The 72,089-nt window shown below is 38.9% G+C and overlaps 3 protein-coding genes across 3 annotated transcripts; 2 read left to right on the forward strand and 1 right to left on the reverse strand.

Annotated features, from left to right (window-relative positions):
- The first annotated feature begins 19,752 nt into the window (after positions 1–19,752).
- LOC139190970 (uncharacterized) lies at positions 19,753–20,196 on the forward strand. The gene has a single exon (XM_070811465.1). It carries the CDS (start codon positions 19,753–19,755, stop codon positions 20,194–20,196), a length of 444 nt encoding a protein of 147 aa, XP_070667566.1.
- Positions 20,197–24,223: 4,027 nt separating this feature from the next.
- LOC114820661 (cytochrome c oxidase subunit 6b-2) lies at positions 24,224–26,742 on the reverse strand. Its single transcript, XM_029091790.2, has 4 exons — positions 26,594–26,742; positions 25,579–25,667; positions 25,411–25,492; positions 24,224–24,511 (listed from the first exon to the last, which is right to left on the reverse strand). Exons 1-4 carry the CDS (start codon positions 26,600–26,602, stop codon positions 24,458–24,460), a joined length of 234 nt encoding a protein of 77 aa, XP_028947623.1. The 5' UTR covers positions 26,603–26,742; the 3' UTR covers positions 24,224–24,457.
- A 36,738-nt stretch (positions 26,743–63,480) lies between these two features.
- LOC103431549 (uncharacterized) lies at positions 63,481–64,407 on the forward strand. The gene has a single exon (XM_008369714.4). It carries the CDS (start codon positions 63,836–63,838, stop codon positions 64,196–64,198), a length of 363 nt encoding a protein of 120 aa, XP_008367936.1. The 5' UTR covers positions 63,481–63,835; the 3' UTR covers positions 64,199–64,407.
- Positions 64,408–72,089: the final 7,682 nt, after the last annotated feature.

The raw sequence follows: 72,089 nt of genomic DNA on the forward strand, positions 1-72,089 counted from the left end.
TTAAAAACTACCATGGTTACAACAAAACAAACAAGGCCACATAAGCATAAGGTGGGACGGCAAGAAAAAAACAAAAGAAAAAAAAAGACCTCGTAAGTGTTGAAGGATGACGATGACAAAGTCACAACGACAAAAAGAAATCAGCCACAAAAGCTTGAAGAGCATGACAAAGAGGGCAGCTACAAGACGGTCTTTCAACGCACGCTACAGTAGCAAAGAAAACCAACATGCTACACAATCGCACTACGCAAACCCACAACGATTATGCAAGTAGTTTCTGGCACTGCACGGCAAAGAGGGCAGCTACAAGACGGTCCTTCAACGTATGCTAAAATAGCAAAGAAAACCAAAATGCTACGCAACCGCACTAAGCAAACCCACATCGATTACACAAGCAGTTTTTTGCACTGCACGGCAACATCACCACCAAGGGAAAACTATGACCAAAAGGCACTAAATAGCACAAACCCACTGCAGTCTTTTGCACAACACCACACGGTAAAAGTGACGCACTACAACAAACTTCAAGCAGCAACCAAAACTCATGGCAACAAGCACAATAGATGTGCACGACAAGGATGTGAATTGTGAAAAAAAAAACACACACACCCAATTGTCCTATAAATAAGGATCAATTGCTTCCTAATGATATAAGGGAAATACATACCAAATAGCAAAAGAAAAATCAAAACAAGGAAGCACATTCCAACCAAAAGAAGGAAACAAATTACAAGCAAAAATGGCAAGGTAAGTTTTGGCCAACAAGGAGAAAAGCTTGTTGTTTTTGCACCAAAAAATCATCAAAGAAAAGAAAAGGAAACAAAAAGATAGGGAAAGGGCTTCAAAATTTCCAAAACATCAAAGGAAATAGCCCCCTTGCCGAAATTCAAAGAAGGAAACCCATCCAAGGCATGGACAAAGTCTTCAAGTTTCCCAAAACAAAGGGGAAGTCCCCTCCTTGCCATGGAAATAAAAAGGGGAAGAAAAAAAATACCCCTCCTTGATGTAAAAATTATCTTAACACACAAATTTAACCCTCTTTTGACAATTGTAGTACAAGTATAAGTAGGGATCGTTCTGGACCGGGGATTAGGCGGGCTTGCTAATAACCTCTAAACTGACTCAAAAACATAAAACTAAACTTAAAAACACTTAACAAGACTCACAAGACTCAAAGCAAACTTACAATACTCAAAACAGCTTAAAACAACTAAATAAACTTAAATTAGACACTAGGAATGACTTTGGACGAAAATTGACTTTTACTTGAATCAAAACATTTAAAAACACAAACTAAAACAGATTTGAAACACTTTGAAACAAGAAACTAAAAGGGGGTTTTTGATTTGGATGAAGTTGTAACAAACAAACAAGTATGAAAAACTAGACAGATTGTAATACGAATGTGAGAAATAAAATGATGGATGGGATAGCTAGAGGTTTTTTCTCCACACATGACATGTATGCAAATAACTTGATTTCCAGTTACTACTTCATTAAATTATGAATGACAATGCTCCAAATTAACCGTGACATCACTAGTTAACTCTCATATTTGCCTTGTTTTATTGGATTGGATGACATCATTCGACAACCCAAAACATTCTTCTAAAGTTCCCTACATGACATCATAATAGAGATACAATCAAAGATCATTACGTTTAGTGAAAATCATAAGCGTTGACAAAGCACTTGCAACTATGACTTCATGTAACTCATGCTAGGAATTGAACTTAACGCGATCGTTTATAAGCGACCTTCACTACATGTGAATATAAGTTTGTAACGATTATGTGAAACTTCCTTATATTTTAGCAACGGATTTATGCATGCCAACTAAGTGTCGACCCTTAATTAACAAATACAAATAGTTAAGCCAATTGCATTCACGATTCAAGAGTTCATAACTGAAATTTATCAAATTATATTGCACACATAATCATGGCTTTGAAATCACCCCTAGCCAAGAGGGGTTTAGCCACTCATATTTATAACAAAATGAAAGGAAATGAATTTAAACATTAGAAACAAAAGAAAGAGAACACCTAAACGCTCCAACGATCCAAGTTGGACATCAAGCACGTCCAAGCACTTTCCTTCCCTTCCTTTGCTACGGCACAAGGTGTTAGTGAGTGTTTGAAGGTTTGTTTGTATGGAGGAATGGATGTGAAGATGAATGGATGTGTTTGGATGAAGGTTGTGTTGAAATGGGAGTGAATGATCTAACAAAGTATCACTAAATTTATGTTACACACACTTCCTTTTATAGAGGAAGTGCATGGCAATGGAGGGGAACATGGAGTGGTGTAGCAATTGAGTGCAATGATGCATGAAATCTCAAATGATAGAGGGAACAAGGAATGGTGTAGCAATTGAGTGCAATGATTCAATGTAATGATGCATGAATCTGAAATGATGGAGGGAACAAGGAATGGTGTAGCAATTGAGTGCAATGAGTGGTGTTTGAAATGATTCAAAGGTGAAAGTGAAATGATGATGCAAAGCATGGGGGTAAAATGGAGTGGTGTTACAGCTAGGGAACATGAATGATTGTGCACATGGTAGAGAAAGGAAAGGGAGGTGGAATGATGCAACAAATGAGTCAATGGAGGGAACATGGATGATGATGCACTGCATAGGAATCCAAATGGAGTGCAATGGTGGTGCATGGCAATGATGGAAGGGTGAATGTTGGAATGACACCCCTTTGTGGCTGAGCTCTTTGTCCTTTTTACATTAATTCTTCTTTCTCTTTAACACATTCCTAGCCTCTTTAGTCTTCAATTTCGTCCATCCATCTTGCTCCATGCATGTGCTATTCATTCCAAGCCCAAAACTGCTCCAAAATGCACCAAAATGCATTTTATTGCTTCATAAGGCATATGGACCTACAAACACACGAAAATAGCTTAAAATACATAATTAACTAAGAAATAACAACATAAATGCATGAGAACAAGCTAACTCAGTCGCATAAATATGCTCCTATCAAATTCCCCCACACTTAGCTTTTGCTAGTCCTCGAGCAAAACAAAACAAACGAAACAAACAAAACACAACCTAGACCTTCCAACATTTGCCTTAGGGATTTTTAATGAAACATGACATGTTAAAAATCATCATTCCCACAGATTTTGGTCATTTTTACACTTGAGCCCATACTTAATCACAGTCACCACTTACTAGTTCACAATTAACCAATTAAAACGATGTTTTGAATGTAGTAACATGCCTTAGAGAATTTGCTCAATTTCTTACAAGATACTCTCTAATTTCACACACATTTTCTGACTTCACACCCTACACTAGTATATGTGAGAAGATTAATGTAAACATGAAAGACTAGGACTCACATATGTTATAACAAAGAAAGCAATTTTCTGGAGTTATTAAGCATGTTTAGATATGATCTCATGAATGGAATGCTACTACTTAGATGCGAGAACCAGTGGCACCATATGCTCATACCAATTTCGAACTCCACAAATTGAAACACATAACACTCAAGATTGAAGTCAAGGGTTGTAACAGGGCTTGGGGGTAATAGCTAATAAAGAAAGGATAGGAATCACAAACGTTCTTAAAGCAATAGCAAGCAAAGCAATGAAATAGACACTTGGAATTCACTTTAGAATGCAGAATCAACTTTTAAATACAAAGGGAAGATTCATGCAACACTTAGGGCCGGATTCAATGTTTTGGACCCTTTTTTAACAAACTTTTTCTTTTCACTCTTTTTTTTTTTCTACCCGTGCCTTATTAAGGACTTTGGCACACACACACACACAAGAATCACTTCCCCCACACTTGCTTTCTGCAATACATTGATCAAAAAGGAGTTCATTATAAGTCATGCTTTACTATGCTTCAAGAACAAGGGTATGGATGGTCCCAAAACTAGGCTAGGTAAGGATAGTGTGGATTAACAAATAACATAGGCTTAACAAGGCTCAACGGGGTTAAACTTAAATACTTAATGAAATAGGGGCATGGTAATTTGGCTTTGGTGGTCACTACACAACTTCATCTTGAATATGTGTTATGCAAATCAATAGCATGCTTTGAATGAAATAGACATGAGTTCTAGCATTTGGAACTAAATGATGAAACGCCTTCTAAGTAGCAACCAAGCAAAGAGTAATGAGATCATGCAATGACTTTAGAAAACAATGGTGCACAGATTATTAACTCTCCAAATAAACATTTAGGCTCAAGTCTCTCAAGGATGTAGCATTAGTTTGAGTTCCTTCTTTCAAGCATGTTACAAAGACTGATTTTATCCTTTGTGATTACATGTGAATTCATAAATTATAACGACAACCAAGCCTCTACGGCCCTGAAGAAAACTTTAATTTTCACTCAAGATCAAGCCACTACGGCCCTTGAAGACAATTTTCATTTCATTCAAGACAAAACCTCAACGACACTTGAAGAAATGTTTCGTTCAAGAAATACACCTCAACAGCCCTCGACGAAATTCATCATGTCAATTCAAGAAATATGCCTTTACAGCCCTTGAAGAAGCAAACTAATTCAAGATCAAGTCTCGACGACCCTCGAGTTAGAACATTCAGATTGCAGGACTTCAAAACGCGCCTTGAAGTGGGGGCATTTGTAGACATGTAAATTTCATTGCATACAAATGACGCATCACAAAGCTCCACATGGCATATGACTCATCACAAATGAACAAGTCATCAATGACATGTGGCACAAATCAAGCAAAAGAAGTGTAAAATGTTCCCAAAATTCAGCAAAAAGGAGAAAATCCCCCTTAAAATTGGCAAGGGGCCCAAGATCTCTCAAAACTGGAAAGAAAGCCAAAGCATCTTCACAAAATAAGCAAAAATTGAAGATTGCTCACAAATAGGCAACAAGGCCTATAAATTTCAGCCAATATGAGGAAGGTGGCTGAAATTAAGACACAAAATATGCCTAAATTCTCTCATGGATAAATCAAGACACAAATCAAGGCCAAATCCATCCAAAGGCATGGCTTTGGAAGTCTATAAATACAAGGATCCAAGACACACAAAGGAGTCAAAAAATTCTACACTAAGAAGAACCTCTGCATAAATCTTTGACAACTAATACGCTGCCAAAGCTTTCTTCGAAGAACGTAGAACCAAAGATGATGCTTTCTTTCGACCAAAGCCGAAGCACTCCCTTGAAGAATCAACAAGTACTTATGATGATTCCTTCAAGACTTTGTTGCAAGCTCAAAACTTGGAACGACTTTTGTTTCAAGATCAAGTCACCATGACTCTTGAATCAACGAAATCCTACATCAACACTACCTTTGTCATAGCTTTGAGGTAAAGATTATCCACGCATTGTTTCAAGCTCAAAACTTAAAGCAATCGTTCAGTCGTTCATCCGAGATCAAGTCGCGACCCTTGGATCAACAACATGCACATCTACATCAAATTTGAAGACTAAATCAGAGGAAAATTGTAAACAGAGATTGTAACCCTACAAATTCAAATCAAGACAAATCTACTTTGTACACTTGTTCTCATTTCATTCGATACAAAATTTTTGTGTTTACAACTACATGTCTACAACAACTTATCACTCCTGCATTTGAAAAGAAGATCGCGCCCTTTTTAGGGACTCATCGCAGGAATTGCAACCCTCGAGGGACCACCCATGCTCTATAGTGCGAAAAGATAAACCAATTCCCTAACACCCACATGGGTCTGCTCTCCAAGGCATGATGATAAACTCCACACTTTGAATATCCAGATATGGATGAGCCAAGCTGCCATAGTATAACTAGATGCATAATGGCTTGCATCGGGATTCCTAGAAGTAGCTACAATGGTCTTTTTCAAGACTTAGCTAATTGAAGGATTTTGGGTCTTTTGGCCTAATCTGCGGGGAACAGGGCCCTAAAGAAGAGAGGGGGCACATCACACAGTACGCCCTATGGACAGCTGCATTCGAACCCTAAAGCTGCTACCGAGTGCATTAAGGCAGCCTACGGCTTGCCCTTCGAGCAGTAAGCCGAACTAAACTTATACAACTGCACGTTTTTGTGGAAGGTTAAACGTGTTAGCGTTAATATACAAAGCTTCATCCATTGCCGACATGCTACGTTGTCGATGGGCTTCATTTTTGCCAAATCGCAGAACGACCTACACCAAGTCCTAAAGTGTTGTGATACTTGCTACGTGACCTATGGAATTGGAGAAAGCCAAGGTTAACAGCCTAGTGGTTACGCGGACTTGTAGGCTTCTGTAAGTAAGGCGTCCGGCTGCCAACCCTATAGCTAACAACTTTGCAAAGTTCTACACCAACTCCTATGGCTGCATAGGCTACACGGGCCTGTCTGCTTGTAGAAAAGTAGCACGCCTACCACTGGTCTATAAAGTCTAAAGGTTAGGGCATGAACAAAAGAAGCGAAGATGGAGAAAAACGAAGGAAGCAAGTTTATTAAATTTTCTAACAAAATTCGTTCGCGAAGGAACCGGGCTTTTGACGGGCCAGCCCTTTTTTATGCGCCGCTTTACCCCGAAAGGAAAATTCGCTTTGCTCCTCTGGGCACTAGGCGCTCCCGTGGTTCGCGAGAAGGAAAAAGGATGAATCCTTTGTTACATCTGGCACGAGATGATAAAGAGAGAGCTTAATGATTAGCAAATACCAAAGGAGTTCAAGCAAATCAAAAGCAACAAGGAAAAGAAAGAAAATCCTAAAGGCTACTTAGAAGACTACTCCTCAACAGCTTGGATGCTCCATGACAACTCGATCGCCACACCTTCAGCAGCAATGGCACCCTCAGTAATAGCACCATCTGGCGCTTCACCACCGACTGCTCCAGCCTAGGCATTAGCTTCTCCAACTACTTCACCAATGGAAGCCTTGAAAGTAAAGGCGAGCAAGTATTCCGAAGAAATAGAAAAGGTCTCGAAGTCTTTACCAGAAAACTCACAAAGTCAGATGGCTGCCTAAATAGATGGTCTACATAACCCAGCTTGTAGAAATTGACTTGACTCTGAGTAAGCAAAACCTCGAACCCATCATTCTCATCCTTCAACTGCTCATTCTCCTCGAGCAAACCAGCACGGACTCACTACATCTCCTTCACTTCCTTTTGTTGACTGTTGTTGATCTTCAAAGCACCCTGGAGTTCCAACACTTGAGGTTCAACCTATCAACGACCCTTTTGAAGTAGATCACTTGGTTATAAGCAGTGATCAGTTTTTTATCTTTTGCGTAAACAACAGAGCAGAGCTCAGAGACGGCACGCTCAAGGTCTTGAATTTGAGGTATGTAACACCTAATCTCATTCTCTGCACTTTCATACTTAACTTGGATCACATCAAGCTTAGTCTTTAAAACTACAATCTCTTAGCAGGCTGTCTCAAGCTATAGAGAAGTGAGGGCTGAGCTATTAGACCCCTTCAAAGCGGCAAGCTCATAATCCAACCTCTTGACTTTCTCTGCCGAAGAGTAAGCTTCGGCTGCCATAGTCTTTGCCACCTCCTTGGCAGCCTTGGTGTCCTCTTAATTAAGGAACATAGACTCAGCTGCTAGAATTCTCGTTTTCTGCATCATAACCAGCAGAACAATCCTCATATACTCGATCGTATACTTCATAAAGGAATTTGGGCCAACAACCCCTTTAACGCCATCAACAAAATTGGCACACACATATATGTCCTCGAACGAATCTGGTATCAAAAACGCACAAATCTCAACAGAAACAGACTTGGTGGATTCTTCACAACTGCCCGCATTAGTAGCCTCATTCTTCTTAACAAACAAATCAGTCTCAACAGCACAGGAAGTAGGTTTTGGCACCACTTCAGCAGGCGAATGCACCATGTCACTCTTTATAGTAGCGAGCCTCTCCCCAAAAGTGAACCAGACTTAGCCCCAAACGGACGTTTTGGTACAAATTTCAGCAGTGAAGGCACGAATGAAGTTCTACGCTGAGCGATCCTATGAACAATCGAACTAGCCACCTTTGGAACGGAAGGTGTCACTGGCACAGATCTAGCACAAGCCTGGGGGCAACCAGTGAACCCTCGCGGGCAACGAAATGAGTCTTTGGCTTTTTCTCAGCTGGCATCTCTTGAGCAGACGGGGAATGTCTTTTTTTCCCACCTTCATTTGCAGTAGGCTCCACAACAGTGATTGAGTGAGCCAATGCCTCAGCCTTGATTCACTTTATCTCCTCTCTCGGGGGCAATCTACCTCTCCCCCGGTAAAGAGGACTAAGCAACCAACGCCACTCACGGTACTCGAAAGGGATACCCAGAGGGACATGCACTTTCTTCATGTCCAGAGAAGTCTTAGGAGTTGAGCCAAATTCCGAATTGACAAGAATAGAGGGAGACAATAAATAAATCAGAAAGCAACCTAGCGAAAATACAAAGCAGCCGAGAGACTGAGCAACCTACTTACCGGAGATGAAAATTGTCGGAACACGCAACTTAGGGGAAGAAGAATCAGATTCCCATTCTCCACTTATCTCCAAAGTCTCCTTGGCCTAGTCATGATCTCCCTTGCTCAAATGGTCAAAGAGCCTATGGCAAGATCGTACCTGCCCGATGATAGGAGCATATTTATGCAACTTAGTTAGCTTGTTTCTTGGCATTTACTTAGTTTAATTCTAGTTATTTTAGTACTTTAAGCTATTTTCGTGTGTTTGTAGGTTCAAATAACAAAGTTAGCAACAAAGTGCTATTTGGAGCATTTTGGAGCATTTTTGGGCCAAGATTGGATAGTGCAAGCATGGAAACATGAGGATGGACGTTTTTGAAGATTTGAAGGCTAAAAATCAGCATGTGTGTGTGCAAGTGTGTTGACCTATAACTCCAAACATCCATCCACTACACCCATTACATCCACTCATTACCAAACACTCATCCACTACACCCATTACATCCACTCATTACCAAACACTCACCCACTACACCCATTACATCCATGATAGGAGCATATTTATGCACCTTAGTTAGCTAGTTCTTATACATTTTTGTTATGTTTTCTTAGTTTAAGTAGTCTTTTAAGCTATTTTCATGTGTTTTCAGGTTTTAAGGGCATATTACATAAAATGAGGCAATTTGGAGCTTTTTGGAGCAAAAGTGAGCGTGGATTGAATAGTACATGCTTGGAACACAAGGTTTGGATGAAATTGAAGATTTGAAGATTTGAGGATTCCTAGTCCAAGAAGGATTCCTAGTCCAAGGAGGAGTCCTAATTGAAGAAGGATTCCTAATCAACGAGGGATTCCTAGTTGAAGATTGATTCCTAGAAGAATGAAGATTCCTTTGCTGCACACCACCACCTCTCATAATTCACAATTCACGCCAGAAATCTGCCTTGCTCTCTGCCGCAACCCTCACTCACCATTCTCCCAAATTTCTGCCAAAAATCAACCCTTGCCGCACCACCCATCCATCCTAAACACCACCATACATCCCCCATCCATTCTACACCATCTAATAACCCAAAGAACCTATCCAAAGTCTCTGTGCCGCAGCAAGGAGGAAGGAGGAATCGTGGATGCACCTGCTGCGAAGTTGGAGCATTTTAGGTGTTCTCTTTCTTTGGATTTTAATGTCTAAATTTATGTATCTTTGCTTTGTGAGTATGAGGAACTAAACCCCCCTTGGCTAGGGGGGGATTCGAAACCATGTTTATGCTTGCTATATGATTTGATTACTTCTAATTGCGTTTCATAAGTTGTGGATTCAATTTGCTTATCTATTCAAATTAAACTGATTTGTGTGTGTTGATTGAGAGTGCACGCTTAATTTTCATGCATAAATCTAATGCTAGGATATAAGGAATTTTCACCTAATCGTTATGAACTTATATTCACAAGTAGTAAAGGTTGTTGATCACAATCGTGTTAAGTAAATTCTTGGCATAAGTTTCATGCGCTTTCATAGCTACGAGTTCCTTATCAATACTTATGATTTCCATTCAACGTAATGATCTTTGATTGTATCTTTATTATGCGCTTTCATATAGAGAACTTTTGAGGAATAATTTGATTGCGATGCGCTTTTTCCGTCCAATTCATTGACATAAGGGAAATCTGAAAGTTAATTTAAGCAGACCTAATTAACTTGGAGTGTTAAGTATTCATGGTTTATTGAATTGCGATTAGAAATCGTTTTGTATGCAAGTGTGACATGTGTGGAGAAGAACCCCTTAGCTAGCTTTCCATCCATTCACTTTTATCAAATTGCGTTTTTAAAATCTGTTTAAGTTACAAAGTTTCTGTTTTGTTTTCAACTTCGTCTAAAATCAATCCCCCTTTATTTTGTTGAGTCATCTTAGTTAGAAATCAATTTAGTTTGTGTTTTTAAGTGTCTTGAGTCAAGTTATACCCTATTTTCGTCCAAATTTGTGTTTGTGTTCAAACTGCCCAGAAAGTGTTTTTAAGGCAGTTTTGAGTGTTTATTTGTTGTTTTTGAGTCTTTTGCTTTGTTTTGGTGTTTTATAGTTTAGTTTTGCATTCTTTGAGTCTAGTTTAGTGTTTTAAACTTTGTTTTTACGTTTGGAGTCAGTTTTCAAGTGATTTAGCAATCCCTCCTAATCCCCGGCCTAGAACGATCCCTACTTACATGCTTTGCTACAATTGATAAAAAGAGGGTTTAATTTGTGTGCTTGTATATTTCGCATCAATCCACTCATTACCAAACACTCATCCACTACACCCATTACATCCACTCATTACCAAACATCCACCCACTACAACCATTACATCCACTCATTACCAAACATACATCCACTCATTACCAAACATTCATCCACCACACCCATTACATCCACTCATTACCACAACACTCATCACTACCACCTTAATTAGATGGTGGTCCTCTCCCTAGCCTATAAATACATCCACCCTTCACCATAACAAAGGGGAGAAGACAATCCACCCATCCACCCTTCACCATAACTCACCTATATCCATCCACCACCATAATTTACAACTCATTCATCAAACCACACTTTGTGCCGCAACAAAGAGAAGAAGGAGGACCCTTGGACGTGCTTGCCATTCAAGTTGGATTGTTGGAGCGTTTTTAGGTGTTTTCATTCTTTTGTTTTCAATGTCCAAATTTGTTTATCTTTGCTTTGTGAGTATGAGGAACTAAACCCCCCTTAGCTAAGGGGGAATTCGAAACCATGTTCATGCTTGCAATATGATTTGATTACCTTCAATTGTGATTTCATAAGTTGTGAATTCAATTTGTTTAACTGCTTGATTGATAACTTATTCGTGTATGTTTATTAAGAGTGCACACTTAGTTTGCATGCATGAATATTATGCTAGAGTACAAGGGAGTTTCACCTAATAGTTACAAACTTATATTCACAAGTAATGGAGGTCGCTTATAAACGATCGCGTTAAATAAATTCTTGGCAGGAGTTTCATGCTCATCATAGTAACGAATGCCTCGTCAATACTTATAGTTTTCATAATGCTTAATGATCTTTGATTGTATCTTTATTGTGCTGTTCACGTAAAGAACTTTTGAAGAATGCTTGAATTGTTGTATGCACTTTCCCATCCAATTCAATAACTTTGGAGAACTTGAAGGTTAATTTAAGCAGACTTAATTAACCTGGGGTGTTGAGTTTCATGATTGATCGAAAGAACAACTGAAAATTGTTTTATGTGCAAGTATGTCATGTGTGGAGAAGAACCTCCTAGCTGGCCTTCCATCCATTCAATTTAATCAAATTCGTGCAGATTTTATTAGTTCTTTAATTTACTTGTTTTGTTTTCAAATTCGTCAAAACCAAAACCCCCTTTACTTTAAAGTGTTTTATTAGTCAAAATCTATTTTGATTTGTGTTTTTAGGTGTCCCAAAAGTGTGTTAGAGTCCAAATCTGTCCGGTTTGTGTTTTTAGGCAGATTTGAGCGTTTTTAGCTTGTTTTAAGTCATTTGAGTTTGTTTTAAGTTCTTTGAGTCTAGTTTAGTGTTTTTAACTTTGCTTATATGCTTTTAAGTCAGTTTAGAGATTTTAGCAAGCCTTCCTAATCCCTGGTTTAGAACGATCCCTACTTGCATTTATACTACAATTTGATAACAAGAGGGTTTGATTTGTGTGTTAAGTTAATTTTCGCATCACCCAACTTCCTCAATGTGGCCTATGTCAAAGAAGTACCAAAATTCGTTGACGGTTAGATCGAAGTCAAAGAATTGGATTAGATTGACAAATCCCACCATCACGTGGCTCGAATTTGGAGAACATTGAGCGAGGGCACATCTCATGGAGCTGAGCACTTCTTGGAAGAAACATAACATAGGGAAAGTAAACCCCAAAACAAAGTAAGAGGGGTGAAACTTGATGGCTCTTCAAGCCCCACTACACAGCTCACAGCTATTACCATCCTTGACAAGCTTCACACGCACTCCCGACGGAATAGCATGCCTATATGCCTCAAGGAAGTCTCTAAACAAGTCATCAGAGCTAATTTTGAAGTAAGTAGCCTTGAAGTACCAACCTTGCCCAAAGACATGCCTTGACGATACAATGGTGGCACACCATCATCATTCTTGTGGCTCGAGGAACACATGCTTGAAGAAATTCTATAAAGATGCGAGGAAAATTTGTTAGACGGCTGCACACAAAAAAGGAGGGAAGACACGGCACAGCAGGCCCCACGGCCCAACAAGGCTCTCGGCCTCTCTTTCTTTTCCCTCAAGCATTGGCCCAAGCCCAAACACAAAAAAAATAAAAAAATAAAAAAATAAAAAAAAAGAGAAAAAAAAAAGGAAGCAACTCTCTGCCCAAGCTTCAACCAAGCACAAAGGCCCAGACCACAACACTCAAGCACCTGCCAACCGCACGCTAAGGCCACGCCGCCAACCCACGGTCCAAGCCCAGCCACCACAACACCAAACCCACGGAGCCACCCCACTACAGCAAATGTGTCATGGCTTTTTCAGCCACCTTTTCATACTTTCTCGACCCTCATTGAGCCAAATTTCAAGCCTCGAGGCTCCCAAAAATTAAGAAGACAAGGAAAATTAACTTTTTCTTACTTTGGTGCGGCGTGAAGACGAAGAAAGCAATGAAAGACAATCCTTTGCACGGGCAAGTGTAGAAGATTGTTAGGGGAGGGGGAACAAATATCCTCTAGCTTTGTCTCTCTTGTAGGGTAGAATAAATTGCTCTCTAAAGTTGATTTAATAATCTACTTAAGGTAGACTAAAATAGACTTAGGGTAGAATAAATTGCTCTCTAAAGTTGATTTAATAATTTACTTGTTGCGCTTTACTTTTTTTTTAATTAAATTCGTCCAAAATTCCCCCAGTCATTGTTTTGTTGTTAGTTTAACTTAGTTTTCAGTTTTATAAGTTTAATTTGTGTTGATTAGCATCCCTTCTAATCTCCGGAATAGAACGATCCCTACTTACTCATACTACGATTGGATAATTTATAGGGTTTAATTTGTGTGTTAGTTTCTACCACATCAATTATGGAGCCAAGAAGCAAAGTTCTTCCATCAACATCCATGGAGTCAAGGAGCAAGGAGACTAGGGAAAGAAGACGCTCACATGGGTGAATATCCTTTGCTAAGCAAAGAGGTGCTTCAAAGGTATAAAAGTTTCTCAACCCTTTTCTTTAAGATTTGAGTTGAGTCTTGATTCATCACAATTACTAGGCCTTAAATTTCAAGGGTAAAGTTTTGTTTTTGAGTGCATACAAGCATGATTCCGCCTTTTAATTGTTAATTGCATGCATAGATGTTGCTCAAATGAACTAGTTTTCACAATTTTTTCCTTCACTTATGTCGTACTGTCATCTATGCTTTGACTACTTATTATTTAAGGGTTCTTCCCACTATTGTGCACTCTCTTTATTAGCTTAAATAAATTCTAGTTTCGGTTTAAATTTATCCATATTTTATTCATCACTTTCCCTTTGGCTACGTCACCTACGGTTGTTGACCAACATGCCTCGACTCCAGTCGAGGTGTGTCACAACACTCCTATCCACCACTGTGGTAGATGGTCACTCACAGATCTTCAACATCTATTCCATTGTGATAATGTTCATAATTGAAATAATATAGTGCATTGAACAATGTAAAATTATTTTTGGGAAAACAAGTAGGTTCATGAATTTTACTCGATTAAACAAATATATAGAAAGACAAAGACAAAATAGGTTCATGAATCTTATATTAATTTTTTATAGAAAGAGAGACAAAATAGAGAATGTGAGAGAATGGGAGGGAAAGGGATGGAAAGAGGAGGGGAGAGAATCCTAGTCCACTTTTTTTAGCCTTCTCACAAACAATCATTTGAGTTTTGATAAAGTTGTTTTCAAATTATTCTTCTTAAAATTTTTTTTGGATAAATTACATAAAAGTGCCTCAACTATTGGGTCAGTCACAGTTTCATACCTCATCTACGAATTTTTTACAATTTCATACCTTCAGTTTATTTTCTGTCAATTCTTCCATTAAATAGTAACGTGACTTGAGACGGGACCCACTCTCTATTAAAAAATTAATTAAATATTAAAAAACTAAAGAAAACATTTAATTTTTTTTTTGCATGGGGGACCCATCCCTTATCCCCTCACCCTTTCTTCCCCCTCCCGTCTTCCCCAAACCCAAACCCAGATCCCACCCACCCCTTCTTCCCCGCTGCCATTCTCGACCACATCAGCAATCCCATCCACCTCTCCCAGCCCCTCCTCCCTCATCGCCCTCAAAGCCATCTCTTCGTCGCACTTGGACAAATTGAGTAGCGCACCCACCGCATTCTCCTTGCTCATCAAGCTCGACCCGATCGAGAGATCCAACAAATCCGCACCCACCCTCACACCGACCACCTGCACAATCACCGTCGTGGACCCTCGCACCGGGCCACCTGCACGATCACCACAGTGGTGTCCTCCATGTCGCCTTGGAGGGAAGGGGAGGAATCGAAGAGGGTTTCAAACAAGTAAGTTATGACGTCGGATTCAACGATGAAGTGGTGGTCGAAGAGTAAATTCGGGATCTTGATGGCATGGGGGAGGGATTTGAGGGTTTGGAGGGGCAGAAGTGGTACTGGAGTAGAGAGAGGGCCGGTTGACCCGATTTGGTGAAGGCGGAGTCCAGAAGAGCAAAGATAGGACTAGGGGAGGAACTCGGGCAGTGATTGGTACAGAGAAGACGGGAACAGGGTGGGTGGGATCTGGGTTTGGGTTTGGGGAAGATAGGAGGGGGAAGAAAAGGTGAGGGGATAAAGGGTAGGTCCCTCATGCAAAAAAAATTATTAAATGATTTGTTTTTTGTTTTTTAATATTTAATTAATTTTTTAATAGAGAGTGGGCTCCGTCTCAAGCCACGTCACTATTTAACGGAAGAATTGACAAAAAACTGACGGAAGGTATAAAATTGTAAATAATTCGTAAATGAGGTATGACATTGAAATTTTTTAAAGATAGGGCATGAAACTGTGACTGAATTAATAATTAAGATAATTTTATGTAATTTACCTTTATTTTTTTTAACAAACGATATCTTCATTAAAGGGGAAGGAATGAGGTTAGCCTCATAATTAGTTAGCAATAATGTAATTTAAATTCACCTTGGTGAGAATCGAACCTAAGACCTCACTTCCAAATGAAGATGAATACTACTAGACCATTATACTAAGTGACTTTCTTCTTTTTAAAATATTTCGATACAAGCAATATTCATATTAACAAGTTGCTCAAGGGCTCTACCAATTCAAGAACTCCAACTAAATATTCCATTTCTATTCTCAAATTATATATGCGCCCCAAAACTGTGCAGTGAAATAACCAACTATTGGAACCTCATTTGCTCTCTAGATTCATTGCAAGGTGAAGGAAGAAATGAATGCAACTTTCAAATTCTGTCAAAGTTGAAGGTAGAACGTGAATTATTCCGCCTAATCATATACCATTTTGTGTGCCAACAAACGGTTATTTTTCCTTCTTAACTAATTTTCTACCTTTAACTTGGACAGAATTCGAAAGTAACAAACATGAGTATCCAATCAATCTAAATACTAAACACCAAACGAGGCCTTCAAGTGCAATATAATTTATTTTTCATAAAGCATCCTTAAGTGATGCATTCCACAGGAAGCCCTTACAGGTCTACAGTTTGATAGAATCAACTAAATGACTTAACACTTGTGGAGCCAAAAATAATTATAAGGCGACACGTGGATTTTTGGACAAAAGAGGACAAAAATACCCTTGAGGTACAACGGGATTCCTACGCGCGAGCAGCAGGCAATTATCCTTCGACCAAATCAAAAGTGCCCAAAATAGATAACAAATTCAAAGTTATTTCATCCATCCTCATCCTATATTTTCCACAACGTAATTATTTCATAACCTTCAAAACATCCTATATAAATTACATAACCCCCAAAATATTTATTCCAAAAATGTGTTGATAAACCAATTAATGGATTCATTGCCTAATTAATCCATTAAATCACACATTAAACCGTAAGTTACACCTTAACCCTATAAATAGGCTCCCATTTTCACCAAAAGATCATTCCAACACACTTACAAAATTCCCAATACTTTCTAAACACTTTTCTCTCTAAATTTTAACTTTGGCATCGGAGATTCTTCGGTCAAAGCCTCCCCCATTCATCATGGGCGCGTGAGGCTCTTGGCCTTGACCTTAAGGTGTTAATTATTTTGTAGGTGCAACTTTGTCCAAGATCAAGGAGGAAGAAATTTGCATCCACAAATTAGTGCTTTCATTGAGAGCAGAGTCACACACTCGTAGAAGACTCCCGCATCAAAAGGTTTTTCTATTTTCTCGTCCATTTGTAGATTTTTCATACGTTCTTATTATTAGAATTTTTTATTTGTAAAGATTCTTTGATAAAACGTAAAAGAGAAATACAATGGCTAGAAATTTAGAAAATTCCACAAGTTAAAATTCCAATATTCAATAAATGGGACCACGACGATCCACGAGGCTAAATGTGATCATAGGAGCGGAACCATCGCTATAGGGCTCCACCATGGCAACCACCACGGTCTCCACTACCCGCGACGAGGTCCATGGCACCGCTACCATGGCCCAAGCCGTTCCATCCAAGGCTCACGGCACCAAAGCCACGGCCCAAGCCATGTCACTCCAAGCCCAACGTGAACTCAACACATTGCCAAGCCGAGCCCAAGCCTCGCACCTATGTGCATCACACTCCGAGCAGCCTGTTCCCGCCGAGCAGCTCACTCTCGCGTCCTAGCCTGCTCCCGCCGAGCAACATACTCTCATGGCCCAGCCTGCTTCAGTTGAGCAACTCACTCTCGTGGCCCAGCCTGCTCCCGTCGAGCAGTCCACTCTCGTCACACAGCCTGCTTTCGTGGCCCAGCCTGCTCCAGCCAAGCAGCCCACTCTCGTGGCCCAACCTGCTTTCGCGGCCCAGTCTACTCATGTGACATTCCAAGCAGCCCAAATCGATTTAAGATTCGTTCAACTATCTCGGCTCCAAATTTCCAGACTAACGATCAAACCAGGAGCATTTTCAACACATTTTTCTGCGGATTTGGCATTTCCCAACTTAAATCTCGCGCCCGGAGTTTACCACACTTCCACTGCTCAAGAAGACACATTCATTCCAAGCTATTCCAACCCAAATGGAGAACAACACTTGTCTCGATAAGTCATAGAGTTGACGGGCGCCCTCGCACAGAAGACGGCCTTGGTGAACCAACTCTTGCAGCGCACCGAGATGCACTGTGCCCCAGACGAGGTGTCTCGAAGTAGGACAAGGGCAAACAAAGAATCTCTCCAGCAGCGTCCCGGCAAGCAACCATTTGACCAGCCACGAACCAAGCATTCAAGCAATGTACACTCCCGATTGGGCCCCGAGATGGCATATACTCCCATCTTAAAGCGTGGAGGAGCGTGCACTCACGACTAAGCCCATAGACGGGCATGCATTCACGGTTGGGGTCACACTCCAATAGTCAACATGAGCAACCTTCCAGGCGAAGTGTTCATTCGCGGCTAAGCCCGCAAGGAGCATCATCCACCTCATATCGGAGTAAGCAGCACGATGGACAGAGAGAAGCAATCACTCAATCCGACTCAAGTTCAACCGGCAGCCTGCGAAGACTCGCTTGCCTGCTAGAAACATGCTACACACACCGCATCTGCGGCGTAAGCGAGCCAAACACATGAAAGAGCAGCTTAGACCAGCAAGTCACGGTTTGGGACAGTCGAGAGCTCCATTACTTTCAACAAAGGCAAATTCAGGAAAAAGTGAAGAGACTCCTGACCAAGCGATTGTGCAATTTCCAACGCAACGAGGTCACCGACAAGGCATTACGACGGAACATGACCAACATAAGCAGGTCACCCTTCATGGACGAGATCGAGCAGGCAGAGCCTTCACGCGAGTTCAGCATGCCACATTTCACATCTTTCAAAGGGGATGAAGACCCGGAAAGACACTTAAAGCACTACTGAAGCGCAATGATCCTCTATCGAAACAACGATGATCTCATGTGCAAGATATTCGCCACCACTCTACAAGGCGAGTCGTAATATTGGTTCTACACCCTACCACCACAATCCATCCGGAATTTCGACGAACTTTCTTTGGTTTTCACCAAAGAATAGTCATCATGTCGCTCGATCAAAAATAAGTCCAACCATTTGTTCGACGTCAAAAAGAACCCAAAGGAGTCGCTTCACGACTATGTGAGGAGGTTCGAAGCAGAGAAGGCAAGGATAGTTGGATGTAACTACTTGATAGCTAGAGCAACCTTCCAAAAATGACTTCTAGCAGACCACCAGCTATTCGGAAAATTGATCATGAAAAAAGATCTAACTCTGGCACACTCTTTCACTCTGGACAAGGCTCGCTAATGCACATTCAAGGACTTGAAAAAGTACCCGACATCACCTCCCTACTATCCAAACCGGAAGCAGCGGAGGACTTATTCTCATGTTTAACAGTATCTAAAGCAACAATAAGCTCTACCATCATGCTAGAAGAGCTGGGGGACCCGACTACCTGTATTCTACAGTTCAAAAGCTCTTCTCGATGCTATTAAAAATTCAAAAGCTATCTTTGACGATAGTTGTTGTAACCCAGAAGCTCAAGTTTTACCTTCAAACACATGCAGTCATCCTCATGACGCACTATTTCGCCCAATCCAGACACGCGACGATAAAGGCGTAAGATCCTGGCGAATGCAAAATTTTCTGACGAACGCAACAACTCGGCCTAAAAGACACGCCAAGGGCAGATGAACACTGGCAGGAACACTCAGAAACAAGTTTTGTCCTCGTCGCCCCAGAAGATTCTACATAAGAGCAACATGTATCGACAGTTGAGCACTACCTCCTACTGCGCGTCACACGGCCCTAGCCGACCCTTACTCCATTATTCAGCTCTAGAGTGGCCCAATACCGGCAGTTGAGCATCTTCTACTACATGTAACATGGCCCCAGCTCCACAGCTCCCTACCGTGCCTTCACGCTTAGCCTTGGCAACCCAACAAAGCGGCCCAACGACGCCCTGGAAGTAGCCGAGCACACTCTAGTCGTGCCTGCTCCACCCAATGGAGACTTCTGGCATTTGCATGTCGACGGCGCATCCAACTACAAAGGTTCAGAAGCAAACGTGGCCCTTGTTACCCCAGGCGGTTCGATGCCTAAGCAGACAATCATTCTAGGTTTCAAAGCATCCAACAACGAAGCAGAGTACGAGGCCCTATTAGCAGGCTCCGAATGGCAAAAAACTTGGCGATGAAGAAGCTTGCAATTCATGGGCAGAGATTTGGAGAAATTTTTCCAAGAATATGGCATCAAGCAACACATGTCCATGCCAAAATATCCTCAAAGCAATGGGCAGGTCAAAGCATCCAACAAAATGATCCTCGACTGCCTCAAGAAATCCCTCACCAACAAGAAGGAAAAATGGCCAGACGAACTCCCTGGATGTCTGTGGGCATATCGCACCACCAAAAGACGAGAAACCGGTGAGACTCCTTTTTCTTTGGCATTTGGTTCGGAAGCAATCATTCATCCCAATGTCACCAAGCCAAGTATCACCACTCTACTACCAAACATTGAGCAGAACAATAAGAAGATGGTCACAAGCTTAGATCTGGCAGAGGAGAAGCGCGAGCAGACCAGTACCCGCAATGCAGCCTACCAGCAGCAGCTCCTCTCCAGCTACAACACAAGGGCTAAGATCCGGCAGTTTTAGCCCGGATATCTAGTCCTAAGAAAAGCCTTCATCAGTGCCCGCAGAGAAGGCTCCAAAAAGATGAATCGCATCTGGGAAGGTTCGTACAAGATCAATAGAGTAGGCAGTAAGAGTAATTACACCCTCGCCACCATGAAACGACAAAAAGATCGCAAAGCAGTGGAATGCCTACAATCTAAGGAAGTACAATGTGTGACCTCCCGCTCCATCAAAGCCCGAGGACTATCCAGTTGTTATACAGTTCCTACCTTACAGATAAGTTCTAGTTCGTTTCACTCGTTTTTCAATGAGGAATTCATAAGTAATCAGAACTTGGCTCGGCTACATGCTTACAACAACTGATCACTTCTGCATTTCAAAAGAAGACCGCGCCCTTCTTAGGGACTCATCGCAGGAATTACACCCCCCGAGGGACCAACCATGTTCTCCAGTGCGAGAGGGTAAACCAATTCCTCGACACCCACATAGGTCAGCTCTCCAAGACGAGAGGATAAACTTTACACTCCAAATATCCAAACGTGGATGAGCCTGGCTGCCTTAGTATAACTAGATGCACGATGGTTTGCGCCAGGATTCTCAGAAGTAGCCACAATGGTCTTTTTCAAGGCTTAGCTAACTGAAGGATTTTAGGTCTCTTGGCCTCATCTGCGAGGAACCGGACCCTAGAAACGGAGGGGGCACATTATGCAGTACGCCCTACAGACAGCTGCCTAGGAACCCTAAAGCTGTTACTGAGTGCACTAAGGTAGCCTACGGTTTCCGGAAGACTGCCTACGGCTTGCCCTTCAAGCAATAAAACCACGCTAGACTTATACAGCCGCACATTCTTGTGAAAAGGTTAAACAAGCTAGCGTGCATATACGAAGTTTTATCCACTGCCGACATGTTACGTGGTCGATAAACTTCACATCTGCCAAGCGCAGAACAATCTACACCAAGTCCTAAAATGTTGTGATACTTACTACACAGCCTACGAAATTGGAGAAAGCTAAGGTTAACAACCTAGTGGTTACGCGGACTTGTCTATTTCTGTAAGTAAGGCATCCAGCTACCAACCCTATGGCTAACAACTTTGCAAAGCTCTACACCAACACCTACGACTGCATAGGCTACGCGAGTCTGTCTGCTTATAGAAAAGTAGCACACCTGCTACTGGTGTATAAAGTTTAAAGGTTAGGGCATGAACAAACGAAGCGAAGATGAAGAAAAGCGAATGAAGCATGTTCATAAACAATTAGCAAAGGCTGAAGGAGTTCAAGCAAAACAAGCTACAAGGAAAAACAAAGAAAATCCTAAAGACTACCTAGCTTCGAAATCCCACGACTATTCGGTCGCCACACCTTAAGCAGCTGCGACACGCTTAGCAGCGGCATCATCCAGCATTTCACCCCCAGCTGCCTTAGTCTGGGCACCAACTTCTCCAACTACTTCACCAATGGAAGCCTCAAAAGTAAAAGCAAGCAAATCTTCCGAAGAAATAGAGAAGGTCTCGAACCTCGAGCGCATCCTTCTCACCCTTCAACTGCTCATTCTCCTCAAGCAGACCAACACGGACGCGCTGCAGCTCATCCACTTCCTTCTTCAGACTTTCGTTGATCTTCAGTACACCTTGCAGTTCCAACACTTGGTGTTCAAGCCTATCGACGATTCTCTTAAAGTGGATCACTTGATTATAAGCAGCAATCAACTCTTCAACCTTTGTATAAGCAGCGAAATAAAGCTCAGAAACTGCAAACTCAAGATCTTGAATCTAAGGTATGTAACATCCAATCTCCTTCTCTACATTTTCATACTTAACTTGGATCGCGTCAAGCCTAGTCTTCAAGTCAACGATCTCTTGGCGAGCAGTCTCGAGCTGCAGAGAATTGGGGGTAGAAATATTAGACCCCTTCAAAGCAACGAGCTCAGAATCCAACCTCTTCATCTCCTCAGCCGAGGAATAAACTTCAGCTGCCATAGTCTTCGCCACCTCCTTGGCAACCTTGCTACATCTGCATCATAGCAAGCAGAGCAGTCATTTTATGTTGGGTTATATGCTTCGCAAAGGAACTTAGGCAAATAACCTTTCTAACGCCATCAACAAACTTGACACAAGCGTCCATGTCTTCAAGCAGATCTGGTCTTGATAGCACATGGATCTCAGTAGCCTTCCCAGAAGCAGGCTTAGTGGATTTCTCACAGCTGCCCACGCGAGCAGTCTCATTTTTCCCAGCAGGCGTATCAATCTCTGCAGCAGAGAGAGTGGGCCTTAACGCCACTTTAGCAGCAGAGTTCACCTTATCGCTCTTCATAATAGCAAGCCTCTCCAAAGGTGAACCAGACTTAGCTCCCAACAGACGTCTTGGTACAGACTTCGGCACTGGGGCACGACAGGACTTCTACGCTGAGCAATCCTATCAGTAATCGTACTAGCTATTCTCGATAGCAAGCACCACATGCTCAGATCTAGCAGTTTCATTTTTTTTCCCATCAGAAAAAGTCATGCCAATCACAGACCTCTCGACAGCAGGGGACCTTCACCAGCAGTGGAAGAAGTCTTCAGTTTTCTCTTAATCAACATCTCTTGAGCAGGTGGGGAAAATCTCTTCTTTACACCTTCATTCACAGTAAGCTCTACGACAGCGATCAGATAAGCCAATGCATCCGCCTTAATCCTCTTTACCTCATCTTTCGGGGACAGCCTACCTTTCTCCCGATGAAAAGGGCTAAGCAGTCAACGACATTCATAGTACCCAGCATTCTAGCAGGCAAGAGGCCTGCATGCCCAGCATTCCAGCAACCCATGAGCTCCCACGACCTCCTCATTTCTCCCAATCGCTAGTCTGGCCTGAATCAGGTCCAAGAGCCCAAAGGACATGAACCATACGGCTCGCCTAGCACTGCTCCCTAGCGCCACAATCCGTGACCCCAGCCGCACAAGCTGCCCTTGGCTCTAGCCTAGCCAAGCCGAGCTGCCCAAGCAGTGGTCCCTGCCACAACACCTCGGCCCATGCCGAGCCGACTCTTGGCCCCAGCCAACCGACGTGCTGCACCACCCCGACGGCTACCCCGCAATAGCACTATCCAAGAAGAAGACAAGAAAAATTAAACTTTTCTTACATTGGTGCGGCATGGAGAAGACAAATAAATCAACGAAAGACGGTCATTTGCACGGGCAAGATGTAGAAGATTGTTAGAGGAGGGAGAACAAATATCCTCTAAGCTCTCTCTCTCTTGTAGAGTAGAGTAAATCACTCTCAAAAGTTGATTTAATAACCCACTTAAGGTGGACTTCAAAAGACTTCGAGAGAACTTTATTTCCCATTCCTAGAAGGACCTAATTTCCTATTAAAGAGAGAATCTACATCAAAATAGGAAGCAGTCATACGTACCCTAGAGCAAGATGATCTCTACACCTACTGCCATTTCCTACGAGCAGCCCAACAGGTGTGAAGGCATTTGTGGAGCCAAAAATAATCACAAGACGACATGTGGATTTTTGGACAAAATAGGTCAAAAATACCCTTGAGGTACAACGGGATTCCTACGCGCGAGCAGCGGACAATCATCATTCAACCAAATCAAAAGTGCCCAAAATAGGTAACAAATTCAAAGTTATTTCATCCATCCTCATCCTATATTTTCCACAACGTAATTATTTCATAACCTTCAAAACATCCTATATAAATTACATAACCCCCAATATATTTATTCCAAAAATGTGTTGATTAACCAATTAATGGATTAATTGCCTAATTAATCCATTAAATCACACATTAAACCATAAGTTACACCCTATCCCTATAAATAGGCTCTCATTTTCACCAAAAGATCATTCCAACACACTTGCAAAATTCTCAATACTTTCTAAACATTTTTCTCTTTAAATTCTAACTTTGGCATCGAAGGTTCTTCGGCCAAAACCCCCCATTCATCGTGGGCGCTTGAGGCTCTTGACCTTGACCCTAAGGTGTTAATTGTTTTGTAGGTGCAACTTTGTCCAAGATCAAGGAAGAAGAAAATTGCATCCACAAAACCAAACTGCATATGTAGTAAGAAACACTTTTTTTTTTGGGGGGCGGGGGGAACCCTGGAAGGGTGAGTATACACAGAACCATTTTTGGCAACAACGAACCTTCAATTAAAACAAACAATATGGTGATTTAAATAAAATTAAAGAAATCTGAACACACAGGTCACTTATTGATTCACAACGATCCAACAATGAAACCATGCAACTTCCATGACAAAGAAAGATCATGCCAGAGATTCTCACGTTGAATTATAGAGGACCTGGGAAAGTTCCTTCCGCCCTCTGCTCCTCCCACTTCTCAATCTACAATAATGCATGCGCATGATAAAATAAAAAATAAAATAAAAAGGCTAGATTTTAGATTTAATATATAAAGTGCTACCAACTCCAGTAATTGGAAAACCCTCAACAAGTCAAAAGGAAAAGTACGAAAACAAAAAAAATGTAAAACAAACAAACACACCCAGAAAAAGTAAAACAAAATAGATAGTCACTACAAGATTCCTATTGATAGCCATACACTGGACAAATTTTGAGAGTTTAATTCTGGTGCTTCAATCCAATTGGTTTAACAAATATTATTTGGTCCAACAACTCTTTCAGAGGAAAAGAAACCTTATAAATTGAACTTTCCTAATCTGTATAAAGGAGAACAAGCCATTAACAGTTTAATCCATGTATAAAACCATGCAAACAAACAATCCATGTTCTTAAAACAAATTAAAATATCAGGCTCTGACTAATGTGTGTGCCTGTGATTGTACATTCCTTAATGTATGAAAGGCTATTTATTATCCTCCAACATAGTGGGTTAAATGCCTATAGGGACTAACAAAAGCACCAAATAATTATATATCCAAATTAGTAATAAAGCCAGCAAGTTAACAAGAAGAGGGCAACCATATGAGAAAACTCCAATATGATAGTTCAAACACATATCATAGACTGAACCATGTTCAACCTATAATTGTAAAGGTTGAACTGCGGGCATTTTATAGAAAAACCTTTCTCCCCATACTTGCAAAATACCTTTTTATCCCGTAACAATGCAACACGAACAGAGAAGAAGACCAAAAGGATTTTTTTCCCATTCTCACTTTATATTTCACAGATTTAAGTACATGAAGTGCTTCAAGAAACATTTGCACAAAAAGAGTACATCAGTTATGAAGTATTGGAAAAGGTCTGACCAATGTACTCACCCATTCACCGGGGCAGAGGGAGCGGTAATATTTGGCAAATTTCTCACACTCATTAGATTCTTCACCCCTTGCTGCAACGCACCTGCAATTGGTTTTACATGTAAGAATGAAAATTCTCAATGAATAGTTTACTGTTGAAAAACTAAGTGCTAAAGTTTGGAAAGCTACCTATGAAACTCAATGTATCGCGTGAAACAGTGCCTAGTTTGATTTGTTGTGGGAAATCGAAAATCAGCAGGTGCTGTTTTCAGCTCAATCTGAAGCAACACAGCACAAAACTTAATGTACGCAGAACAATATTGTAACAATTAATTGAAAATACAGATAAGAAAAACAGATAAATCCATCAAAATGGCATTCCGCAATCTAGAACAATATCAGTTTTATGCTGCCTTCACACTTTACATCTTCAGATGTTTCATTCTTCAAATTGGATTAATTCATTAGACTATACGAACTAGTGTCAACTTTCAATCACTGAGAATATGTATACACAAAAATTAAAAGGAAAAATCAAATCTCTGAATACAGACCACGCAGGTAACTTTCACGGGTCGCATTACCAAGAAACATCCTATAATACTTATTACAAGTCATGCATAAGTACACAATTTGTCATTAACTGAAATTTGAAATTAAATATATGATCAAAGTTTAGGCGAGGACTCGGTTAATCCTTGCCATATAAGCACCGAATAAAAATGCGGGCATTCAGGAATATCGGAATGAAGCAAACATTAACACACAAAATTTTCAAACGACATTCAATCATTCTGTTTTAGATCCAATTGATTCACACTGCTCAGAAAAGGTAACTGGCCCCAAATTATACTCCATACAACAAATCATAATGCTTAAAGATCTCCATACAATTATAACTCGAGCAACTCAAATTTCTTTTGATCAGGAAACGAGGGTTTCATAAAACCATAATAAAACGAAGACAAATCTCATGACTAAAGTTATTGAATTCTATCTCGCAAATAATTGATGAACAAGAAACACAATAAATAAATCAGGAATCTTAACAGGCCAAATCTACAAAGAAATTACCCAGAAAATAGTCATAAATTAAAAAAAAAATTAAAACGAAAACCGAATGCAAAATTAACAAAACTCTGGAATACAAACAGAATCTATATAGATTACATATCGATTGGGAGAACAAAGAGAAGAATCAAACCTCGGCCATGACTCAAGACTAACTCGTTGATGGAGGGGACGAGCGAGAATCGGAGACGCAGGAAAAGCAAATATAAGAAATGGGAGAGTTGGGATGGAGGTGGATGCCTGGATGGGCTCTCGTGCGGGCCCACGTAATTCTCAATAAATAGTACGTCAAATTACGCTTTTGGTGCATATAATTTAGGGAATTTTTAACGAAAAGCATCCGGTACTGTTCATTTTAACGAAAAACCATATTTTTACACTAAAAAATCAATCATGATACTATTCACTTTACTCTTTATTTTGTCCTTATCATTAAAACTCAAAGTTTTCAAGCCCTTTTCATTAGTTTTCTTTATAATTTAATCCAATTTCTAATTTTGGTCTCTCTCATTTCTACTTTGGCAAATTTAGCAGTGACATTTTTATTACTTGGCAATTAAGTCCTACAAAATTTGACATTGTTAAGAAATTTGCCGGAATTCTTACGTTCAAGGTGGATGAACGAGTTTTGGATGGAGGTGGATTGTCTGCCCTCTAATTACCATACTCTTCACATCCCCTCCTATTTGTGAGGTCACGGTTAAGCTACGTCAACATTTTATATTGATTTTTTTACAAAAATAATAAAACAAAAAGTAATAAGAATATAAAATGTTGATGTAGCTTAACCGTGACCACACAAAACAGAAGAGAATGGGAAGAATATGAAAATGGGAGGGCAGACAATCCACCTCCGTTTTGGATAGGCCTGGTCAGGGTCCTGTACAGTTTGGTAGTGCCCAGAAATCAAAACCAATACCGGAATATATATTCGGACCATATCAGTCCGATATTTAGGATTTTGAAAATAGAACCATATCAAACCAAAACCAATGCTTCTCAGTATTGTAAACTACCATTTTTGTACAATAATGATTGGGCCTGTAACAAATAAGCCCATTAATTTCACCTGATTTCTAAACCACAAATTCTCTTGTTCAAATCAATGTAACCCGTTGGATTTTCACTTCTGAACGGCTAATAAAAAATTAACCAAACCAAACTTCCTCTGAAACCTGATCATAAATGACTCATCAATAAATGTCGAGCATAGCCCGCAATATTACAAAAATTTATTTGTAACTTCTCGTGCAATTAGTTTGTCGTCTCCTCCTCTGCCTAAAACTTTGCAGCAGGCGAATTAAAAACAAATCATTCAAATTTTAGACACAGTAACATGTTCGAAATTTAGTCGAAGTTCCACATAGTTTGTCATCCCCAGCAGGGCCTTCCACATCACGTGTCTGAAATCGACAACAATGTAATTTGTTCGAAATTCGTTCAAAATTTGTCGAAATTCATCTGATAGAAAGGACTTCCTACTTGCTTCCTCCAAGTTGAGATCGAGAGTCCTTGCTTCCTCCAAAATCGATGTCATACTTTCTTCCCCCAAAGTGACACAAAAATTTCGAGTTGTTGATTTGGTGAGTTTGTGAATTTGAAACCCTAGTAAGTATCACTTCCTATACTCGATAATTCTATATGGAAACAGTAGCATTCATCTTACTACACAAACCTAAACAAGAAAATAATCCCTTCAAAATGCCAAATTTTACTTGGCTTAATTGGATTAATAGTTCCCTTGGTTACATGGTGGTTGGAAGATAGGTCATGTAGTAAAAACACTAGGATTTAAGCCCATGTGGTAAAGTTTGTTAGGATATATGCCTAAAATTAAAAATTCTGTAAACTTTTGGTTAATTATTGGCATGTGAGCCAACCCCACGTGCTAACAATTAAGAGAGTTCCATTTTAGCCTAATATGTGTATAGAGAGTTCCATTTTAGCCTAATATATGTAGCTCATGTGCTAATAATTAACAGAAAGTTGACGGAATTTTCAATTTTAGACATAAATTCTAACAAACTTCACGCTTAAATCCTAATTTTTTTTACCATATGAGTTATATTTCAACTACCATGTCATCACGGGACTAATAATCCAATCAGGCCAATTTTATTTTAATGTGAAAAAACCTACGCCCTGTACTAAACTTTCGCCTTAGGCCCTGGAAAGGGCTTGACCCGTATTCACTATTGAGCACCGACTTCAGAGCTACAGTCAGCCGCATCAAGCGAAGGATCATATGCTGCTCCCCAAATAGCACCAACACCAGCAGCAACGTTGCTGCTACTTCCATATGGAACTATTCCATTTCCTGGTGGTCGAATACCGAAAGGTACACCAGGCCTCCCATAACCATCAAACCTCGCACTACCACCTTGCATGTTAACTGGGAATTACGAATATGGATTTGTGTAACCGCCAATATGTGTGTGTGGAGCTAAAATAATTAGCAAAAGTATCAGAACGATAACCATATAAAGAAATCTTTAACTGCTACCAGTATGAAATGTTAGAGTAAATATAGAAATATAGAGAATAATCTGAATGATGATTTTGAGGTAGGACTTGAATCGTTTCCTTAAAGTGTTATTTGCCCCTACTCGAATGAGTTTGCTAAAGGGTTCTTGGCAAGTCACTTCCAGGATACAACAAAGTATAGAATATTCGATTAGCAAAACCAAATTGTATTCCCTTAGAAATAACTAAAAAGAAATTGTATGAATATGATGGAGAGAAAAGAGTAAGGAATGTAGAAACAAATTTCTAAAAATTGTGTGTGAAACATTATGCCATAATAGGTATTTATAGGCATTAAAGCACCCATTCATTGAGTCCTTTCATTTTAGTTGAAGATATACAACCCTTCTTAATAGTGTTGACCCAAAAGACATGTTTTCTATTTAGAATTTTCAGAAAATAAATATTGATTATTTATATCTTTTAATTCTACTCATACAATTTGAGTAAGCATCATGTCTTTTAATCAAAAGTTGTAGTTCAACCAAAAGATACAAGGTAGAATTAAATCCAACCTTTTGGTACCATCATTTTCGTACACATGCTGCACAATATAGCACCAATATTATATATATATATATATATATATATATATAAAATATAGTATGTCATATGTTGCAATGCTTCACTCGAAAAGAAGCAACGGTTAGACAAATACCCAACTTTTCAGCCAACAAATATATGAATATATTCTTGAAATATTCAACAATACTTCCCTATTTTATGAATATATAAAATAGTATTACAATAATTCTCTCTTTATAATTAATCACAAGCATATCAATATAATCATGCATACAATAAAGGTGTCTTTCGAATTAAACCTTTAATTAGTGTAAGTAATTCAAAGTTATAACGAATGCGATGGTGATCTAAGTTTAAACCACCTATTCTTATGTTAAAAACGGAACAAGTACACACATGACGATGTCTTATTTCCTTAAAGAAATTTCTGAACTAATTAAGCACTATTATGGTCTTGTGCTTCATCCTGATTTCATGAACATTTACAAGAGAAAACCCAACTCTTGGTAGAGGCGGCACTACTTTGTATGTTCATATAGGTGAGGTTCATTCCCATGTCCCTACTACTATAAACATAACTACAAATAACCTCATTAAGAAATAAAACTCATCCTCCTAAACGTAGCTGTCTTGCACTTATCATCCTGGAATGAGCTATATATTAATTTCCAGTGCTTTCACAACCACTTATCAATAACTTGTTATTACCCATTAAACTTTTAAACTAGTGATGTTCTAGACAAAGTCGGGTTACCATTATTGGTGGCTAAATTTCAGTAAAGGGTTTTAGCCCCATTCCACTAGATACCAAAGCTCTTGAAAGTGCTTTTGTTAACGGATCCGCCAAGTTATTACTTGATTTAACATAAATAATATTAATAACTCTATTAGTTATTAATTGTTTGACACATTCATGTCTCAAGCTAATTTGTCTAGACTTTCCATTGTATACCTTATTGTATGCAATAGACAAAGTAGTTTCACTATCGCAGTATAAAGAAATGGATGTCATTGGTTGTGGCCACAACTCTATTTCCAATAACAAATTTCTAATCCATTTCACTTCTTTACCTATTGTCGCTAATGCTATAAATTCATATTCCATAGCTGAATGTGCTATACATGTTTGCTTCTTCAAAGCCCAAGAAATTGCTCCTCTGGCAATTGTAAAAATCCACCCTGATGCAGACTTATTATCATTAGCACTTGTTATCCAACTTGCATTTGAATATCCTTCAAGTACTGCTAGAAACTCTGTGTAAGTTAAACTCAGGTTAATATTTCTTTTAAGATAACCAAAAATTCTATTTATTACTTTCCAATGATCAGTACCTGGATGACTAGTGTATCTAGAAAGTTTGCTTACTGCAAATGCGATATCTGGCCTGGTACAATGCATGTCATACATTAAACTTTCAATTATACTAGCATATTCAAGCTGCCCAACGGATCTACCAGAATTATTAAGCAAAGTGTCACTAGGGTCATAAGGGGTATTTGCTTCTTTTATTTGTAAATGCTTAAACTTAAAAAGCAATTTTTCTATATAATGTCACTGACACAAAGCGTAACCTCTACTATGCTTCTTTACTTTAATTTTCAAGATAGTATCTACTTCATTCAAGTCATTCATCTTAAATTTTGAATTTAGATACTCTTTAGTTTCAGATACACCTTTCATGTTTGTACCAAAAATTAGCAAGTCGTCAACATATAAACATATAACAACACCATAATCATTTGTGAATTTAGAGTATATGCATTTATCAGCACTGTTATGTCTAAATCCATATGATAGAATGACAAAATCAAACTTTTCATGCCATTGTTTTGGTGCTTGCTTCAATCCATATAACGACTTTATTAATTTACAAACCTTATTTTCATTCCCAGGGAGAATAAACCCTTTTGGTTGTTCCATGTAGACTTCTTCATCCAAATCACCATTTAAAAATGTTGTTTTCACATCCATTTGATGCACATGCAAATTATATAAAAATGCCAATGTAAACAATATTCTAATTGATGTGAGCCTAGCTACTGGTGCATATGTATCGAAATAGTCTATTCCCTTTTTTTTGCTTAAAACCCTTGGCATCCAACCTGGCTTTAAATGTTTGAATAGACTCGTATGTATTGTATTTTCTTCTAAATACCCACTTACAACCTATTGCTTTTGATCATTGGGGCAAGTCTACTAAAACCCATGTCTGATTAGATATTAATGATTCAAATTCATCATCTATAGCCTCTTTCCAAAAGGCTACATCTCTTGAAGTCAATGCTTCGCTTAGACTTTTAAGATCATCCTCAACATTCAACAATATGGGTATTTTCTTAAGAACCTTTGTTCGATTTCCTTCAACTAAAAATACAATAGATTGAGACAAAACAAAATCAGAGCCTAGAGTCTTTTCTTTTCTTACCCTTTGGCTTTTCCTTGGTTCATTAATAGTTTCATATTGTTTTATTTTCTCACATTAAGAATAACTAGTAGACGGATTAGAGAAAGATGTTTGATCATTCTCTTTTCCAGACATTGAGTAGTCGTTATAAAATTTATATTCTATAAATTCGACATCTCTAGACTCAACTATTGTATTTGAGTCTAAATTAAGCAACATATATGCCTTTGAATTTTCTATATATCCTACAAATATGCTTTTAATTCCTCTTGGACCCAACTTGGATCTCTTAGGATCGAGTGCCTTATAAAAAGCTACACAACCCCATACTCTCAAGTATGACAAATTTGGTTTTCTTTCTTTCCAAATTTCATATGGTGACACATGTGTCTTTGTAGATGTAATTCTATTGTGTATATGGCATGTAGTAAACAATGCTTTACCCCATAAATATTTTGGAGTATTAGCATTAATCATCATAGAATTAATCATTTCAGTGAGTGTCCTATTTTTTCTTTTTGCCAAACCATTTTGTTGTTGTGCATAGGGTGCAGTTCTTTGATGTAAAACACCATGCTCTTCACAAAAAATATCAAATTCATGTGAAAAATTTTCACCACCTCTATCACTACAAAGGCATTTAATTTTCCTTCATTTTTGGTTTTCAACTTCAGCTTTATAACGCTTAAAACACTCAAAATCTTCATCTTTATTAGACAATAAATAAACATAAGTGAACTTAGAAAAATCATCAAATGTGATAATTTTTTTTTCCTCATCTTGTTAAAAAACCATTGAATTCACATATGTCAGAATGTATTAAGTCTAATAAATTTGTATTTCTTTCGGCAGTTGGAAAAGGTTTTTTAGTAATTTTCACTTGAATACATGTTTCACATTTATCATTATAATCATCATTGCAAGCAATTAAACCAAGTGTGTGCATGTATTTTAAAGATCTAAAATTTATATGTGCTAAACGTAAATGCCATAAATGAGAGGAAGATTCAACGATATAAGCAGAATAATGCACTTTATTATTAATACTTAGTTTGAACATCCCATTACAAGAATACCCCTTCCCAACAAACATCCCATTTTTCGACATTATTAACTTGTCGAACTCTAGAATAGTCTTTATACCGTTCTTACATAATAAATTTGCAGACACAAGATTATTTCTAATTTCTGGAACATGCAGTACATTAAGCAACGTCAATTTCTTCCCAGAAGTAAACTGCAGTTCAACGGTTCCTTTTCCTAGAACTTTGGCGAAATTATGATTCCCCATTAAAACCTCTTGATTGTCCGTTGATGCTTCATATGTCTTGAATTGTGCCTTGTCATTGCACACATGTATACTAGCCCCTGAGTCGAGCCACCAATCGGAGAATTTTATTGCCGCTACCATATTTAGTTCGGTAATCATGCCAATATGCATTATTGATACCATTGCAACAATGTTATCAATTCCAGAGTTTTCCACCATATTTGCATTATTGGTCTTATTGGCATATTCCTTACTTGCTTTTCTGTGTCTACAATCACGAATGTAATGACATTTCTTTCCACAATGGTAGCAGACACCATTTGCATTCTTTTGATTGTTGTTGGAATTGGTCTTCTTAAACTTCTCTTTGTCAATTTTGACTTTGAAGTTCTTTTTATATTTGTTTTCTTTGACAATGTGAACTTTAGAGGAATCTTGATTTGCAAAATTCTTATCATGATTTCGAGTTTCCTCTTCAATTTGAATACCCTTTTGCAAATCCTCCAAACTAATATCTTCCACCATGTGTAGAAGTTTCTTTCTATAGTTATTCCATGTTTGGGGTAATTTTGCCATAATAGCCCCAACTATCATAGGATCCGGAATAACTATTTTAAGTTCACGAAGCTTGAGACCAAGACCAATAATTCATGAACTTGATCTAGGATGGGTTTGTTATCAAACATAGTAAATTCATAATATTTGAACATTAAAAATTTATTGGTACCTCTTTTCTCCGTTGTGTACTTATGTTCAAGTGTTTCCCAAATTTCCCTTGGAGATTGAATGTGTGCATACAAGTCATATAAACGATCAGATAACGTGCCCAAGATGTGTCCTCGACATACCAATTCATCTTCTTCATGCTTCTTTCGATTGACAACTATTTGTCCGAGTCTTTGTCACTTGGTTCATGAGTAGGCTTCAATTTCGGGTCCAACACATATATGACATTTAGAACAGTAAGCATGAAACACATCTTGTCCTTCCATCGGGTGAAGTTTGATCCATCAAATTTTTCTAGCTTGTAGACATCTTGATTGATAATCTTCAAAGCCATGTGATCAAACTTGTTCTCCATGACGATAATAACACTTTAAGATTGTTAGAGTAAATATAGAAATATAGAGAATAATCCGAATGATGACTTTGAGGCATGACTTGAATCATTTCCTTAAAGTGTTATTTGCCCCCACTCGAATGAGTTTGCTAAAGGGTTCTTGGCAAATCACTGCTAGGATACAATAAAGTATGGAATATTCGATTAGCAAAACCGAATTGTATTCCCTTAAAAATAACTAGAAAGAAATTGTATGAATGTGATGGAGAGAAAAGAGAGTAAGGAATGTAGAAACAAATTTCTAAAAATTGTGTGTGAAAATTATGCCACAATAGGTATTTATAGGCATTAAAGCACCCGTTCATCGAGTTCTTTCATTTTAGTTGAAGATATACAACCCTTCTTAATAGTGTTGACCCAAAAGACATGTTTTCTATTTAGAATTTTCAGAAAATAAATATTGATTGTTTATGTTTATGCCATATTTAGGGCCTCGTATTTAGATCTCGTACAAATACTTGAGGGACTTAAATGTAATTATGTGATAAAGTAAGGGGCAAATATGTAATAAGTGAGGAGTCCTTATTCTATAAAAGGACCCCTCACCCTCACAATTAGGGGAGGCCATTTCTGAGGCTAATTCCTAAGGCTCCACACCCCCTTTCAAAGCTCTCACTCTCAAAGCTCTCTCTCTTTCAGATAAATACATAATTAGTGTGGACGTAGCCCAAACCTTAGGGTGAACCACGATACATCTTGTGTTATTTACATTTCATGTAGATTCACGGTCGGATTTACGTTGTTCCAAGACCATCCGATTTTGTGCATCAACATTTGGCGCCGTCTGTGGGAATCGACATGAAAAACTATGTCGATTCTCTTTCATTGTTTCACCTCCACCATGAATCTGCAAAATCTACAAAATTTTCAAAAACAAACCCAAAAGATCAAAACCTCAGTGCCCGTCCTTTGTTCCGCCACCACATCAAGATAACTCCCAGAACTCCACCATCACTCTACTCTCTAGAGAGAGAAACAATACACACAGAGCAGAAAGAGATGGGAGTGTACAAAAGTGCTTGTTGGCCTGACGTGAGTAATTGACATGACTCTCTGACTCTTTCATGTCCCTCATCTCTTTCCTGTTCTTGGGCATCCACACCGACGAAGGTCTCTCTCTCTCTCTATTTAAAAATGTTGGTGGTAGTGATGCTAACTAAAATAATATTGTGTGGTGGAACTGGACTGTGGTGCCAGATTGTTTAAAACTGGTGATGGTGCAATTTTCGGTGTTTTGAATTTTTGTTCTCTGTATTCTGCATGTCTCTTCTTTATCCGTGGCATGACAATGATTAAAGTTGGAGCCTCCAGTGCTCCAATGTACACATGGTGCCAGCGACTCACAAACATAATAATATTGTTGGTGTATTCAACTCCAAGTTGAACTGTTTCTCCGTTGTTGCCATCACACTACTTGTACTATTTCATTTCCTCAATCATTTCTCTTTCCTCTGATCATTTTCTCTCCTCCTTCGCTGCTGTTGATACTGCTTCACTGCCTTGGTTTTCTTCTCCCCGCACAAAGTTTGATCTTTAGAAATTAACTGAGCTGAGAGACCACACCACCCACCACCACCTTTCATTTCTTTGGTTTTCGTAGCTTTGACTTGAAGGTTGACTCCCTGATCTGGAGGAGGAACAATAGTGAACAGTCGTAACACGAGCAGTGGCTCGGAGTTTGAGGATAAGAAGCTGGATAATCTGAGGTGCCCACCGCCGTCTGCTTCGATGGTCCCTAGTCGTCACATGAACGAGAATCTGCACACGGACTCGAGCGGTACATCTACAGATCTCAAATCCTTCCTCGACTCACCTGCATCATACATCACGGATTCATCAGCCCGGTCCCACTCCACTACGTCAGCAACCACGGCGCTCGTCTTGTTGATGGGTCCGCTGGGTTGATGGGTCCCTTTCGTAAATGTTGGATCAACCCGATCCGATGATCCATTTCCTACTTGTTGAAAAATTTTGTGTGGATCCCAACCCTCGCCACTGCCTCGAAGCCGACCAGTTTCTAGGTTTCTTATTGATCAAATGACGAGGAGAGAGAAGTTCAAGGCCTCAAGAATTCAGAGGGAAGCACATGGACATGCTGACGACGTGGCTGTTGCTCAAGGATAATGCGTGCTGTTCCTGTTTCTGGGTCCACCACCTCCACTGCATACACTTTCAGGTCATGCATCCATATTTCTCCTATCTGTTCATATTTTCTAAGTGATCAGACAAAGAGAGATGGGACATCACTCAAAACGCTCAAAATCTGAAGAAAAGCAAAGACAGAAGTGCAAAGCAAAAGTGAAAAGGGAAAGGAAAAGAGAAAAGAAGAAAAGCAAAAATTTTCCTATGATTACGATTCATTTTGTCTGCCAGGTGAAGAGACAGAGAGAGTGGTGGAAAAACAAAAGAAAAACAGAAAAACGAAAGAAAAGGCAAAGCAGAAAACGAAAGCAAAAGCAAGGAATAAATTATTATCTTTCGGAGACATATGTATAAACCCCATCAGAGGGTTATATGTATAAACCCCATCAGAGGGTAATAAAAAAAAAACGGCAAAGCCCAAAATAAATGGGCTGCAATGTCATGTGGAGAGCAAAGGCCCATAAACCAAAAATTATTCGGCAACTCGTCGCTATTACCACCAACTAGGTGATTAAAAGTACGCCCAGTACTTCAAAATTATTCGGCAACCCGCCACTATTACCACCAACCAGGTGATCAAAAGTACGCCCAGTACTCCAAAATTATTTGGCAACCTGTTGCTATTACCACCATCCAGGTGATGAAATGTACAACCCGTACTCTAATATCATTCGGCAACTAGCCATTCATGCCACCAACCAGGTGATGAAATGTACAACCCGTACTCTCCTTCATGCCACCAACCAGGTGATCAAAAGTACGCCCAGTACTCCAAATTATATATGAGCATTACTGATATCATTCATACATAAACATTCATGAGCATCACTCATGACAATCATACATAAACATTCATGACTATCATTCATGAGCATCACTCATGTTAACATTCATGAGCATCACTCATGACAACATCCCATGAGCATCACTCATGTCAATCAGTTTCAAAAGCTTCATTTACAGAGATCTAGCTTCAAAAGCGTCATTTACAGAGCTCTAGCTTCAAAGCTTCACTTGCAAAGCTTCACCTACAAAGCTTCAGTGCAGGATATACAAATACCATCTCCGAATAACGGCCACTTCGGCCCATACATGGATTCAATTTGAAGTCTCCAGTCAACAGACTCTATTGACCGAAGACTTGGGGGACTACATTATGTACCATATATTGGGCCTCAACTGGGCCTCATGAAAAATACTTGGGGGACTTAGCCCATTATTTATGTATTAAGGAGCGAGCCCTTATTCTATAAAAGGGACTCCCTCACTTTCATTAGAGAGCACCCATTATTTATGTACTGAGGAGCGAGCCCTTATTTTATAAAAGGGACTCCCTCACCTTCATTAGAGAACAACACCGCCAGTTGAGCAAGCGCCTCGCCACGAGCATCACTCCTAGCCCATCACTTATGTACTGAGGAGAGAGCCCTTATTTTATAAAAGGGACTCCCTCACCTCCATTAGAGAGCAATGCCGCCAGCTGAGCAACCACCTCGCCGCAAGCATCACTCCTAACCCATCACTTATGTATTGAGCAGCGAACCCTTATTCTATAAAAGGGACTCCCTCACCTTCATTAGAGAACAACGCCGCCAGTTGAGCAATCGCCTCGCCACGAGCATCACTCCTAGCCCATCACTTATGTACTGAGGAGAGAACCCTTATTCTATAAAAAGGACTCCCTCACCACCATTAGAGAGCATCGCCGCCTACTGAGCAACCACCTCGCCGCGAGCATCAACTCTAACCCATCATTTATGTATTGAGGAGCAAGCCCTTATTCTATAAAAGGGACACCCTCACCTTCCACGCCACAAGTCGAGCCAACCAAGGCAACATAAGTCACGAGCCGAGCAGTATGTGCTACTTCTAGTTGAGCATCATTTCAGATTGAGCACCGCCTCATATCAAACATCAGTTCAAGACAACATCTAGTTACTTCAGCCCACACATGAACTGAATTTCAAGTCTCCAGCCAAAAGACTCTCTTGACTGAAGACTTGGGGGACTACTGTTTATGCTATATTTAGGGTCTCGTATTTAGATCTCATACAAATACTTGGGGGACTTAAATGTAATTATGTGATAAAGTAAAAGGCAAATATGTAATAAGTGAGGAGTCCTTATTCTATAAAATGACCCCTCACTCTCACAATTAGGGGAGGCCATTTCTAAGGCCAATTCCTAAGGCTCCTCACCCCCTCTCAAAGCTCTCACTCTCAGAGCTCTCTCTCCCTCAGATAAATACATAATTAGTGTGGACGTAGCCCAAACCTTGGGGTGAACCACGATACATCTTGTGTTATTTACATTTCATGCAGATTCACGGTCGGATTTATGTTGTTCCAAGACCATCCGGTTTTGTGCATCAATAGTTTATATCTTTTAATTCTACTTATACAATTTGTGTAAGCATCATGACTTTTATAAGATCTGATTCTGCTGAAATTTTCAGGTCAACGGGCCGAGGGTCCACTCCAACAACACCGATATTGTCCCCACTTAACCACCTGCACAATCCTCAGGTGTAGGGTTTTATCACAAAAGGCCTTGGTGTTAGTTAGAGTGGGGTAATTCTATTTAAAGTGCTTTCTCTTTTCCCTCTTGGCCGATGTGGGACAATGGGTTCCAACAAATTCGGAAGGAAGGAACACACAATGAAATGAAAATATGGAATCGCTCAATAGCTGAACAGATTGGGAATAAGTCAATTTGTATATGTGACTAATCCATTATTATATTATATAATCCAAGGGAACAAACATACTTTTAGAGTCCTATTTCTGAAAATAAAAATAGAAAAGAAATTGCAGCCCTCTATTTGTAAGTTTATATAAGCACAGTGGCAATAATTGTCAATAAAGGTACACATGACGGTCTATGGCTCTCGCTATGATATAGGCAAATAGACTTAAAAGAAAGTTGCACAAATTAAATGACTCACCGCAGCCTCTGGTGTTCTTGCGTCAAGGTGTCAAGTTCAACATTCAAATATGGTAGTTTCTGAACATCAAGTTGAGCTTTCCACAATTCCTCTTTGGCCTGTTGAATTTGAATGGCTAGCTCTTGTCGGGTTATAAATAAGCTCTGTGCCTCCATGTGAGCCTTTTGCAATTCCTTCTTCACACCCTCACCAGCCTGTAGGTCTGCTTCCCGTTTTGCAATCTTTTCAAGCAAAACTAGGGTCTGAATGTCACTCCCAATCTAGTTACTTCTCATGTGTGCTTTGAGTCTTTGTACTTCCTCATCTGCAGCTAAAAGATCTCGCCTTAAATCCACATGAGAAGCTCTCAATCTATTATTGTCTCTGCCAGTTGCTTTATCTATGCTGCTTGATCTGCAGGTTTATTTTCCAATAGTTCAGGACGGGGTAGTGACTCAAATGATAGGTGGCCAGTAATAGGCTGTAACCCAGGCAATGGACCATGTTGCATCATCCCTCGAGATTGAATGGGACGTTGCTAAAAAAATGATGGTACTTTTCGTCTCCCCAACATGTTTTCGAATAATCCCCTATCACCAGGGTCCAGAACAAACATCATCGGTGATTCACTAACCCTTGAAATATGCTAGTAACTTCCCCAAAAACAGAAGGTGAATAAAAAAGAAATAAAATACTAGAAGCGTTACAAAGAAAATAGAACCACTGATCAGTGATAAATTGCATAAGCTCCATTTAAATCATAATAAGCATGTGGAGACCTCAAAAAGGAACTAGTCCAAATATAGGGAGCACCAATAGATGCTTGAACTAATATAGGATTTCAAGTTGTTTACATTAATTTTCAGAGATTTGACAATCCATTTTTCTTATGCGATGGGGTAGCAGGGACATCGAAAATATTATAACCCTCTGTTTGGGTTAAAACTTGTACTTTGGGCTCGAAAGGAAGTTAGCCCAAAAGGAGGTCCAAAAAGATAGAAGCCCAAGACTCAGCCAAAGTCCAAAAGGTGGAAGAGGCTTTTTTCCTGACTAAGTGCAGATCACTCAAGCCACCTGCTTACCTACTTATAGGTCAAGTGGTGTAGACCAGCCAGCTAATCAGCCTAAAAGTACCTTATAATGGCAGGACAAGTAAAAAACTGATAAGTCACTACCCTTAAGAGGCATTCGGGCAAGATCAATACTGCAGGCAGCCAAGCCAAATCGTCTATAAAAGGAGAAAGAAAAATCAGAGACAAGGACACTCAATCAAACAAACAAATACACAAAATCTGCTCAAGCCAGATTTGCATACGAAGCTGTAGTTAGCACCAAGCCTTCATCCTTTTCGGGATCAACCTTCACCAGAAAAGCCTTTGTAAAAGCTCTGATACCCTGTTTAAATCTTGTTGTATTATCGATTCTCTCCTATAAACTCATCTCCTAATCTCCCCTTCTAGTCCTCAAACCCTTTGTAAATCACAAAGAGAGGAAGTTGCAAGACGATCAGCCTTGCCCGACCTCCTTTGTTTTAGTCTTTTCATTCATAAATCTAGTAATATGATGTATATTTCCATCTGCATCCAAGTTATTTCTAGCCAGTTTATGATTAAAAGACTTCTAAGTTCTAACCATTTGGGCAGGCAAGATTGATCAATTAAAAGTCCTTGGTCTCAAGGCATAAAAAAGAACTTTATGTGGACTTAACCCATTCACGACAATCCTTGATAACAAGAAGTCTGAAGTTACTTGGGGCGCAAGTAATTAGCCTATTTCTTAGTTTTACTTCTGTTATATCATGATTGCCACATAACACTTGAGTATAGAATTAATTCTGATGGGAAGCCTTAAGGTCTATACCTAAGGCCCGACAAAGGCACCTATCTGAGTTCGTTCTGCTCTGCGGGCTCGGGCGATTAAAGTATAACAGTTGTGATACTTCTGCAACAATGAAACAACCAATATATGTTCGAGTACTTGGTTAGTTCTGGTTAGAAGCCTCAAGGCCTACACCTAAGGCCCCACAAAGGCACCTGTCAGAATTAACTTGGTCTCTTGGGCATATGTAATCAAACAACTGAACATTTGTTTTACATCTATCATGCTAAAGATGGCAGTGGCACTCCTGAACACTTAAAGTTAATTTTGATTGGGAGCCTCAAGGCCTACACCTAAGGCCCTATAAAGGCACCTTTCATAATTAACTCTATCTTTCTCTTATAGCCCCCCAATAAGTAGAAGCCCGACAAACGATATCAACCAGCGCCAACCTCTTGGGGAGCTGTGTGCTCGTTGGTCAGGAAACGTCCCCACTGGATATTCCTCCAGACAAACACCCTCTAAAACAGATATCCTAGAAAAGCACAATCAATCTACACACACTATTCGTTAAATACTTGAATATACCAGAGCTCTCTCTACAATTCATGAAGAAGGATCACTACATGTTCTTTCTACTTTGTTTCTGATGAATCCAATCATCTTTGCTGAATAAATCCTCAATTAGAAATTCATAGTAACATAATTTTCATCTGATATACACCAAATTTTCATTCATTTATATAATTAGCAAAGGGGAGAACTACTAGCGCTCCCCCACATCCTTCTTGCACTCAGAGAGCAGGATGAAAATGAAGAGCGCAAATAGCACACCCATCCATATAATGTTTTTCTAATAATTTGCAGGTGAATACAAACCAAATTTCCTATGAATAGAAAAAGTATATAACTGGTGGGTATGAATTTAATCGACAAGAGAAGTGATGATGAACCCCTATCCCAGCGATGTGAAAACGCCCATAATGTATCACATTGTTTCTAACATTAGGCCAAAATTTGGAATCTCTGGTTCAAGTATCGAAAGCCGGACAATGCAAACACAATCTCAATATCCGCACATAATTTTAATCCAAATTGAGGAAATATCCCCAACAATCAAATGGCTTAACACCCACGTTTTTTTTGGTAGAAACTGGAAATGCATTCCAAAACACAGCAAAAGTCGAAGTACAACTGGAAAGCCTTACAAGGCTAACAGGATAAACACAACAAAAGGATGAAGGAAAAAATTTGTCCTAGCTAAGAACATGTAAGAACATTTGAATACATATGCATACTATTAACACTTTAAAGTAGGCATGCATTAAAAAACAATTCATAAAACCCATGACTTTCAAAGCCTAGTATATGGTGAACCAATAAACTCTTTAACAACATTAAAGAGAAGTAAAGATTTAGAGTTTCTTTACCCTTGAAGCTCATCCTTGTTTACACAAGGGATTCACCCAAGTGGAGGGCCTTCAAGTCACCTCCAAGCTCCTTGGATATTGCTTGTGATTTCCTTCTCCTTTTGTGCTCCTTTGGTCCTTGAGGATGAAAGGAAAGGATCTCCAAAAACACCAAAGATTTGGTGTCTCTAACTCTCCACACCAAGGGTTAAGTGTGAAGATGAAATGGATGACTTAGAGAAGAAAAGATTGCTAGATTAATCTCTCTAAGTGGCCGGCCTCTTTAGAGAAAATGAGAGAAAGTGTTTCACCTCATTTCACCAAGAAAAACCCTAATGAGAAATAAAGCTATAAAGTTCCTTTTATACTTCATTTCAAGTGACTGGCAAACTTGTAATTAATCCAAGCTTGCCCATTCACCCTAATGCCCGGCCATATTAATGTTATTGGGCTATTTGCCCATTTTGTTTTAGTTGTCATACAACTTAAACATAATGGACCTTTTGGACCAAAACGCTTTTGGGCCCCGAAACCCAAAACCAACATATAACCCCAATACGAACCTTTCGTAAAATTAATTAACTAATTAATTAATCTTGACCATTCTTCAATTAAACCATTTAATTGCATATCCATTTCATTTAATTTCTTCACTATCACCCTTACTCGGTGTACGATCCATTAGGTTCCAATTAGTGAGGTAGTGGGCGATTGTTACTCTTAACGATCGATTGTGAATTGAAACCACATTTCAATTCTCCCTTTTATGATTAGTGTTGCCTAATCATTAGGGCTTCCACAAACCATGAGTGACACCTAGCAGTATGTCATGGTTACCCAAGCTAAGTAGAATTGGTTGGAGAACCTATCCAGTTACAACTACAATGCAATACGGTCATTCTCTAATACAATACTCTTAATCACATTGTTTGAATGATAGTTTGTTTCATGTCTACTATCCAATGCGATACTTCTCTATATGATTCCCTTGAATATGATTTGGAACAAACTTCCTAAGTCATATTCATTTGCTTTGGCCAAAGACTTTAGAATCATATCTTAGAGTATTCTCCTTCCACCATGGAAGGTTAGAGATCCCTTGTTGTGCATTCATATGCCTACACGACTAGATAGCTTGACCCCAACAATGCCGTGGACACTCCGATGGAATGCCGTTGACATGATCAAAGATCAAGGACCTAACCATTAGACATCTATGATGCCTCAGGTCAAATGACTACTTTGCATATTGCAACTTTCGAGTTCTTACATGACATGTATGTTCGAACTCTCTTTTGATCGTTGTTCAGTGTACTCGATTACTCTTTGGAGCACCTATGTGTTTGTCTTAGTGTCCAACACCAAATGACTTGAGACTAGTCATACTCACGCTTGAGTCAACATAACACATACTAACCTTAGCGGATTGTCAATGCCCAATTGGCAATCCTATGGCTAGGAACGTTTTAGGAATGAACATAAGAGAATGGTCTCGATAATCTAACTCACTTAGATCACTTGTCTCTTAGATCAAATACATCCATAGGATTCCCTTATTGCTTAAACACATGATACAATAAATAGTGATTAACAATAAGATTTGCCCTTCATTAAACATATAAAAGTTTAATACATTAAGTATTCCAAAAAGCTATTACATCAAATGAGTGGCTTTGTGGGCATACTTCCAACAATCTCCCACTTGCACTCAAAGCCATCCTCCCATGTATCTAATACCCATCTTTTCCATGTGGCAGTCAAGTTGGATTTGAGACATTGGCTTCGTCAGTGGATCTGCTACGTTATCGGCTGAGGCAACTTTGAGGATGTTGACTTTCCCCTCGGCAGCATATCTTCTAATGATATTAAAGCGCCTGTCAAAATGCTTGTTCTTTTGATGAGCCCTGGGTTCCTTGGCTTGAGCTATCGCCCCACTATTATCACAGTACAAAGTTACTAGTGATGTAATGGTTGGAACCACTCCAAGTTAAGTGATGAACTTCTTCATCCAGAACGCTTCTTTGCCGGCTTCAGCTGCAGCGACATATTCAGCCTCTGTTGTGGAATCAGCAATTACACTCTGTTTCTTGCTCTTCCAACTGACAGCCCCACCATTCAGAGTGAATACATATCCGGAGTTGGAACTTTTATCATCGACGTCAGATTGGAAATCTGCGTCTGTATAGGCTTCCACTCGCAACTCTGCTGCTCCTTCATATACGAGGAACATGTCCTTAGTTCTTCTTAAGTACTTAAGGACCGTCTTGATAGCTGCCCAGTGTTCTGGTCCTGGGTTAGATTGATATCGACTAGTAATGCTCACAGCATATGCGATATCAAGCCTTGTGCATATCATGGCATACATGAGACTCCCTATGGCAGAAGCATAAGGAATAATATTCATTTGCCGTATCTTTTCAGGAGTCTTAGGTTCCATGGACTTAGAAAGGTGAATTCCATGTCTAACAGGAAGAAAACCTTTCTTAGATTGTTCCATCTGGAACCTACTTAGCACCTTATCAATGTACATAGATTGGGATAATCCAATTAATTTTCTGGATCTATCACGATAGAGCTTTATCCCAAGTACATAAGATGCATCTCCTAAATCTTTCATGTGGAAGGTTTTGGACAACCACACTTTCACAGAAGAAAGTATTGCAATGTCATTCCCGAATAGTAATATGTCATCTACATATAACACTAGGAATACTACTGCTTCCCCAACGACCTTTTGATAAACACAATTGTCGTCTTCGTTTTGAGTAAAACCAAACGTTTTGATTTCAGTGTCGAAACGAATGTTCCAGCTCCTGGAGGCTTGCTTAAGTCCATAAATGGACCTTTGAAGCTTGCATACCTTAGTCTTTTCAGACTTGGACACAAAACCTTCGGGTTGAGTCATATAGAGCTCTTCCTCTAGGTAGCCGTTCAGAAAGGCCGTCTTCACGTCCATTTGCCAGATTTCATAATCATGGTACGCAACTATAGCAAGCAAAATCTGAATGGACTTAATCATGGCTACAGGAGAGAAAGTTTCTTCATAGTCAATCCCTTCTCTTTGCCTGTAACCCTTGGCTACTAGTCTAGCCTTATAAGTCTCCACGTTCCCATCAACGCCTATCTTCCTCTTGAAGACCCATTTGTTTCCAACAGGTACAATACCTTCTGGAGGGTCTACAAGAGTCCAGACCTGATTTTGATACATGGAATCCATCTCGGATTTCATGGCCTCTTGCCATCTCTTTGAATCAATGTCGGACATTGCTTCAGTGTAGTCCCTAGGGTCCTCCTTTGTGTCATTGTCACCTAGAAGGTGCAATTCCGCAAGTCATTGTCTAAGCCATACCTCTTAGGTGGCTTACTAACCCGTTCAGATCTACGTGGAGCTAGGGGTTCAGGAACAAGGTTGTCAATATGTCGAGTGCTTGTTTGTGGTTCATTATTAATCTCATTAATTTCCATCTCTTTGCTTATAGTTCCTTTGAGAACGAATTCGTCCTCTAGAAACTTAGCAGTTCTGGCGACAAAGACTTTCTGGTCGTCAGGATGGTAGAACTCATATCCCATAGTTTCTCTAGGATATCCCACAAAATAGCATCTTACTGATCTCGCTTCAAGCTTAGTAGCTTCAAGCTTTTTGACATATGCTTCACAACCCCAAATCTTAACATGATTAAGACTTGGCTTTCTTCCATGCCATATCTCATAGGGCGTTTGTGAAACTGACTTGGAAGGTACTCTATTAAGCAAGTAAGCTGCTGTATATAGAGCGTATCCCCAGAATGTTACTGGTAGATCAGCGGAACTCATCATAGAACGAACCATGTTCATCAAGGTTCGATTTCTCCTTTCAGAAACTCCATTAAGTTGTGGAGTTCCCGGTGGAGTCCACTGTGATATTATTCCACACTCTTTGAGATAATCTAGGAACTCATTACTCAGATATTCACCCCCTCGATCCGATCTTAGGATCTTTATCTGTTTCCCAGTTTGCTTCTCAACTTCATTCTTGAATTCCTTGAACCTTTCAAAGGATTCTGACTTGTACTTCATAAGATACACATAGCCAAACCGAGAGTGATCGTCGATGAATGTGATATAGTAGGAGAAGCCTCATCTCGACGTAGTAGACATACGTCCACATACGTCAGTGTGGATTAACCCTAGAATTTCAGTGGCACGCTCTCCTTTTCCAGTAAATGGAGATTTGGTCATCTTCCCTTTCAAGCAACATTCACAAGTACCCATCTGGTCATTACCTAATGGGCGGATATATCCGTCTTTCGACATCTTGTGAATCTTATCAAGGTTCACATGTCCAAGTTTAAGATGCCACATCTTTTCTTGGTTAACTTCTTCTCTAGCCCTTTTGGGTTTTGAGGTATTCCCGCTTGCAATACAGTGCATCCCACTATTCGTCTCTAGGTGAAAAAGTCCCTCTATCATATTACCATGAGAGATAATACGACCGTTCAAGTATAAAGTGCAACTCATTTTGTCAAACAATACTGAGTGCCCATCTCGTAAAAGCTTAGAGATGGAAATCAAATTCTTTATACATGAAGGAAAATATAAACAATTTTTAAGTTCCAGGACTTCCCCAGAGGGTAGGTTAAGCATGTAGGTGCCTATTGCTTTTGCAGAGATTTTAGTGCCGTTCCCAACTTGCACAACCATCTCCCCATTGCGCAGTGACTTGCTCCCCGCTAGTCCTTGCATCGTATTACAGATATGTTGACTAGCGCCTGAATCAAATATCCAGGAATTGGAGCTCACTGTAAAAGCACTCTCTATGACAGAAATAGTCTCTTCAAAAGTTCATGTCATAAGGCTCGCAATGCGCGCCCTGTATTTCTTCTTCCAACGTTCATCCTTTCCATAATGAAAGCATGTTCCTTTGGATTTCTTTGCCTTCTTCTTATGCAACCTTTTCCTTGTGTTTGCATTCTCACTCCCACTGTCCATTTTGAAACCTTTTTCAAATTTACAGCACATGTCAATCATCTCGTTTAAAGAATGATCGAATCTATTCACTTTATAGTTTACAATAAACTTAGTGAAATCATCCGACAGAGATGCAAGGAAAAAGTCTTGGGCCATTTTCCCATCGATGGAAGTTCCTAAACTTTTAAGATCTTTAAATATCTTTTCCATCTTTTGTCCATGTTTATGGACCGATGTCCCCTTTGCCATTTTGGCATTCATTAGACTACAAACATTTGAGAATCGTACATTACTAGCCTCAATGTCATGCATCTTATGCAAACTTTCAACCATGGCACAAGAAGTGTCCATGTGCTTATGTAGCTTCATAAGCTCCTCACTAAGTGAAGTGAGGATTAAGCATTTGGCTTGTAAATCATCCTCATAGTGTCTAACATAATTTTGACACTCCTCCTTTGAAGCTAGTTTCGTAGGAGGTATATGAGGAGGGGATTGCTTAAGCACATACAATATGTCTTTCACCTTTGAGACATTCTCAATGTGGCGATACCAAGCAAGGAAACTTTGGCCCCTAAGGCCCTTTTTGTCAAGTATAATGGTGGGTATAATTTTAGGCATGTCGTTAACTACATAACATAACAGAAATCGTATTAGATTGTTTGTTTAAAACTATTTGATTGGGTCTTTGAATCAAATAGTACCACCACTATTTTTGGCAAATTCCACATCCCTCAATAGAATTCGAGAGTTATATTGAACTCTTAGCGGGGTATGGGAGACTCACCATTACCAAGCCCACCTCACGATGATACGATGTTGGTTAGCAAAAATAATGATGAGAGAATAACGCATTATTCATTTACAACCTTTTGTAATTACCCATCCGTTTGGCCTCTAGAGAATGTTGCCTCACGATGATACAATGTCGGCTCCATTGCACTTAGTTTAAGTTATTCACACCATGCTTAGTTTGTGAAGGGGTTCAAGAATAGCCTCACGATGATACGATGTCGGCTATCCTCATTGCCTACACTCACCTCATCATATGTTTATGGACTCCTCCTGGATGTAAGCACATACTTTGAACTCCCCCATGATAGGGTGAAGCCGGTGCATGAGTCACAAATGATTGGAGCCCACCACAGTGGAAGGCCTACGAAGAGATGTTCAAAACATCTCTCGCTTATCAACTTAATATTCGTTTGTTGAGGGAGTAGTTTTGGGCTACATCAAAATCATTTTAATCTTATTAAAAGAACATGGGCCTATCACAACTATTGGTCCAAGTTAATATGAATTTAGTAGTTTATAATACTCCCACTATTTTGAAGAAATAAGTGAGACTATATAGAACTACTAACGAATGCATTGCATCCTCATATGGACTATATAGTCATATTAGGTCTTAGGATGATTATGAACCGATTAATTTGATCCAACACGAGCCTTGTGTTGGACCTTGGGTTTAAGGTAGATAGTTGTTGATTTTAGTTACGCGTTTAATCCAATTAAACCATTATTTCCTATTGGGCGTTGGACCCAACTATTCCATTTTGCATACATATAAACAAAAGGAATACATGAAATAATAAGAAGGGCTTATGCCCTTTTACAACACAAATGGTGGACTTATGTCCATTTACAACAAATTGAATTAATCAAATTACATTCAAATCTACACTACCAAACCCAAACATTCATAATGTAAAGCGGCCAATCACATAGCTCAATTATCGAGGCCTTTGGTTCATAATCACCCTTTTCTCAATTAATCACATTAACTAAGAAAGCAACTTAAACAATTGGTTTTTGGATCCATAGAATTGATTTAAATGGAACTAAATGAAATGAAAATCCAATTCTCATTAAAGAGACAAAACAATTTTGTTCTCATTTTATTTGGGCCAAAAGGAAACTATGACCACAACAATTGGGCCATAATGCAAATAGAAAAACTTTTGGGGTCACTTTGTAAAAACACAATAGTCCACAACTTCATGTAATTACAACTAGATCCCAAAATTTTATTAATGTAAAAACATCATTAAAGGATCAAAACAATTCGTCCTTTAGAGTTTTTGGGCCTTAACGTAAAAACATAAACTTTTGGGCCAAAGTGCAAATACACAAAATTATCAAAACTTTATGTAATTGCATAAAAGACCCCAAAAGTACCCCCACTAGGGGGTGGCCGGTTTTTGGAGTGTGAAAGAGTGTGAAAGGGATTTTATGCAACTTGATTTTGGTGGGTGAGGTAAAGGTGAAATTGATGGTTTGTAAGAAAAATTTATGTCAAACATTAAAGATATTTGTCTAACATTAAAGCCAATATTAATGCTTCACCAATAACTATCACCCATCAAAATTAAACCAAAACTTTATGAAAAACATAAAACTTTTGAATCAAAACTTCAAACCTTTTTGTTCTTGGCAAGAACTTCAAGAACATTGAAGAACACCATGAAAACTCATAATAGCTCCATGAATGTTTTCATTCACCAAAACTCAATTTTTCACCACTCAAAAGAGGGCTAATATCCTAGGGTACTTAGGGGTTCCAAAAGTCACCTTAAAACCATTTTAACAAGACAAACATGAACCCAAAAAATCACCCTAAGGATTTGGCCGAATTTCCCAAAATACATGGCACCAAATTTTAGTTCCAATATTCATGCTTAAATGAAATACATCTACAACATTTGAGATGCTAAATTTTCTAGCAAAATTTATATATTCAAAAGCAAGAACAAAGCTTGTAACATTTACAACATTTAAATCATAAATCATGAAAATCACAAAACCCAAAAGGATTCACCATAAACTAGGCCTAGGCTCTGATACCACTTGAAGGAAAAAATTTGTCCTAGCTAAGAACATGTAAGAACATTTGAATACATATGCATACTATTAACACTTTAAAGTAGGCATGCATTAAAAAACAATTCATAAAACCCATGACTTTCAAAGCCTAGTAAATGGTGAACCAATAAACTCTTTAACAACATTAAAGAGAAGTAAAGATTTAGAGTTTCTTTACCCTTGAAGCTCATCCTTGTTTACACAAGGGATTCACCCAAGTGGAGGGCCTTCAAGTCACCTCCAAGCTCCTTGGATATTGCTTGTGATTTCCTTCTCCTTTTGTGCTCCTTTGGTCCTTGAGGATGAAAGGAAATGATCTCCAAAAACACCAAAGATTTGGTGTCTCTAACTCTCCACACCAAGGGTTAAGTGTGAAGATGAAATGGATGACTTATAGAAGAAAAGATTGCTAGATTAATCTCTCTAAGTGGCCGGCCTCTTTAGAGAAAATGAGAGAAAGTGTTTCACCTCATTTCACCAAGAAAAACCCTAATGAGAAATAAAGCTATAAAGTTCCTTTTATACTTCATTTCAAGTGAGTGGCAAACTTGTAATTAATCCAAGCTTGCCCATTCACCCTAATGCCCGGCCATATTAATGTTATTGGGCTATTTGCCCATTTTGTTTTAGTTGTCATACAACTTAAACATAATGGGCCTTTTGGACCAAAACGCTTTTGGGCCCCGAAACCCAAAACCAACATATAACACCAATACGAACCTTTCGTAAAATTAATTAACTAATTAATTAATCTTGACCATTCTTCAATTAAAGCATTTAATTGCATATCCATTTCATTTAATTTCTTCACAATCACCCTTACTCAGTGTACGATCCATTAGGTTCCAATTAGTGAGGTAGTGGGCGATTGTTACTCTTAATGATCGATTGTGAATTGAAACCACATTTCAATTCTCCCTTTTATGATTAGTGTTGCCTAATCATTAGGGCTTCCACAAACCATGAGTGACACCTAGCAGTATGTCATGGTTACCCAAGCTAAGTAGAATTGGTTGGAGAACCTATCCAGTTACAACTACAATGCAATACGGTCATTCTCTAATACAATACTCTTAATCACATTGTTTGAATGATAGTTTGTTTCATGTCTACTATCCAATGCGATACTTCTCTATATGATTCCCTTGAATATGATTTGGAACAAACTTCCTAAGTCATATTCATTTGCTTTGGCCAAAGACTTTAGAATCATATCTTAGAGTATTCTCCTTCCACCATGGAAGGTTAGAGATCCATTGTTGTGCATTCATATGCCTACACGACTAGATAGCTTGACCCCAACAATGCCGTGGACACTCCGATGGAATGCCGTTGACATGATCAAAGATCAAGGACCTAACCATTAGACATCTATGATGCCTCAGGTCAAAGGACTACTTTGCATATTGCAACTTTCGAGTTCTTACATGACATGTATGTTCGAACTCTCTTTTGATCATTGTTCAGTGTACTCGATTACTCTTTGGAGCACCTATGTGTTTGTCTTAGTGTCCAACACCAAATGACTTGAGACTAGTCATACTCATGCTTGAGTCAACATAACACATACTAACCTTAGTGGATTGTCAATGCCCAATTGGCAATCCTATGGCCAGGAACGTTTTAGGAATGAACATAAGAGAATGGTCTCGATAATCTAACTCACTTAGATCACTTGTCTCTTAGATCAAATACATCCCGAGGATTCCCTTATTGCTTAAACACATGATACAATAAATAGTGATTAACAATAAGATTTGCCCTTCATTAAACATATAAAAGTTTAATACATTAAGTATTCCAAAAAGCTATTACATCAAATGAGTGGCTTTGTGGGCATACTTCCAACAAAGGAGTAGCGAATAAAAGTAGATGCCAATATAACAAGAAAAGAGTCATTCCCTACTCCAATAAGCCATATACAAAGGAGGACATGGCAATCCATCCTTGTTTAAGATTCTAACCAATGAAGATGGAGGTTTGTCAATCCTACATTCCTCGGTCATCTCCGTACCCACATAGGTTGCAACGAAATTTGCTACTTCATTCGTTGATCTTGGCACCCAAGACCATTTACAAATCTGGAAAGATTTCCCAACATCTTTAATGTGACTAACAATGGGAAAATTTTCCGGGCTACAATTTTCCTTTTCTACATTAAGAGCCAAAATTACCTGCTTTGAGTCAAACTCTACAATTATGCAAGGATAATTACTTTGCTTTGCACTTAGACAACCTTGAAGAACCGCCTTAGCCTTCCCTATCAAAGCATTTGAAGCACATACTTTCTTCCTTTCTATGATTTTACATCCTCCTTGTGAGTCTTTAATAACAATTCCCGCATAACATTCATTACACCTAAGTTTCCAGCTTGCATCAACATTCACTTTTATCATTTGCGAAGGGGGAGGAGACTAGGGTATCATTCTGCTATGATTTTCCATACCCAGGGATTGCTAGATTCTTGTCAATTCCCTCGCCGTTCAGAAAATTGAACTGGCACAATCGATAGCATGAATGGTTTGAGAAGGAGATGGATTTTGATGATTAAAAATTGCTTTACATCGAGCTTTCCATATATGCCAACACGTGAAAGCCATTAAAGATATAGATCTCTTTCTATCCTCTTTTGTTGCATTGCTCCCTTTCATCATTTCCTTCAACCAATCCTTGATATTTGTCACTGAACATCTATCAATCTTATAGCCAAGCGGACCCCCAAACCAAATCGGCTCCACCCATGGGCACATAAGGAGCATGTGCTCCACAGTCTCCTCATATTCATTACAAATTGGGCAAACTGATGATGGAGCACATTTCTTCTTGAATAAATTTGCGTGGAATGCAATTACCCCTTTTGCTACTTTCCGAATAAAATTCCTAATTTTTGACGGGGCCTCAAGACTCTAAATCCCCTTCCACACTAACGGATCAGTCATGCACGAAGAAGATGGCTGCTACGCTCCTTCTTTTCTTACTTCGAATCCATCTGTAACCAGACTTCACAGAGTAATTTCCTTTCTTTTCCATTGGCCAAATCAATTTGTCATTAGATTCAGAATCTCCTACATTTGTTGTTTCAATTACCAAACACTCCTCCTCTGAAATTAAATTCCGAATAGAGTTTAAGCACCAATTTTTAGTGTCCTCTTAAATAATTGAAGCCAGATTCTGATTTGTATCAACACACACTCCCTCTACAGGACTTGGATGTCCTGTTGTAGTCTCCGGCAACCATTTATCAACCCACAACTTGGTTTGATGTCCATTCAAGACCTGCCAATGGGCACCCTCCCTAAGTAACTCCCTACCTTCCAATAAGCTTGACCAAATCCAAGATGCTCGCCCTCCATTTCTTGCCTCAAAAAATGAAACATGAGGAAAATATCTCGCCTTTAGCACTTTAACCAATAGAGCATCAGGTTCATGAATAAGTCTCCAACATTGCTTTGCTAGTAAGGCAAGATTGAAATCATTTAGATTTCTAAAACCCATTCCCCCTTCACCTTTAGTATATCCCATTTCTTCTCAGCAAATCCAATGTATTCTTCTTTCCTTTTCCTTCTAGCCCTACCAAAATTTTGCAAGCGCTGCAATGGGTGACCCACTGGGAAGTTCTCGTTTGAGTTCCTAGAAACAAATTTGTAAAGGCCCCAATCGGGGTCCAAAATGGACAATATCGTCCTACGGCGAAGTCGAGACTGAGATGTGACAAAATGGTATCAAAGCCACTTTGTCGTTTGGTGTGGATGTGTTGGCGAGGATGCTAGGTTCCCCTTAAATACGGTGGATTGTAAGATCCCACATCAACCAACGGAGAGGGGGTTATGTGCCTTATATGTACATGCTCCCCTCCTTATAGCACGAGGCCTTTTGTGAACTCACTAGCTTCGGATTCCATTGGAACTCCGAAGTTAAGTAAGTTTGGGCGAGAGCAATCCTAAGATGGGTGACCCACTGGGAAGTTCTCATATAAGTTCCCAGAAGCAAATATGTGAGGGAATGGTAAGCCTAAAGCTTACAATATCGTGCTACGACGGAGTTCTGATGGAATCCGAAGCCAATGAGTTCCCAAAAGGCCTCATGCTATATGGAGGTGGGCATGTACATATAAGGGACATCACCCCCTCTCCGTTGGTCGATGTAGGATGTTACATGGTTTCTTAACCCGGTCCTACCTTCCCCGTCTGATGTCCGTTGGAGGTGATTCTGGTGTCTATGGAAAGCTCTTGACGAGACCAACATCCTTGTGGTGTTAGATTCTTAAATTTCTTATCCAATTTTACGAATCGAAGCCATAAACCCACAATTGTTCGACACGGGTTTCTCATTTTTTGGTGAATCTGAAATGATTCCCTTCAATTACCACCACATTTGGACTCCCCTTAAGGTCTAGAACAAAGCCCATGCATTAGTTGGGGCGTCGGAATGGTTTTGGAGTCGAATCAAGAACACCCTAAATCAAAGGTTTCTAGTGGTTCGAGGGCGATTGGAGGTGTTTCCCAGCCGAATTGGACTTTGGTCCAGGTATGAAAGTTGTTCCTCTCATTGAACTCTACTTGTCTATAAATTTTGATAATTTTTAGAGTTAGTTGAAAAATTGGGTTTTCATTTGCCGGAAACTGCCACCCGCGGCGACGCGTGGCCAGTGGGTTTAGGAAGTGGATTGAAAATGAAAGGTGAACTACGAAAGGCTTGATCATGTATCAAGGGAACGTAGGTAGTCTAACAAGGGTTAGATGCAGCCTTAAATGTTTGAGTTTAATATTTTTTTGAGATTTTGTTTGAAGGAAAGAAACTTTGGTGAATTATTTGGAATTTAAATCTTATGTTTTTGGTAAGTAAATTATGGGCTACATTTTATGAAAGATTTTGAGAAAGATTAAGAAATTGAAATAAAGACTTGTGATAAATTGATAGTTAATTAAATAAAATTTTAATTTTGGCCTATCATCGAAATCATTTTCCAAAATAAAATTTTCGGGCTGGGGCGTTACAAAATGAGGCATTTTTCCTTTTAAACCTCAGTTCTCTTCCTTTTCTCCCTTACAATTTCTGCACTGCTCTATTGATTTCTTGCACTGTTTTATTTGGTTTCTTGCTTTCTTCTGTCTGGGACCGATTGGGTGTACCAATTGGTATCAGAGCCCGTCGATTCGATGGGCAAAAGCACCCAAACCGCTACCTCTTCTGATCCAGATGCGGTCGTTGCTGCTATGGATGCTCGTCAGGAACACTTTTGCACCCAAGTGGATGGTCTAGCTGATTCCATCTCAGCCCTTGAAACACAACACCTTAACCTCCAGAAATCGTTTGACCATATGAATACCTCAAGTTCAACCTTTCAAAACACAGTAACCTCCCAGTTTGTAGCGTTTCAAACGTTGATGCTTGACGAATTTCATCTTCTGAAATCTGGGCTCCCATCCCCCCACACCACCATAGCTTCACCCTCCACAACCCAAACCTCGAATCCCGATGCCTACTAGACCCTTCACACTCGTGCCCACAACCTCAATCAATTCCCTATTTGCTCCCCCTACCACTGCATACTCTAGTTTGGGGCTTTCCAACCCTCCTTCACCTACTTTAACTCTGCTACTCCTATATTTATCATCCACCTGGACCACTTCATCCCCCACACCTATCAACAGTCGCTTGTTGTCTTACCAGCACCCATCCACCTCGTCCTCTTTTTTCTTTTTTTCTTTTTTTGTTCCGCAAACCCACTTTCTCCTATCTGCTCTCATCCCCACTCATTCCATGTCCTACCTTCCACAACCTCTTTTCCATCCCACAATCACCCATACATCACACCCACCCAACATCATCAACCCACTAATTTTAAGACCATAAAAATTGAATTACCCCGTTTTAATGAGGATAACCTATATGGGTGGCTAGCCATGGTTGAAAGATACCTCAATTACTATGAGGTTCCACCAAATTAATGGGTTTTGGTGGCAGCCTATAACTTTGGGGCTGATGCCTTTATTTGGATGAGAGGGTTCAAACAACGGTGTGGCAGGGATAACTGGAGCCTCTTTGTAGACTTATTGCTTCAGAGATTTGGGGGTGGTGACCGCGCTAATATCAAATCCCAGCTTACCCACATGCAACAAAAAGGCACAATGGATGAATACATAACATAATTTACTAAACTCTCTTGTCGAGTGATTGATTGGACACATGTTTTCCTTGGGGGATTACGAGACGACATTTGTCATGATGTCCTAGCTCTAGAACCTGATTCTCTGCACCAAGCCCAAAAGTTAGCCAAAATTTTTGAAACCAAAAACCAAGCCAAACATTATTCCCGCCCTCCCTTATTTCGTCCATCTCTAGCACCATAATCTCCCCGAACCACTATTCCCACCACCTCACCAGCCCCATTACCTCATCCGTCACCCCACACTTCCACTGTTTCTTTCAAACATTTAACCCCAACACAGATACAAGATAAAATATGCAAAAAAGAATGTTTTCACTGCACAGAGCCTTATGTTCCTAGCCATAAATGCAAAGACCCTATGATTGTATTGTTGGGCATTGATACCCATGAGGATGACTCCCATGAGTTCCATGATTGCAACTCCGAGGAGGATACTACATGCCATATGCTGGAATTCTTCTCTATACCGAGCCTTAAAGTTGGTCACCCTATGCACTTGCGTGGCTCTATCAAGTCCACACCCATCAAGGTTCTAATCGACTCGAGAGCTGCCTGCAACTTGTTGAGCGTTGACGTTGCCCAAAATCTGGGATTGCCCATTAAGCATATAAACCCAATCTCTTTTACCACAACTTCTCATAAATAAGTCACCGCCAACCTGCGAGTTCACAATGTGGCAATTAACTTGCAAGACTACACTCTTATTAGGTCTTTTCTCCTCATCACTATCCCGAGATAGTTCTGGGTGTGGAATGGCTCGAGTCCCTTGAGTATATTGGGTGGCATTTCAAGAACAAAAACAAGTTCTTCACAGCTACTGGCAAAACTTACACCCTCCAACGCCTTATTACAGCCCAATCCACTATTAAACCATGCCACTCAATCCAACCTCCATATACCTATAGCCTAAAACCCCCTGAACCTAAATACCCCTTTGATACAACCATCTCCCCACCACCTAATACCCACCTTGCCATTATCTCCCTTTTGTCCCAATACACACATCTTTTCTCCCTTCCTACTAGACTTCCACCACTTCGACAAATCGACCATAAGATCTCGTTGCATCCTAACACCAAACCTATCAATGTACACCCATATTGTTACCCCCATTCGCAGAAGGCAGAGATCGAAAGACAAATGCAAGAACTTCTTACTTTCGAAGTCATTCGAAATAGCAGTAGTCCATTCTTTTCCCCAGTTCTCTTGGTTAAAAAGAAAGATAAGTCATGGCGCTTTTGCATCGATTACGGAGCCCTTAATGCCGCCACCATCAAGGATCATTTTCCAATTCCTGTATGGATGAGCTCCTAGACAAATTACACGGTGCTTCCATTTTTTCCAAGCTCGACCTCCAATCAGGTTACCACCAGATCCGTATGTGCATGTGGGTTACCCCCAGGCACAACTATTCGAGGATTCTCCATTGTTAATGGTGTCATCTATTACAAGAAAAGAATCTTCGTTCCTTCCACCTTACAGTGGCAGCCAAAAATACTCAAGGAATTTCATTCGTCTCTACAAGGTGGCCATTCCAGATTCCTCCAGACTTATCACCAAGTATCACGAAGTTTCCTTTGTCCCGGGATACGTAAAGATGTAAAGAACTTTGTTGCCCACTGCCTAGAATGTCAATGTCAAAATCATGAGACAATTCACCCACCAGGTTTTTTACAACCTTTACCTATCCCAAATGGCATTTGGAAAGACATTGCACTGACTTTGTCAAAAGGTTGCCCTCCTCTAATGGGTACACGGCCATATTGGTGGTTGTGGATCGCTTAACCAAATACGGTCACTTTATTCCAATCAAACATCCATACACTTCTGTCTCCATTGCAGAAACATTCATCAAGGAAATCTTCTGTCTACATGGAATGCCGAAGTCTATAGTGTCCGATCATGATTCTACATTTCTTAGTAATTTTCATAAAGAATTCTTCAAGCACCAAGGCAGCAACCTTTGTCATAGCTTGACATGTCACCTTCAATTAGATAGACAATCAAAAGTTCTCAATCAAACTCTTGAACATTATCTCCGCTGTTTTTTTGCTGACAAGCCACACAAATGGTCCTCTCTTCTCCCTTGGGGCGAATGGTGGTACAATACCAATTTCCAATATACCATCAAGTGTCACAATTCCAAGCATTATATGGGGTCCCTCCTCCTTCCAGTCACACCTATTTACCAGGAACAACTGCTGTACAGTATGTTGATACAGCTTTGCAAGACCGAGACAAATTGCTTCAACTCCTACTATCCAACTTGCAGCTCGCTCAGAACCGCATTAAACAAATTTATGACAAAGGAAGAACAGAGCCTGAATTCATGGTGGGTGATTGGGTCTACCTCAAGCTGCAACCCTATCGACAACACTCAGTAGCTTTGCGCTAGTTTAACAAACTTGCACCCAAGCTTTATGGACCATTCCAAATTCAAGAATGCATTGGATCGATGACTTACAAGCTCAACCTTCCACATGACTCAAAGATCCATCCTGTTTTCCATGTTTCCCTGCTCAAGAAGAAACTTGGTGACACTATTTCCCCACATCCGACTCTACCACCACTCGACTCTACTGGGTCTTTCCATTGGCTGCTTGAAAAAATCCTCGATAGAGGAGTGTTCAAGAAGAAGAATGTTGCAGTTACCAAATAGACAAGGCTGCCCAACGAAGATGCTACCTAGGAAGTAGCCGACGACATCATCGCTCGTTATCCTAATTTTCAGACCTGAGGACAGGTCTCATCTTAACCGAGGGGGAGTTGTTAAGACCATATTGTTTGGGCTTTCTATCTCTCTTTCTTAGCCCATACTTGTTAGCCTTCAATTAAGTCGTGCTTAAGGCCCAGCTTATTTGGAGCTAGGTTTCCCATTTTAGATTGGATATAAATAACATGAGGTACTCTATAAAGGGATATGATGAATGAAAATGAGTCCTCTTTCCTTTTAAACATCTCTTCTCTTCCTTTTCTCTCTTACAATTTTTGCACTGCTTTATTGATTTCTTGCACTGCTATATTTGGTTTCTTGCTTTCTTCCGTTTGGGACCAATTACGCGTACCAGTAAATCATAGGCCAGAAAAGCATCAAATTCATGAATTTAAGCCAAAATTAAGGGGGGGGGAGAGAGAGAGTATAAGGGTATTTACGAGAGCCTCAGCCTCTGCAGACAATCTGGTATGATGATGGTGGCGGGCAGAGTAGAGGGCACATAATAAAGATTTTTTCCTAGAGGGTTATCGCATTGCACTAATGGCCTCTCTGAGTTCTGACCTCAACGACCTTTTTTTCTTTTCTTTTTTCTTATTCTAGAAGAGGGTCTACAAAATGGGAAAAGGATCCTCTTCGAATTCATTTTGTGGGGATCCAGGGATCCCCACACCCTAACTGTTTATCGTACATCGTGCAGTTAGTTTTCGTCAGATACTATTTGTGTTTAATTTTAAATAAAAAATTTAAATGATATTTTACTGCACGATATACGATGAATGACTAAGATATGGGGATCCCTAGGATCCACACAAAGTGGATCCAGATATGATTCAATTCCTACAAAACGAACATCCCAACTGCTTTTGCATTTTGAATGCTTATTGATAGTAACTTAATTACTCACCTTTTTCATAAGAGACGGTTTTTTTTTTTGTTTTTTGTTTTTTTTTGTTGTCAAAGGTAATTTTCATTACCAAGAGAGCACAAGTACAAAGGGGCCCAAATACACTTTAAACAAAAAACAAAAAGTGAACCCCCAACACTAAACGAAAGCCCAACCCGAGGAAAGAGCCCGTAACCCGGAACTTCGTTTTTATAATCGAACTTGTTTATTATAAATTACCATGTAAAGATCATCTATGCGAAAAATTAATATAATCAAAGTCGTTTAGTTAAACAACTATGCAAATATATAGACAGCTCATAATTTCTTTGTCGAATTTGTCCAAATGTTTTTAAACAATTCGAGGACTAAACAATCTCATATTTTATTGATCTTACATAGTGATTAATAATATTGACGGTTTCGATCATGAGCACGAAATTATGTGAATCACTACGTATCTTGAGCAGAAACTTCTCCTTAATCTTAACGAGCCAAGTTAATTCCTTTTCGTAAACAATCAACGAATTGCAGTTTTATCTTTGAATTATAAATTTATTACAATTGTAAGTGATGAATTGTTGGGGTGGTTAAGGCATTCCTCTTTAACTCATTGTGTCTCAGTTTTAAACCATCTTTTAACTCAAGGAGAACATGGAGAACGAGTTCCTTTTAGAAACAAAGTTAGGGTCAATTGTGGGACCATGATTTTTCAGAGCCAGAGTAAGGCATATTGGAATATAGATACCTTAGAAATCCTGTTATAAACTTAACAGTTCCGAGTGGAGCTGGATTAACGGAGCAATGGTGCCACCATTATCCTGTTTTGGAGCATGGGCAAAGTTTGAGTGACTTCGCTGAGATTGACCATGCTTGTCCACAAAACGCAAGATCCTAATATGGAATTAGTCAGGTTTCTTATATTCATGGAGTTCCTACAATCTAGGAATTGGCATGTGCCGTAAGTAATCATACTCATAAGAGGATGTAATATCTACTCCTAGATATCCTCCAGGATAGGATTCTATTCTAAAAAGGTATATCTCCCATCTAGTATAAACCCTCAACTTTAACTCAATTGTAGCAATGGTCCTTCCAACATAACTCATTTTGACAAAATTCTGACGAAGTTGACAAAAGGACCATAGTTACACGTTTTGCTGAGTTAAGGGACCCCAATTGTAGCAATGATCTTTCCAACATAACTTATTTTGACAAAATTCTAATGAAGTTGACAAAAAGGACCATAGCTACACATTTTGATGAGTTAAGGGACCAATGGTAATAGATTTTTAGTTGAGGGACCATTGCTCCAATTTGATTAAAGTTGAGGGACCATTGTTACAATTTACTCTTTTTTTAATGAAGTAACCTGTTCTAAAACGACATCATTTTCTCCAGGTAATATTTTTAGAAAAGATAATAAGGAGGGAAACTCCTCTTTGAGACATTTTATCAAGCAGTTAGAGGACATGTATCAAGACAACTCCAACCTTCAAAGGGGCAACATCCAAGTCATCCATGGAGATCCACTAAAGTTCGGAGGATCAATTGACCCCTTGCCCCTTCATGCATCCGACCTTGCAAGCAACCCAAACTTTTTATGTGAGAATGATTAAAAATAAGGCTTGGAGAAATGTTTATGAGATGCCTAATGCCTAATGATGCTGATGATGATGATGATGAGCCATACAAAGAAGAAGAGGCACATGGGGGTATTCAACCCAACCAAAATGGTGACGAAGATGATGAAATGGTGGGATAAGCTCTCATTGTGATTGTTCTTTTTTTTTTTGTCTGAAAATTTAGTTGTGGAAGTAATGTGAGTATAATTTGTTCAATGTCCATGACAAATGTTATGAGTTAACAAAGGCATGCAAATTGTTTCTTTATCGTAGAATACTATATTAAGTTATACAACTTTGTGCTCAACGGTTTATTTTTATTTTTATGGTCCAATCTTATCCATATGTATTCTAAGTTATATGATCCATTTATTGTAGAATATTAAATTAAGTATCAAACTTATATCAAGAATATTCCAACGACACATGTGACCAATGATAAATAATTGATTCCAACAAAACCATATGTCCTTAAAAATTTATTCTGGCAAAGAAAAAATTTTGTCGAAAAAAATATGATTACTTACAAAAACAACTAATCACCCTCGAAAATATAAAAGAATTATCGAGAGGACTTTTTTCCCTCGAAAATATAAAAGCATTACCTAGAGGACATTTTTCCCCTCAAAAATAGTAAATTAATTTCGTCAACATGAGTAAACCCTTGAAAATAATCATTCTATTGCCGATAAAAACTTTATTTCTCGTTAATACAACTAGCGTCAAGTCTTCCCACCAAACAAAAGTGCATTTCCGATGAAACCTGAGAGTTTTTTCAAGGATATTATGTGCATAGGTAATAAATTTTGTTTCGTGCCATGTTACCAACGATCCATATTTTATATATGGTTGCAAAAATGTGCTTTTTACGATGGTTTTTTGGGACCCTCAAAAAACCTTTGTCGGTAATGACTACTTATTTTGTAGTGCACGCGAGAGAGAACGGTCTTAGTAGTCCTCTAATTTTCGGGGGGAGGGGGGTCCCGCTAAGAACGTCTAGCGAGCCCCTTAGTTGAGGCGAGTGAAGTCCAATCCCATTAAAGCTAGTTCCTTTGGGTTACAAACATGAGACTATACTAATTTTTAATTTAGTCGAATCTAGTGAAACCAAGTGAAGCAAACAAACACACCTTAAGCTCTCGTCTCTCTTCTTCAAAACTCAAGAGTCTCTTATTCACCATGTTAGAAGCTGGGTGGTCAGCTTATTAATATTCATTTGAAGATTGTTGTACAAAAAAGCACACAAATCTAAAATTCTTTAGCCATTCAAATATATTAAATAAATGAATTGTTCATCATGAATATGTTACTTAAAACTCACCTGTCTTTTTGTTTATACATATGGATAATTATTTAAAGGGTTGAGTATTAATTTGTTCATTAGGAGAGTAATGCATGCACATTTTGATCGTGGCAATTCATGAATCACAAATTTCTGATAATGTTCATTAGGAGAGTATTGCGTGCGCATTTTGATCGTGGCAATTCATGAATCACAAATTTCTGATGATGTTGAGTATTAATTTGTTCATTAAGAGAGTATTGCATGCGCATTTTGATCGTGGCAATTCATGAATCACAAATTTCTGATAATATAAATTTTTAGGTGCGTTACGTGGGAGCCAGTCGTACTCCACTACCAATAGTAGTCCACCCCGCACTATGGTAAATGCGTCTGTGTGATTTGAGTAAGTCGGCGAGCTAATAATGCAACCTACACCGACTCGTGTTACAATAAAACTGAACAACATCCACTCAAGCGCCTCCACCTTTCGATCCACCAACTTTGTTCAATCACAATTCCCAAACACAACAAACGCCTAGGTAGCATGCATGATCATTCAATTCTTTATTTCATCCCCTTCACACGTCGGTCCCAAAAATTCCTATATAAGTAGCTCATCGTGTGTCCCTCTCGATCATATTCATAACAACCCAAACATTCTCGCTCTTTCATAATTTTGTTTCCTTAAATCGTTCACAGCTATTTTTTATCCTTTGGCTAGTTGAGCTACTTGAAGTACGTAGTACATTGACAATGGGTAAGTTCAGTTTTAGTTTCAAGTCTTTTGCCCTAATTGCTTTGCTTGTTTCAAGTGCCTTTGTTATGTCTGAAAGCCGCGTGGCAAGAAAAGACCTGGGGATAGACCTCGGTGGGATTGGAGTTGGTGTGGGTTCTGGAGTAAGTGTCGGGCTGGGTGGGAGTGGAGCAGGCTCCGGTGCTGGAGCGGGTTCGGGGTCTGGGGGTGGGTCTAGCTCTAGCTCAAGCTCAAGCTCAAGTTCATCGTCTTCTTCAAGATCCAGCGGGTCGGGCGGAGCAGGGTCTGAAGCAGGTTCATCTGCTGGGTCTTATGCTGGATCTAGGGCTGGGTCTGGGTCAGGAAACCGAGGGCGAGGCTAAGACGTCCTCCCACGTATGCAGGAAATTGTCACCTTGCTATTAGTTTTGGTTTTTGAACAAAATTATGTGTAAAAAATATGAATAAATAATTGGCTATGGAAGAATAAAAATTAAATAGATGGTTGGTCACTGCTCAATGTTTCTCTGTAATATGAAATGTACTTTCTTTGAGTGCTTGTCAATAAAGGAATTGCCTGGTAGTAAATTAATCTTAGTTTCAAACTAGATGCCTTTTATTTACGTATATGGCTTCCATTTGCCATGACCTCAATTCGGAACTATCTCTATCATTTTCAGTTCTCGTCACGTTTGCATGGTATAAACTACTTTACCATCAATTATTACAAGCAGGGTAATGATATGCGGACTAAATTTTTAAGAGTAATATTAGGGAGATTAAATGTATAGATAAAATTTAGCAAACTAAATGATATAAAAGTTGACTTAAGTGTTGATAAATGTGCTCATTTTCTATTGGTAACACATCATTTGGTTTGCAAATTTTATTTACAAATTTAGTCTCTCTAGCATCATCCAATTTTTATACCAAACTTATAAACTAAATAATATAGTTGTTGATGATTGGATTATTATATAAATGTTGATCAACAAACTTATTATCTGTTTGTGACATATTTTTTATTTACAAATGTAGTTTAAATGTAGAATATGTTAAATTAAAGGAACTTTAACGAAAAGCTACCGGTACTGTTCACTTTAACGAAAAACCACATTTTTACATTAAAAAGTCAATCCTGTTACTATTTACTTTACCCTTTATTTTGTCCTTATTGTTAAAATTCAAAGTTTTCATTAGTTTTCCTTTAAATTAAGGGAACTTTAACGAAAAGCACCCGGTACTGTTCACTTTAACGAAAAACCACATTTTTACACTAAAAAGTCAATCCTGGTACTATTCACTTTACTCTTTATTTTGTCCTTATCATTAAAACTCAAAGTTTTCAAGCCATTTTCATTAGTTTTCCTTTAAATTAAAGGCAATATGCCAAAATATGTTGTTATTTGGACTGTCTTTCCTTCTTTTGTCTGCCGATTGCTGAATGCATGACAGATGGGACAGTTTGGGATTGTCTTGCCAATTGTCTCTCTGTCAAACTCCGTTTGTGATAATAGAATCCATTCCCCACAGTAATTAACTCATGTTTAAATCAATAATGTTAAAGAAACTAAATTTGTAGACTATATATATTTGTAAACTAAATAATATGGAAGTTGATGATTAAATTATTAAAAATAAAAAATAAATATTGATAAACGTGCTTATTTTCTATTGGTGACACATCATTTAGTTTACAAATTTAGTCTCTTTAGCATTACTTCGTTTAAATTAGTGGTAAAGCAAGTGCTCAGAATTCCGATTTTCTAGCCTTAAAAGTTCAACAATATTCTTCCGTAATAGAGTGAGTATTAATATATTTTTAATGGTAAATTTAATATCATTGGACAACATAATATAGACGTGGCATTGCCTTAAACAAGTGAGTTCATGCAAAATTTTGTGTGGTGGCACTACGCCCGGCAAACGGGTTGTGTTTGTCGTGTTTAGTGTCGTTTTTGTGTAACACCTGTTATCTTAATGGGTCGTGTCGTGCCACACCCGTTATTTTAACGGGTTCTTAATAGGTCAGGTCACTTTCACTACTACAAAAGCGGATATCATTGGCGGTGGCAAAGCCGACAAGAAACCCTAATTACTGTTGGATTTTTAGTAAAAATCTGACATTAAATCGTGCAATGTCAGATAGAGGAATCGACACCAATGCTACGATCACAAAAAGGGTATTGACGTCGCTTAGTCCCCTTAATTTGCCACCAAAAAGCAAAGTAATATAAAATAAAAAACAACAACAGCGTCGCTAAAAAGTGACATCGAAGCTTGTGTTGGATACAAGCGACATTAAGTACTAACAACAACGTCGCTTAAAAGTGACACCAACCGATAATTGAATAAATAAAATAACCACTATAATGTCGACCATAAGCGACACCACCTAATAATTGGTCTTTTTTTTCTTTCCGGAACTCCTCTTTCTTTTTCATCGTCTTCTTCACCCTCTCTCAATCCTCACCTTTTTCTCTTCACCGTTTCCAGTAAATTAACATTGCTTGCGTCCTATTTTGCTTCTCTGTGTCACCTTCTCCTTGCCTCCTACATCTCAGATTTCAAAACAAGTATATTTGTTCGTCTCAAGCAGAAAATCAATCAAGCCAACTCCTTAACCACCCCAAAACCCGATCTTTACCCTCGTCCTACCCATCCCTAATCCCTACTTTTCTTTACCCAAAAAAAAAAGGCCCATAAACCTAGAAATGTTTTTTAATATACAATTTTTTTTTGTATTTTCTAAACACCCTTATAATCCATGAATTAAATTTTCCGAAGAGCCACGCAATTGATTGCAAGGAGGAAGAAAAAATTTGTCAAATTTCGTGTTTGATGTGAAACCATGAAACCAAGGGAGGGAGGAAGATGAGAAGAATAGTTTGGATCAATCGCCGCTTGAGCTGTCTCGCAAACTAGAATTGATTAAGTCATTGTTTAGTGCAACCTTGCAGCCTCATGCACTGTTATTACACCAAATATATTAATAATAAAACAAAAATTGGCTTCAGTTTTTAGTTATTAATAATTAAAAAAATTTATATAAAAATAATTCCCACCATATTTCATATATAGGCCAAAGCAAACATTAATAAAACTATTAACAATAACAATAGTACCAAACACTAACAATTATCTACCATAACTACAATTAACTACAATTCTTAAAAATGTACAACCCATACATATTCTTCCCGAACTCTTACAAAAGATTTTGAACCCGTTGTGTGGTTCATTGTTTTAAATTGCCGATTATGTTTTTTTTTTTTTTTTTTTACAGCAATCTCCTGAAAAATAAGAGAATTTATTAGACAAATTTCAAGGAATAATAAAATAAATCATAAATGGAAGATTTCTATGATCTCTAACCTCTACCGCTCCATGTTTTGAAAAAGCACTAGAATTATTACTAATGCATTTTCCAGACGAATCCAATGAACAAGGCTATTCTTTCCAATTGGGAATTGAGGATCCGCATCTCCGTTAATCTGATCCTTAAAAATACTGAAAAAACAATTAAAAACCAAGAAACAAAAATCAATTTTCAATTTAAGCATAATACTAGTTATAATACAAAACAGAAACTGAAATTAATAATCATAATAATTTAAAAATTAACCACCTTCGAACTCTTCATCTTCGAAATGGAGTTCCTCAGAATGTTGATCTTCAAAATGTTGATCCATAACGAAAGTTACTGGAAGGAGAAGGAGAAAAACTGAAATGGGGTAAGAAAGGAAAAGGAGAAAGACTAAAATTGGGGAAGAAATGAAAGCACGGATCAAATGGGGAAGAAATGGGTTTAAATATGGATACTAAGTTGGCGTCCGTTAAAACCGACATTGATTGCACTGACGTCGAATTAAAAGCCATTGGCGTCGAATGAAATTAAGCTTGGTGTCGGTTAACACCGACACCAACTTCTGGCACACTTTACTGATATGCACTTCGAATTGAATGAAGGAACTTCCTAACACACTTTATTGAAATTCACGTGGTGTCGGTTTAGATGAAATTTGGTGTCGGTTATAACCGACACCATCTTCTGACACACTTTACAGAAACTGAAACTTGTGTAGAATTAAATGTACTTGGCGTCGGTTAAAACTGACACTAAGTCTGACACTAACTGCAAACTCTTCTCAATCCATTTCCTCGTGCAAAACAAGCGGGAAAATTCCCACCTAAATATTTCAAATTATCCATGTCGGCTACAATCGACGCTAAGTTTATGTCGGTTACAAGCGACATGATTTTTTTTATGTGACACCAATATTTTAAAAATATTAAAATCTATGTCGCTTATAAGCGACATTAACAATTTATGTCGCTTATAACCAACTGTAATTCCGACACCATGTTTAGTAGGTGTCGGAAATGTCTTATCCGCCATTATGTTATATAAAACCAACACCAACCACCGACACAATAAGGCCCTTTTGTAGTAGTGTTTACCTAACAGGTAAAATGATTCGACCCGTTAAGAAAAATATTTTTTTTCCTTAAATTTGCACATACCACATTGCCACATAAATATTACTTTAAAACATAAAAGTACATTTGTCTTTAGGTACTGCATCTACACTCCAAAATAAGAGCCTAATAAAAAAGCACCAATACACTAATAGTCTACAACAAAATATCAAATGTGCAAGGATATGCAAAATGAAAGAGTTTTTCTTTTCAAGGTTGTGAAGCATTTCTCAAAAGTTAAAACCTTGCCAATGAAACTCAAAGCTTGCATGTTATTCCTTTTACAAAATTGTTCAATTTTCATGGATCATCATGGGGAAATTGTATTAGAACTTTGGCTTAATCTATTGCCTTCAAGAGTTATGTTGATGATGTTTTCAGTAAGGTTTTCTAATTAGAACTCTTTTCTGCATAAACTAAGTATAGAAAAATCAAACATTATAAACCATTCAAATTAGGAGAAGTTTACCAAAATAATTATGAAAATAAATAAACAATAGTATTATACCATGTATAAATATATTACCTCCTTTTCCAAATTTTCTAAATTTAATTTTATATATATATATATATATATTATATGATTATGTATATAATTATTATAGTATTTTTAGGAGTATAAAATTACTAAATTAATATTTTGTTTATCGTATATTAGGTTACCCACGTGTATACCTAGACTAATCCATTATCTTAACAGGTGCTTATTGGGTTGTCCATTAACGATCCAATTCGTTTTCGTGTCGGGTTAATGGGTCGTGTTAGAAATTCCCAGGTCTAGATGGCAATATCAATTAGACAACCAACTTTGCCACAAAATATAGTTATAATAAATTAATTGACTTGGGTCATGTATAAAGAAATAAAACTTCATAAAACTAGTTAATAGAAAAAAAAAATTATCTAAACAATATCCAATATACTAGAACAAACACCAACAATTAATTCGGAAAATTGTTCAAAAATTAAAGCAAAAAGGCTATGAAATTCGGCCAACATGCCCCCATGCCTAAATTTTTTTAAAGGTTATTTGGCTAAAGGTCAATAAAATTTTGACTAATTAGCTACATATCAATGGTCAATTGTATTTTTGGGCATAATAATGAAATATTTATAACAATTATGCATAGGTCAATGAAGCATGCAATATGAGGTTAATGACACACCCCAACCTAAAATGTCCATTTGGACTCCAAATTGAGTTGTGCTGACTGACACCTGGAAGGTGACAAAACCATAAAGTATGGTGATGTGGAAGATGTGAATAAATTTAAACCTAAAAGTGCCTAATCTAAAGAGTGTGCGGGTGAGCGGGATTGAACCCATTTCACACGTGATGTCAGAGCATAAGACATTATAGTAATTAAGATGAGGGTTATACCACCGAAGATAACCATCTCCTGAGATTTGTCATAATCCTCATTTATAAGTAAGCACAGCTACTAAACCTGGAGGGGAGAAAAACAAAGTTGAGTGGGTCAGCAAAACAATGCTTGTAAGAAAACCTTTATTTTCGAATATACTAACCCCTCACCGTAAAACAAGTATAGTTTTCTTAAAACATACTATGTAAGTATGTAAACATTAATACAACAACCAGAAATATGCCAAGTCATGACATATCAAATGCCACAGTAATATAATCAGGTGATAAACAAGTATAATCAATGGCTCGTCAAACTATGCAAGCACATGAGTCGGAGTTGCATAATGCAACCTGCACGATAGGATTGAGTGTAATCAATACGCTCTAGTACTACGATCACGTGAAGACTAGCGCCGAGGTGCGGTCACATACAAGTCGAAATTGCCTAATGCAATATGTACGACAAGACTGGCACCTAACTTGGATCTAAGGCAAGCGAATAGTGCGGATGTGAACATACACGTGAAGGACTGGCCCTGACCCTAGGCGGAGTACTAACACCGGGGTGCAATAGGTGAGCATGTACAAATATGTATGAATGTCATGACAGTAATATTCCAACCATACGCATTTATCACAATTCATATCACAATAACAATACTAGGTAATATAAGCGTAAAAATGAAGTAAATACGCATTTATGGAAACAATAAATATGTATAGGTATAAAAACAACTGTCCACTCACAGATACGCAGTCGAAACGAAGTCATCGAGCCTTACTTGACCCCGTACGTCCTTGGGATACGTTTCCCCTATATGTGAAATTACTAATTAACTTAGTTTAATAACACATAAATGGAAACTTAAATAAAACCTCCGTAGATTGCTTAAACATAAGGTTTGAATATACGAAATCTATTTACTCGACGTCACAAACCCACACGCGTCGACCACATGCCAGCCAGAGGCCAGACGGGCTGCCACAAGTGGCTGCACTAGCAGCCACGCGCCAACTCGCCAGACATAAGGAAGCTACCCATGGGCTGCGAGTACCACGGTACTTGCCTTCCCTACGAAGACCTACAATTTTGCAGGTTTTTTGTCCTACTTTTTGAGCTCCTAACGAGCTCGATTCTCAACCAATTTCAATGCTACAAAAACCAAATTGAAGCTAGGAATGTAATGAATTGATCTATATTTACTGAAAGTTCAATTGTTGTCCGTGTTGTCTAGAAATTTGGCTTAAAAGTGGCCAAATGACCACGATCGACTTTGAAATCTGGGAATTTCTTCTCAATTTTCAGAGTTGATTTCTAACTCGATAGTTAACCAAACTCAGTGATTCAAAAGCCATTTTAAAGTTAGGAATATCGAGAACATTTCTATACCTATTAGGAGTTTAGACGTGGTCGAGATTGGCCAGAAAAATGAGCTGAAAGTGACCAAACGGTCACGGTTCTTATGCTGGAAAACTGAGCAATCTCTCTCCCCCCTCTGAGTTTTCTGTGCTAAAATGTTCATTCAAAACATGTACACGAGATCAAAATTAACCCATAGAAATTGTCTGCAGGCCTTGATATTATAGTCTGCAGCTCGCGATATCGACAACTCATTGTTGCCATGATAAGCAAGTAACAAATTCCCGAGGGTGCAATATTATCATCATGCCCCCTATTAGGAAATACACAAACAACTTCTAGTCAAGCCTCTACCATGTTCACGCACTACCCCCCCTTGGGTAGAACAACAATAAGATAACATTTCTACAAGTCTCACAATTGAACACTTGTTCGAAAACTCCTTTGTCAAACAAGTGCTAATCAAAGAATCTCCAAACTACGTCTCAAACGTGCCACAACCAAGACTAAAACGATTGTGCTACAACTATACAGCAGATAAACATAACACACCATGAAGGTTTGGGTAAATCATTTAGACTAGCCGTTAGTCTGTAGGAGAAATGTAGTCAACGACAAAATTTACTACACGTTGCCTTCAAGAAGACTTCCCCAATACTTGGTAGTAAAACTTGCATCACGATGAGATACAATAGTGGCACATCTACCATGTAGTCGAGCCAGCGTAGTCCGCAATGCCTTAGCAAGCAAATTCATAGTAAAGTTCTCTCGAACTTAGTGAAAAGTAACTACGTCGAGAAGGCTAGAAAAATACATGAGAATTTGAGGATCAAAGCAAGTCCATCAAATCTAGAGTACAAGATAACTGGATTGGATGCATAACATCAACTACAACAGTAGTTTTCGAGATATTCAATCACCACGGTAATGATTCATTCCACACGGTAATGATTCATTCCACCGAGTATTTGTTGGGTGATTGAGTAATTTATGGTCACGACTGTACTTCCAATGTCAACGGGTTTTCTAGACAGTGCATCCGCTTCAAGGCAATACGGAGTGCAGCAGG

This window comes from Malus domestica, chromosome 13 (genome assembly GCF_042453785.1).
Source record: "Malus domestica chromosome 13, GDT2T_hap1".
Lineage (NCBI taxonomy): Eukaryota > Viridiplantae > Streptophyta > Magnoliopsida > Rosales > Rosaceae > Malus > Malus domestica.

Bases quoted from the DNA above. Each gene is read 5' to 3' on its own strand.
- LOC114820661 (XM_029091790.2), bottom strand. The intron at 25,493-25,578 runs GTAGCTTTCCAA...AACCAATTGCAG, and splicing joins CGATACATTGAGTTTCATAG to GTGCGTTGCAGCAAGGGGTG. The intron at 24,512-25,410 runs GTGAGTACATTG...GCATTATTGTAG, and splicing joins CCCTCTGCCCCGGTGAATGG to ATTGAGAAGTGGGAGGAGCA.
- LOC103431549 (XM_008369714.4), top strand. From the start codon at position 63,836: ATGGGTAAGTTCAGTTTTAGTTTCAAGTCTTTTGCCCTAATTGCTTTG.
- LOC139190970 (XM_070811465.1), top strand. From the start codon at position 19,753: ATGGGCAGAGATTTGGAGAAATTTTTCCAAGAATATGGCATCAAGCAA.